Source organism: Curcuma longa, chromosome 1 (assembly GCF_044706935.1).
Source record: "Curcuma longa cultivar G26 ecotype Majalengka, Jawa Barat chromosome 1, ITB_CL_G26_1.1, whole genome shotgun sequence".
In the NCBI taxonomy this organism is placed as follows: domain Eukaryota; kingdom Viridiplantae; phylum Streptophyta; class Magnoliopsida; order Zingiberales; family Zingiberaceae; genus Curcuma; species Curcuma longa.
This window is the reverse complement of record NC_133861.1, coordinates 25433898-25504783: the sequence shown is the minus strand read 5'-3', so window position 1 is coordinate 25504783 and position 70886 is coordinate 25433898. Positions and strand designations below refer to the sequence as shown.

At 39.8% G+C, this 70886-nt stretch overlaps 6 protein-coding genes and 2 pseudogenes across 6 annotated transcripts in view; 3 read left to right on the top strand and 5 right to left on the bottom strand.

The window, feature by feature from the left end:
- Positions 1–14690: 14690 nt before the first annotated feature.
- LOC141826854 (uncharacterized) lies at positions 14691–16336 on the bottom strand (annotated as a pseudogene).
- A 2502-nt stretch (positions 16337–18838) lies between these two features.
- On the bottom strand, positions 18839–21614 carry LOC141838976 (UDP-sulfoquinovose synthase, chloroplastic-like). The gene is made up of 3 exons (XM_074726616.1): positions 21479–21614; positions 19532–20628; positions 18839–19451 (listed from the first exon to the last, which is right to left on the bottom strand). Exons 2-3 carry the CDS (start codon positions 20573–20575, stop codon positions 19056–19058), a joined length of 1440 nt encoding a protein of 479 aa, XP_074582717.1. The 5' UTR covers positions 20576–20628; positions 21479–21614; the 3' UTR covers positions 18839–19055.
- Positions 21615–21813: 199 nt separating this feature from the next.
- On the top strand, positions 21814–25208 carry LOC141829943 (ADP-ribosylation factor 2-B-like). Its single transcript, XM_074717411.1, has 5 exons — positions 21814–21944; positions 22262–22420; positions 24257–24327; positions 24612–24731; positions 25086–25208. The coding sequence occupies exons 2-5, from the start codon at positions 22273–22275 to the stop codon at positions 25206–25208; spliced, it is 462 nt and encodes a 153-aa protein (XP_074573512.1). The 5' UTR covers positions 21814–21944; positions 22262–22272.
- Positions 25209–27202: 1994 nt separating this feature from the next.
- On the bottom strand, positions 27203–28059 carry LOC141826845 (zinc finger protein ZAT3-like; annotated as a pseudogene).
- A 1693-nt stretch (positions 28060–29752) lies between these two features.
- Positions 29753–44443, bottom strand: LOC141833620 (endo-1,3;1,4-beta-D-glucanase-like). Its single transcript, XM_074721107.1, has 7 exons — positions 44239–44443; positions 43861–43882; positions 31763–31886; positions 31049–31139; positions 30670–30762; positions 30411–30511; positions 29753–30069 (listed from the first exon to the last, which is right to left on the bottom strand). Exons 1-7 carry the CDS (start codon positions 44387–44389, stop codon positions 29929–29931), a joined length of 723 nt encoding a protein of 240 aa, XP_074577208.1. The 5' UTR covers positions 44390–44443; the 3' UTR covers positions 29753–29928.
- A 6543-nt stretch (positions 44444–50986) lies between these two features.
- On the top strand, positions 50987–51806 carry LOC141813674 (uncharacterized). The gene is made up of 2 exons (XM_074701681.1): positions 50987–51139; positions 51234–51806. The coding sequence occupies exons 1-2, from the start codon at positions 51053–51055 to the stop codon at positions 51804–51806; spliced, it is 660 nt and encodes a 219-aa protein (XP_074557782.1). The 5' UTR covers positions 50987–51052.
- Positions 51807–57108: 5302 nt separating this feature from the next.
- On the top strand, positions 57109–66089 carry LOC141835953 (ribonuclease TUDOR 2-like). The gene is made up of 17 exons (XM_074723365.1): positions 57109–57231; positions 57748–57912; positions 58245–58319; positions 58398–58511; positions 58613–58717; positions 59399–59605; positions 59698–59913; positions 59994–60101; positions 61532–61702; positions 62173–62370; positions 62442–62786; positions 62870–63100; positions 63178–63366; positions 63441–63518; positions 63601–63795; positions 65114–65494; positions 65583–66089. Exons 2-17 carry the CDS (start codon positions 57763–57765, stop codon positions 65763–65765), a joined length of 2946 nt encoding a protein of 981 aa, XP_074579466.1. The 5' UTR covers positions 57109–57231; positions 57748–57762; the 3' UTR covers positions 65766–66089.
- Positions 66090–70674: 4585 nt separating this feature from the next.
- LOC141840377 (putative magnesium transporter NIPA8) overlaps positions 70675–70886 on the bottom strand; it is a 3358-nt gene continuing 3146 nt past the window's right edge. The window contains 1 exon segment of the mRNA XM_074728352.1: positions 70675–70886. This exon segment is cut by the window's right edge and continues 205 nt beyond it. The gene's annotated coding sequence lies outside the window, so the exon portion shown is untranslated.

Here is a 70886-nt window from a genome sequence, read left to right as displayed (position 1 = left end):
CCTTTGATCACAACAAAAATGCGGTAAATAAAATTAGGGAAGGAAAGTAAAAAATCATGCAAAAAAGTTAGGAAAAAAATCTTTCTAAGTGTTTAACTAAAGCATAAAAGATACTAAAAAAATTTTGTTTCAAAAAAGTTAGAAAAAATCTTGCCAAGGATTTTTCAAATTTGTAAATAACATTTTTACTAAAAAATTTTAAAAAATAATATCATTAGCAGAAAAAAATTTCGGAGTTAATTGATTTTTTTGTGTTTGAAAAAAAATCAACAACTTATATATTAAGGAATTCAAAATTCCAATTTTTTAAAAAATTCAAAATTGTGTCTGGGTCGGGGGAGGTTGAGGTTGAGGTAGAGAGATGCCCTAAGGCTGTTGTCCGGAAATGGCTAGGACGGCCTCAGCGACCGCCCTGTTGAAATCTTCCTCCGTCATGGTGAGAAGGCGAGGCTGAGGGGGTTCGTCCGTCGGCATCTCAAATCCGGGCTCAGTGGTTTCCCACAGACGGCGCCAAATTATGTTCCGGTTGAGACTGGCTCCTGGACACGTCACCGGACCTAGCTCGCCGTGGAAGTGGAGCAGGAGGAAGGGAGGAGAGCGATGCGAGCTTCAAGGGCTTCAAGACCACCACGCCGAGGAAGGAGATAAGGCCAGCCACCTGGAGGCCCTGAAACATCACCGGAGAAAGAGGTCATCCTGGCGCCGGAGAGTCCCCGGACGGCCACTCCGACGCTCAAGTCAGCCCAGTCAGGAGGAAGAAGATGAACAGTAAAGAGAAATACTGTAATGAAATACTGTAATAAAAGGAAATGCTCAGCTTATAAAAGATAAGGAGAATGAGAGAGAGAGGGAGCGGAGCCCGGAGAGCGGAGCTTGGAGCTGCCAGAGAGAGAGAGAGATCCCCCTTTTTCGAATACCTTCTTCCTCCCTTTATACATCAAGAGCTCCCTTGAAAGTATCACCAGTTCTGACAAAGCATGGTCTTGAGAAGACAAACAATCACATCCGCATTTAATGCTTGGTTAGATTATTCATTAGAGAGAGAGAGATCGTCCTGACAAGTGACCTCTCCCATTAATGCTTGACACAGTTGTTTAGTAGAGAGAGAAGATCATTTCTGACAAGTCACATCCCAAGTGATGTTTGATTATTAGAGAGAGATCATTTATGATGGGACTGTTGAGCCGAGTGGGCTGAATGGAGAGTGGGGCTGTGCCGAGTGGAATTGGCAGAATTGAGCTGAGTGTTGAGTGACCTGGGTGGAGGTGCCGGATGGCAGTGCTGAGCTGCCGGATAGCAGTGCTGAGCTGCCGGGTAGCAGTGCTGAGCTGTCGGATAGCAGTGCTGAGCTGCCGGGTAGCAGTGCTGAGCTGCCGGATAGCAGTGCTGAGCTGCCGGGTAGCAGTGCTGAGCTGCCGGATAGCAGTGCTGACTGGGCAGAACTGAACTATGTCGAGCCGAATGGATAATTTGACTTCTTTCGGCCTTTAGGGATATGTCGTGACGGGAGCCGACCGAACCCCTGGGTGAGACCCGGATCAGACTCGAGTCAAGTCTGAGTCCTCCAGAATACTCACCGGAACAATAGACACTAAATAGGTATTTCGTAACAAATTAGATGATAAAAGAGAAGATGTTAGAAACAAAGTATGTCATGTTTAATCAAGTAAAAGGTCTAGATTATGACGAGACATATGTCCCGATAACTAGACTTGAATCCATCAAAATATTACTAGTTATACAATACACTAAGGATTTAAGTTATACCAAATGGATGTTAAATCTATATTTTTAAATGATCTAATTAAAGAGGAAGTCTATGTAAGTTAACCACCTGGGTTTGAAAACTTAGATTATCCAAACCATGTGTTTAGGTTAAATAAATTTTATACAATCTAAAATAAGCACCTAGGGCTTGGTATTAGAGATTCTCAAATTACCTAAATTCAAAAGTTAAACAAGTACAAATTGATTCAACCATTACCATTTTTGTAAAAACTCTTGAAATAGATATATTAATAGTTCAAGTATACGTAGATGATATAGTGTTCGAGTTAACTAACTCTAAATTTTTAAAAGAATTTATAACTCTAATGGAACACGAGTTTGAAATGAATCTAATAGGGAAATTAATATTTTTCTTAGAACTGCAACTAAAATAAACTAAAGAAGGAAATTATGTTCACCAAAATAAATATACAAAATAATTAATCAAAAAATTTGGCATGAAAAATACTAAAAAAATAAACACACCTATGACAACCAACATTATGTTGGATAATGACCCAAATGGAAAACCTATAGATCTAAAATATTATAAAAGTGTCATAGGATGTTTATTATACTTAATTACAAGCAGATTTGACATATTATTTGTAGTAAGTATGCGCGCTAGATATCAAACTTGTGCTAAAGAATTATACTTATCAAGTGTTAAAAGAATTTTTAGGTATCTTAAAGGAACAACCAATGTAAAAAATGTGATATCCTAGGACTGTCAATTTTGTAGTAGGTTTTTCTGACTCAGACTATAATGGTTGTAAGTTAGATAGAAAAAGTACAAGCGATGGTTGTCAATTATCGGAACTATCACTAGTCAGTTAGTTTAGTAGAAAGCAACACTGTATTGCTTTATCAACTACTGAGGTAGAATACATAGCAATGGGCAAATGTGTTGCAAAATTGTTAGAATGACACATACATTAAAAGACTTTAACTTATATTATAAAAATATTAAAGTATTTATTGATAACATAAGTTTAATAAATCTAACTAAAAATCTGGTACACCATTCAAAAACAAAATACATAGAAGTTAAACATTATTTTGTTAGGGATCATGTTATCAAAGGAAATATTGAACTCAACTATGTTGAATCCAAATTAAATTTAACTCACATATTTACTAAACTATTACTCGAATCCGAATTCAACAATCTAAGACGTAACTTAGGAATGTGTCTTGTAGAATATGACATATTTCTATCATATGAAAATTCTATTTTTGTTATTACTATTTCTGTAAAATGCAATAAATTTTCTGGATAAGAAGCCTTCACATCTCACAAACACCTAAGATGAATTGTTTATGTATTGAGTCACGTAGATGGGTGTGAGATGTTAAGACCTACTCTTGATTCGAGATGTAGATTGAGTGCATCAATATGAATCAAGGAGACCAATTAAAAAAATTAACCATTATCATGGCTAACTCTTTCCAAACTTGATGATTTATCTATAACATTTGAGTCCAAGCAAAAAGTTAAACATTTATTTTAAGGATAATTTTTAGATGAGTATTTTTATAATATATAATTATGCATAAATTTTAAAATAGTCAATTTTTGAAATTTGCACCATGATAGTTTGATCTAAACCTAAGGGGAAGGAAGCTAGGATCCATGCTTGGAGATTTAACTTTTAGTAAATGTCAATTAGAAAATCATATACTACTTCTCTAAATTCAATTGTATTACATGCTTATCTTTAAATGCATTTCACATTACTTAATTCAAGTGCATTTCTTGTTAGAAAACTTTGTAAATATTTTTAGAACTTTAAAGCACATGGATGAGAATATGGGCTTAAAATTTTGAAGTTTGAAAATATAAGGAGGAGATTAAGTTTTCAAAAAATGATTGTTTTCAAAAAGGATTGCCTGCAAAGAGAGTTTAAAGTTATGAAAGCTTTAAATCTTATATCTTTGAAAGCTTTAAAGGAAGTTTTAAGTTTGAATTTTAAAACATTTGAAAATATGAGTTATGGGGAGAAAGATATTCTTGAAATAGAAATATTTTTGAAAAAAGAGATAATATTTTTGAAAATGATATTATTCATTTTAAAAAGGGGAGCAATGTTTTCCAAACCTTCAAGGGGAGTTTCGAATTTAGGAAAGAGTTTCAAATCCAAGAGTTTTTAACATGGTTGATCTTTAGCATGATGTTATGTTTTGATGTATGCCAAAGGGGAGAAAGTGTGTTTAAAAGATACAATTAATATTTGAGAGAGATAGGAATGCATTCAGGAGGAGAGTGCATGTGCATGAACTTTATGTTCCAACATTTGGTATATTTTTTCTTAACTTTAAACGGTTGGCATACATCAAAAAGGGAATATTGTTGGTATTGAAAGCATCACTCTTATGTTTTGATGTATGAGATGAAGTTTAAAGTTAAGATATGCTTGTAAGCTGATATGTGTGTTAAGTGTGTAGGACTTAACAAGAAAAATCTTAGTAGATCAGGTGAACTGAATACTAGGCAATGGACGTTCTAATAGGTCGATTGGACTAGATACTAGGCAACGAAAGACTTGACGGATTAAGAGGACCAGACACTCAAGAGAACCAGACACTAGGTAAAAATCTCATATGTGTCGGCAGAATCGGTCATCTAGTATGATAACTCGATGGGTTAGGAAGGACCGAACATTGAGTTAAGGAAAGTCCTAGTGAGTTGAGTAAATGAATGTCAAGCAAAGGAATCCCAAACAGGTCAGGTAGACCATATATTTGGAAAAGGGTAAGTAAAGGGATCAAGCGACCAAAAGGTAAATTTGGTCAACTGAAAGTTGATATAGTAGATGTCTAGATAAGCCTCAGAAGCTGACATGGCATGGAGTGCTGATGTGGCAGCTAATGTGGTAGAGAGTCAGGATTATATGGAAAGCCAACCAGAGAATTTAAAGAGAATCAAGATCTTATGGAAAGCCAACCAGAGAATTCAATGAGAATCAAGTCCATATGGAAAGCCAACTAAATCATATAGAAAGTCAACTAAAGAATTCAATGAGAATCAATTTCATAAGGAAAGACAATAAAAGAATTAAGTAATGACCAAACAAACTTCATCGGATTGATAAAAAAGGCTCAGATGGAATTCAATGAGAGACTTTTCGACAATCATCATCATTGTGTGATTAAGAAATCAATCTGACCATTTTGTGCTCGGACGACCTTCGACCAACCTCATATCTTAAGTTGTCAATAACCTTTCTGTTTGTGCATTCATCTCAAAAAGGGACAATAAAGTGTTACTGAGATCCCTACATTTGTAAAAGGTACTCTCCACATCCAAAAAGGTTTTTGGAAAGGAGAGTTCTAGTTGATTCTCTACTCGAAGTAATCCAAGATTGGACTGCAAGCCTTGGAGTAGTAATTCAAAGAATTATGAACCAAGTAAAAATACACTTGTGTTCTTGCTTCATTTATTTTTTATTTCCCCTGCTTTAATTCTGATTTACGAAAAGAAAATATTTTAAAACAATATTCAACCCCCCTTCTATCATTTTTCACGATCCAATAGAAGTGTCCTTGCCAAACTGTGCTCTCCAACCACAACCTCCAACTATCTTACTTGGTGTTATTGGGGGGGGGGGGGGGGGGGGGGGTACTCTGCCTTCGATGCTCAACCATTCGGTGCTCGACCACTCAACCATTCATCCATTTAATGCTTGGTCATTTAGTATTCGATCACTAGACTATCCAGTGCTCAACCACTCAGCCATTCAACCACTTGATTTTTTCATGTTAGGCCACTTGGTCATTCAACCATTTGGTGCTCAACCATTTAATGCTCAGGCACTTGGCCATTCAACGCTCGACTCTCAGTCATTCAACCACTTAGCCATCTGACACTCAGCACTCAGTCATTCGGCCACTCGGTCATTCAATGCTCGGTCATTCGGTGCTCAACCATTCTATGCCCGGCCACTAGGTCATCCAATACTCAGTCATTTAGCCACTCGGTCATTCGGCACACTGCCACTAAGCCTTTTGGTGCTCAACCATTTAGTGCTCGGCCACTCAACCATCTGACACTTGGTACTCAGTCATTCGATCACACGATCACACAGACATTTGGCACTCAACCGTTTAACCATTCGGTGCTCGGCTATTCAGCCACCCATTTGAGATCGAGTTCCTCTCCTTGAGTGAGTCAGGATCTATGTTCTAGTATTCCTATTATCTTGTAGCTCCGCGAGATCAAGCTCCTCTCCCCAAGTGAGGTTAGAATTTGTGTTTTGGTATTCCTATTAGCCCCCAATTCTGCGAGATCAAGCTCCTCTCCTCGAGTGGGTCGAGATTTATGTTCTGGTGTTCTAAATTCCTATTATCCCTCAACTCCGCGGGATTGAACTCCTCTCTCCAGGCAGATTGAGATCTATGTTTTGTATTCCTATTATCCCCCTAGCTCCACTTGATCGAGCTCCTCTCTCGAGCGGGTCGGGATATGTGTTCTGGTATTCTAATATTCTTATTATCCCCCAACTCTGTCAGATCAAGTTTGTCTCCCCAAGTGGGTCAGGATCTGTATTCTGGTATTCCTATTATCACCTAGCTCCACGAGATTGAGCTCCTCTCCCCAGGCTGGTCGGGATCTATGTTCTAGTGTTGTGGTATTTCTATTATCTCCTAACTCTACAGGATAGAGCTCCTCTCTCCAATTGAGTCAAAATTGGTATTCTAGTGTTCTAGTATTCCTATTATCCCCTCAACTCTGCAGGATAGGGCTCCTCTTCCTGAGCAGATTGGGATCTGTGTTTTGGTGTTATTCTAGTCCTCACGACTGTGGGAATGAACTTTTCTCCCCAATCAAAGTGGAATTAGCGTTCAGGTGTCTCCTCATTATCGCAAGATCAAGCTTCTCTCCCTGGTCAAAGTAGGATTAGCGTTCGAATGTATCCTCATGCTCACGAGATCGAGTTTCTCTCTCCGATCAAATCGGGATTGACGTTTGAGTGTATCTTCATGATCGTGGGATCAAGCTTCTTTGCCTAATTAAAGTAAGATTTCATTCATGTGTATCCTCACAACTGCGGGATCAAGCTTCGCTCCCCGATCAAAGTGGGATTAACATTTGAGTGTATCCTATCGACCGCGAGATCGGATTTCCCTCTCCGATCAAAGCGAGATTGATGTTTGAGTGTATTTTTATCATCCAACGACCTCGCAGGAACGAGCTCCTCTCCCTGAGTGAGTCTAGATCAGTGTTCTAATATTTGTTATTCTTATCATCCCCCGACTTCGCGGGATAGAGATCCTCTCTCTGGGTGGATATGGATTAGTGTTATGATAGTTTGCTATTCTTATCATTCCCCGACCTCGCGAGATTAAGCTCCTCTCCTTGGACAGGTCTGAATTGGCATTTTTATAGTTTGCTATTCTTATCATTCCCCCGTTCTCATAGAATCAAGCTCCTCTCCTAGGGTGGATCTGGATCAGTGTTCTGGTAGTTTGTTATTCTTATCATCCCCTGACCTTGCAGGATCGAACTTCTCTCTCCGGGTGGGTCTAGATCGATGTTCTGGTAATTTGCTATTCTTATCATCCCCCTACCTCACAGAATCAAGTTCCTCTCCTCGGATGGGTGTATATTGGTGTTTTGGTAATTTGCTATTCTTATCATCCTCTAACCTTGTGGGATCGAGTTCCTCTTCCCAAGCAGTCTAGACCGGTGTTCTAATAGTTTATTATTTTTATCATCCTCCGACCTCATAGGATAGAACTCCTCTCTCCAAGAGAGTATAGATTGGTGTTCTAATAGTTTGTTATTCTTATCATCCTCTGACCTCGCAAGATCGAGTTCCTCTCCTCAGGTAGGTCTAGATCAGTGTTATGCTACTTTAGTATTCTTATCATTCTCCTGACCTTACGGGATCGAGTTTGACTTCCCAGTGGGTCTAGATCGGTGTTCTAGTACTTTGGTATTCTTATCATTCTCTCGACCTCGTGGGATCGAGCTCCTCTCATCGAGTGTGTCTAGATCGATGTTTCGGTACTTTGCTATTCTTATGATCTCCTGACCTAGTGAAATCGAGCTCTTCTCCCCGAGTGGGTCTAAATCAGTGTTCAAGTACACTGCTTATTTGCTATGGGAACATCCCTGCTATGGAAACATCCTTGGAAAGATATTACAGTTCGAGAACATCCCTGAAAAGACCACACAAACTAACATCTCTGCTGCCAGTTAACACATAGGAGCATCCTCGTCAAGGAACATCCTTTACATACCCCCAATCGGGTTACGGGAACATCCCTATTCAAGAATATCCCTCTCAGACCATATCCCTCCAACTCATAATTATACTTATCTCTAACAAGTAACAAGTGTGGCCTCACGCTGACCCATACCTTTGCCAGGTTATAGGCGGACATGACAACTTATGTGGGCAACTTATCCCATGCCTTCTAAATCGAACTTTGTTCGACTTTGCTTCTCAATCCAACTCAGTGGGGGACTAATGATGCTACAGGTACTACTTTCCTTCTAGCTCAGCAAACCCAAGGATCCAAGATCTGATAACCCATTATGACTTGGGAGCTCACCTTTATAAATATGATAATAAGGGGGAGAAAAGGGGTGACGGGTAACATATTATGCATATTCTTTAATCCTCAAGCCCTTCTCCCTCAAAGAAGACATTACACTTTCTTTCAGCTTTTCTCTCTCTGCGAGAGCACTACATTTTCTTTATTTTTAGCTCTACATTGACTTGACTATTGGAGGGGTCACGTCGACTATATCACCCTCAATGGTCAATGTTAACGTGTAGGTGATGAATCCACTCGGGCGCAGGAGGACAAAAGATGTTGATGTGTAGGTCTCAGAGCAGCTCTTCGAACTCACTCGTGTGATGAACCCACTCAGGTGTAGGAGGACGAGAGCTCTACTGAATTCGAACATGTAGGAAAATGTATGATAGGGGCAGCAAGTAGAGGTGTCAATCCGCATTAAATAATATATATATATATATATATAACTTTCATATCAAAATAATTATTTATCAACTTAATCAAAATTATTTAAACTTATCAAAATCACTTAAACTTATCAAAATCATTAAAAAAAAGTTAAAATCACTATAAAATTACAGTAGGTAGGATCGAAGAGAGCACTAGAGGGGGGTGAATAGCGCTATCTGTAACGTTTTCCTGATTTTCGTAAAATACGTTCGTTTTCGTTCGTGAGTTCGATTAATCAGAGTTAAAAAACGGAAAGTATTGCAACGGAAATAATAAAACACGAACTCAAACACAAAGAAAATGAAACACTATTTTTTACTTGGTTTATAGCCACAGGCTGCTACTCCAAGGTCCACGATCGTTTGATCGTTTACGTTGGGCAATCCACTATGAAACTCCTTTCTCACGAAGAAGAGTTTTATTGATTACAAAAAATAGAAATGATAAAAAGGTTATCGTTCTTCTAAAATAAGTACAGAATGTAATCGAGTTACCAAAGTTGGAGTTGTAGACTTTCGATGCAGAACTTCAGCGTTATGATGGCTTCCAGGATGTTTTTTCATGCGCAAACAACCATCGGGTTGTTCTGAATTCTTGCTCTAAGGGCTCTCCCTCGAAGTTCTTTTATAGGGCTTTCCAGGCGCCTCCACGCTGTCCGTCGATCCACTATTCGGACTGTTGACTCAGCACTTTCAAGCGCCTGTATTCCCTTTTCGGACGCCTGTATGCTGACGTTGAGGTTCCGGATGAACTTTGATTGCCGCTGCGTTTATCCGAATCCGGGCGCCTGGAATCAATCTTGGCGCCTAGAAGCTGAGGTGTCCCGACCATTGGGATAATGCCACCTCACTGCTCCGTTGGCCTAGTTCCGCTGATGTCCGATCGCCTGGATCAAATCCGGGTGCCTGAATTCTAAATAAAGTCACCCGAAATCAAAGTTCCCGCCCTCCATTCCTACATTACAAGTTAATACAAAAACAAAAGTAGCAAAAAGGAGTAAACAGTTTTGAACTATTTATAGTCTTAATTTTAGATTTTCAGTGAAATCTTGAGTTAGACCAATGTCTACTGTTCAACACCAGGAACACACCCTTATCCACTTCACTCGGGAGAATTTACCTGTTTTGCCTCCAGACTTGTTGGACTTCCCGCTTAGCCTTGATCCTCGGTTCCCAAAATTTACTGCTAGGCAACTGGTCCACCTGACCTGCCTAGACTTCCTGCTAAACAACTGATCCTCCTGATCTGTCTGGACTTCCTGCCATGCATTTGGTCCACCTGATCTATTTGGACTTCTGCCATGCATTTGGTCCTCCTGACCTGCTTGGACTTTCACCTAGTGCACTTAATCCTACTAAGACTTCTGCCTAGTTTTCCAAACCAGGATTTTCCTTTGCCTAGACTTCACACTAGGATTTGCTTTGCCTAGACTCCATACTAGGACTTTCATTGTCTAGCCTCAACTAGGATTTTCTTGTGCTCCCTGCACACTTAGATAAACAAATCAGTACAAACCACACACTTAACTTGAATCTCGTGTCATCATTAAAACTAAGGGGGCGCTTGGTATACATTCGGTAATGGGAATGGTAATGATTTTGATTGAGGGGTTAATGACAATGGGAACGATTACCGGATTTTTGGTGCTTGGTATAGGTACTGGAATGGCGACTGGATTTAACTCCAGTCGACTGGCTCCATATAATCGATCGCGTGCTCGATTAAATATCGCGAATATTTTTCTCAGAAAATCATGTAATCGATCAAGGAATCGATTACACTTGTCTATAATCGATCAAGCAATCGATTACAAGTAGACTAGGAGAAATGAGGAGAAAGGAAGAAGAAGAGGAGGAGGAAGAAAAGGGGAAGGGGGTGGAGGAGCTCGGCCGACAGAGAAAAGAAGAAGAGGAGGAAGATGGGGGGAGCTTAGATAAACGAAGGAGATGAAAAGGGGGGGGGGGGGGGGCGACCGGCTCTTGGGTGGGGAAGAAGAAAGGAAGAATCACGGCGGGGAAGAAATCACAGGGAAAAAAGCTGCGCCGCGATCGGAATGGGTTTAGCAATAACCGAGGGAGGGGTAGGTTATGAAAATCAGGGATATCAAATCCTTATTTTGATTTTCATTCCCGTCTACCAAGCATTAAGAATGAGAATGAAATAGATTTCATTCCCATTCCCCTCTCCTAAACCCGCCTACCAAGCGCCTCCTAAGGTTTAATCATTTGGTGCTCCCTGTGTCAACACAGTAGCAACTATTAATTGGCCAGTATAATAACTTTACAATGATTTTAACATTGTTGGAGTGATTTAATCCAGTTTAATTTTTTTAACCAACTTGGTGACCAAGAGTTATATCAAGTTGAACTAAAAGTTAAATAATTTACTTTAACACTTGTATCAGCTCATTTTTGGCATGACTAAAGCGACCTTAATTCTCTCATTTTGGCATTACTAAAATGCCTCAGTACTAGTTATTTGGTAGGCAAAAGGAAAACAGAAAAAGTGATTGAAATCAGAAAGTATTTTTTTACCTGTTATGGATGTGTACGTCTGATCTGGTTAAACGAACCAGATGGAAGAGGTCGAACACGATATCTCGACATCGGACCAAGGGACCAAACCAAGTCCTATGGACCCAAGGACCGAGTCGAACCCTCTCCAAGGACCGAGCCGTCCAAGGACCGAGCCGAACCCTCTCCAAGGACCGAGCCGAACCCTCTCCAAGGACTGAGCCAAACCCTCTCCAAGGACCGAGCCGAACCCTCCTACTCCGTCAACAGTAAGGGTCCCCAGGACCGGTGTCTTATCAGGACACGAGTGTCGCAGCACGGCCCATCCACTCGGCTCGGATAATGCCCTTATCAGTGCTTGTCAGGTGGCTCGATCCCATAGGGTCCACAGACCTTCTTCGTTATTCGGTTGGTCCTGCTCGGCTCGGGCATGCATCCTAGGTCATTAATACACTCTAAATCTCTGAAAAGATCACTCCCCTATCGTTAGGTTATGAATGTTCCCCTGACATCCCGGTATGTCATCATAGTGAATCTTCGATAAGTGGTGTAGCGGATCCCATTAAATGTTGACTAATGATGGGACATTAGTATGGGCCATGCCCTGTTCTCTGACACATTCATAACGGCGATGGGACATTAGTCATATCCTCGATGTGACTCCCCAATACCCAGCTACATAAAAGGTTATTGGGTCACCGAAGAGAGGTATGCGATGAAACATTTCCTACTTCCTTTCTCCCAATTTCACCTCCTTTCTTCCCCTACTAACTTAAGCATCAGAGTGATCGCGCCAGGACCCTCCTGGCCTTCCCTCTCACTCTCCTTTTCTGTGCAGGTGCTACCCTCAAGTTGTCCTCTTCGTCTTCCCCTCTACAATCTTGGTGTGGGAGAAGGTGGTCGAAGTTTCCAGGTGCAGATCTCAACAGGAACATATTTTGACGCCGTCTGTGGGAAAGTAAACAGTCCTGTTTTGAGAAATGCCGACGGATGAGCCCCCTCGACCTCAAATCCTCACTATGACTCAAGAAGACTTCGATCGCGCGGTGGCTCTAGCTGTACAAGCTATCTCGCGCAACCAGCAGGAAGCCCCCGCTCCACCTCCTCCGGCCCCCGCTAGACAGACGGAGGCTCATACTAGACCAGAGGAGGCCCCTATCATGCCTCCCCGGCGTTTGTTCACACCGGGGGAAGCCCCACGCGCCCCCTCTTATAGACCGCCACCGCCCGAAGTAGACTATTATGACGCTTCCATATAAGGAGGACCCGCATCAGCAAAGTGGGCCTAGTCGGAACCTTCCGGCCATTCCCCGAAGTGAGAAGAGACATCCTCCCCAACCACTTCGGAGGCCCGAGGCAGATCCCCCGGCAGCTCCTAAGCCTCATCACCAATCAATCCATGCGGTGGCTAGCCAATCTGAACCGGCTACCAGTTGATGTCGATGGCTGCCTCGCTTTTGTTCCTACCACCAATCCCCTAATCATGCCATGGAAGAATGTCACCAATATGCTCGAGAGTTGCGTAGAACTGCTGAGCAACGCAACCAAAGAGCTCCCGCCCCAAGACGACAACGGTCGCCGGTTCGACGGAACACTCGAGAAGGTCGGCCCCCTTCTGCGCAGCCCCCCCGGGCTAGGGATCGTTCTCCCCGCCGGTCGGCTCCGCCCCCGCCTAGAGAGACTCCTCACGAGCCTCCAGCTCCTCGACGTAACAACGTCACCGAAGACAGTCACAACAATACTCCACATGGCAACATCCTTATGATCACGGGAGGTGCCACCGATGGGGACTCACACCGAGCTAGGAAGGCTCGTGCCCGTCAGCTCGAGGTGCACGGAGTTAGCAGTGGCCGAACCATGGAGGGACCCATCATAGGGTTCGGACCGCAAGACTTAGAGGGGGTCGAGACACCTCATGATGATGCTTTGGTGATCCAAGCAACCATAGCCAACTACAACATCGCCCGCATTTTTGTGGACACCGGGAGCTCGGTCAACGTAATCTTCAAAGCTGCTTTCTCTCAAATGCAAATAGAAATGGCCGAGCTCCAGCCCATGACCACCTCCCTCTTCGGCTTCACTGGGAATGAGGTGCAACCTTTGGGCCAGATTACGCTGGCGATCTCTCTGGGCGATGAACCGCAGAGGAGGACCCGGCGCGTGCCCTTCGTCATTGTAGACGCTCCTTCGGCCTACAATGTCATTCTAGGAAGACCAACTCTAAGTGCTTTCTCGGCCGTGGTCTCTACTTATCACCAGAAGATGAAGTTCCCGGTCGGAGACCAAGTCGGGGAGGCCAAAGGAGACCAGCTGGCGTCTCGGCGGTGTTATGTTGACATGGTGCACACTGAGGCCAAGAAAAATCGGAGGGTGCATGGAGCGGAGATTCACTCAGTACAGGAGGCCCCGATCCCCGCTAGCATAGAAGGCAAAGAGCCTCTTCAGGTATGCCCGAATCGACATGAAACAGTGGTGCAGGTGGCTGCCGACTTGCCGCAGGAAATGAAAGAAGAGCTTGCTGCCTGCCTCCTCCGAAACCAAGATGTATTTGCATGGACTCCGGAGGACATCACGGGAGTATCTCCTTCTGTAGCCGTCCATCGCCTCAACACTCTGCCGGACATCCGACCCGTCAAGCAGAAAAGAAGGCACTTCGGCCCGGAACAAAACAAGATCATTCGGGAAGAGGTACAGAAGCTCCTGAAGGCAGGACACATCCGAGAGGTTCACTTCCCAACTTGGCTGTCCAACGTTGTGCTAGTACCAAAGCCGGGCAACAAATGGCGAGTCTGCGTAGACTTCTGCGACCTCAACAAAGCATGCCCGAAAGATTGCTATCCTCTGCCTCGAATCGATCAATTGGTGGACTCCACGGCTGGATGCGAATATATATGTATGCTGGATGCCTATCAAGGCTATCACCAAATACCTTTGGATGTAAATGATCAAGACAAAGTTAGTTTTATAACAGCCGATGACACCTTTTGCTACACTGTTATGCCGTTTGGGCTTAAGAACGCTGGAGCTACTTACCAGCGTCTCATGGATCAAGTCTTCCGAGCACAACAGGGGAGAAACCTAGAAGTATATGTTGATGACATCCTGATAAAGACAGCTGCCGCGGGAACCCTCATAGCTGACATCGAGGAAACCTGCTGCACACTCCGCCGGTACGGCCTCAAGCTAAACCCTGCTAAGTGTTTATTTGGGGTTCGGGTCGGGAAGTTCCTGGGATATATAGTGACCGAAAAGGGAATCCTTTCTATTTGTTCCATGCTTACATGAACCGCTTCCTCATCATCATTCTGTATTGCTTCTTCTTCTTGACTCTGACCTATATAAGACAGCCAATCATTAGGTTCCTCACCTTCTGTTGAACTTGATTCTTCCTGTATAGAGAGTTTGTTCATTTCTTCTACTACATGGTATTGCTCCTCAGCTTGCTTCTACCTCCTGTACCACTTGTTGCCAGTATTGTTCATCCTCAGGATTTGAGACATCCCAATGTGGAGGTTGTTGTTCATCAAGTACAGAAGTAGGGGAATTTATAGGATAATCCATTTCCAGATTATCGAGGCCCAAAAAATAGGAGCCTAAATCTTCCTCTTCACTTTCTTCAAAATCTTCATTTATTTGCATATCATCACTTTCTCTTGGTAGATCTTCATCAAGATCATAGAATGGATTATCATCCCACGGAGTGTCTTCCCAGATACTTGGGAGAGCACATTCTTTATCATCATCACTCTCACTTATCCAGCCGTAGCAGAGAAATTTCTCCTTCGGATCCACGTCTTCTGGCTTTCTTTCCGGCATGTCTTCTGGCGTTGGAATAATTATTATATCATCAGCTTCCCATCCCTCTGGTGGATATTTTTTGCATAAATCTTTTGAACTTTTGATTATAGCCCCATCTTCATCATCATCCCCCCAGCCAGTTGGAGTGATAGGGAGATAGTATTCTGGTGGCTTTTCTGGCGCTGAATAATCAACATAGTAGTCGAACTTTTCACTGGGTTCTCCCAGTGTGTCCCATATTGGTTTTGGCTTCTTAGGTTGAACCTTTTCGGGCACAAAGCATCCCAATGAATTCCTCTTCTCCTTCATTTCTAATTTCCTCAATGTCCAGATTGCTCATCCTTCTTGGTTGAGATTGTTTAGCTGACTGGTATCCCTGGAAAGAAAGAACAACCGAACCATCCATTAGTGTAGTAGTTCTCACCTCCTGAGGGATTCGGACTTGATTTATTGCTGGTGGTTGCAACGTCCATCTCATTCCTTGCAACTCCGCTGTGGTTCTTGGTGCAGCTGATATTGCATGAATTCCTGCACTAGCCAGATAATCAGCCACATTCTGAACATTATATCTAAAACCAGCATGACTAGTATTCGTCAATCTGCCTATTAAACCTCTGGTAATTAACAGATTTGATTCAGCAGTGTTCCAACCCTCATATCCATGGGTTTGAATAGCTAATTCAATATGATAATAAAAAATCTTCAAGACTGATTAGCATATTTGGGGCAATATACACCAGTTGTGTACCTTCAGACAGGTCTATTTCCATGGTACCGATAATGGATCTATCGTCCGTCCATCGTGTGTCTCTCAACACTATTAAAGCATTAACACCGGCATTCCTGCGATGCAACGCATGAACTCTTATCATTACTAATCCCCAATGAACTAGTTGCATACCTTCCCTTCGCAAAGTTGTATAACTTTCTTGATTTATCAAAGGGAGGTTCTGTTGTCCTCCTGTGACCAGAATCCTGGTTTCAGAATAATGCTGATAGACCCTATGTCGTGGTTCTGACCAGTTGGAAGAATATAGGGTTTCCGTAGGGACTAGTGAAGCTCTTCTTCTTTGAGAGAGTTCTAATTCAGCTTCTGGGTTTAACTGGCTTTCCAGTGTTCTGTTTCCGTTTCTTCTACCATAAAGTCTTCTCTGGGCTTCGTATCTTAATCTCGCCATTCTTCGGTAGCTTCGTATCTGATCGTCCTGTGAAGAGGTGACAGGATCAACAGTTCTAGTAGTAGTGACTGCTTCAGTAATAGAAGGTCTATTCCTTGTTGCCATTGATCTTCTCCTTTTCTTCTTTGAATATCTCCAAAGGATTCCGATATACGTAGAAGGGTTCTTTCTTCTTCTTTGTAGGAGTTAGAGTAAGCCCTTCAAGCTGCTTAGCTAAAGCTGCAACTTGTTCAGTATTGTCAGAAACAACAGGTTTCGCTAATAACAGATCAAGCTTTCTATTGAGTGTTAATAGAAGCTCAATTATGGTATTATTCTGCCTATTTATGTCACTATTCGTAGCTTTTTCTACAGTGACAAAACCAACAGTAGGATTACTGATTAACCTTGTTACCTCAAGAGCATTAACATAATCTTCAGTACTTGAAGAGGGAGGGTAGTTCATGAAACTCGCCTTTTCACCTCCTGTATTACTCCCTCTATTCTCTTTATCTGCTCTTTTACTTTACTGATCAAATTTAATGAATGTTCTTCAAGTATTCTTGGTTGCTTTGAGATTCCTGCACTAGCCAGATAATCAGCCACATTCTGAACATTATATCTAAAACCAGCATGACTGGTATTCGTCAATCTGCCTATTAAACCTCTGGTAATTAACAGATTTGATTCAGCAGTGTTCCAACCCTCATATCCATGGGTTTGAATAGCTAATTCCCAATGTCTGGCTCCCGATTTCGGCCGGAATCCGGCCGAATCGAGGCCGGACTGTGACTGTCGTGTTTCGGCCAGAATTCCGACCGGATTCCGGCCCAATCCGGCCAGAATTTCGACCGCATTCCGGCCCAATCCGGTCGAAATCCGATGCCTGGGTGTGCACTGTTGAGTTGTGCTTCCAACGTGCTCGGATCGGCGGCCGTCGGTGACCGGACGGCGATGAACGACTGCCGAAAACGAGTGGGGGTCGGGCTGTCGCGTACGGGGGTCGCGCGGGATATCAGACCTATATATATATATATATATATATATATATATTTGATATACTGCGCGACGAAAAAAATGTGCCCCCGTGCGCGATCGATCCACGCCGTCCACGCCCGATCGCGATCAACACACGCCGTCCAAAAATCGCGATTGCACAGTGTTTCTCCTCGGACTTCCGTCGCTTCTCGCCGTCCGATCACCGATTGCCGCCGAACCGGGCCCGTTGGAACCGCAACTCGTCGGCGGTCCGTCGGGTGCCGGAGTCCGGCCCCGATTCGGTTGGAATCCGGTCGAAATCGGCCAATAGACACTGTTGGCCGATTTCGGCTGGAATTCGGCCGGATTCCGACCGAATCGGGGTCGGACTCCGGGCGCGGTCGACGCGCTCGGCACCGGCGGGTCGACCGCGGCCGGAGTCCAGCCCCGATTCTGTCTAGCGGCGATTTCGATCGAAATCCGGTCGGATTCCGGCGAAATCGCCGCCAGACGGTTCTGCTCTGTTTCGGCTGGAATTCCGATCGGATTCCGACCCAATCCGGCCGGAATCCGATGCCGGTGTGTGCGCCATCGAGTTGCGCTTCCAATGAGCTCCGGATGGCGAACGGCGACGAACGACGGCGATGAACGGCAAGGGGTCGGCTGGTCGCGCAGCGGGGTCGCGCGGGGGCGTCGCGCAGGATATCAGACCTATATATATATATATATATATATATATATATATATATATATATATATATATATATAGAGTTTTGCTATTATGAGCGACGGGGATTTGGGCGACCCATGCGCGACAGCCCCGACCCACCGTCGTCGCGCCGCCGTCCGGTCATCGCCGGCCGCCGGACCGGGCACGTTGGACGCCCAGCTCGCCGGCGCTCCGGCCGGAGCCGGATTCCGATCGGATTGTGGCCGGAATCTGGCCAGAAACGCGACAGAACCGCCCGCAGCGATTTCGGCGGAATTCGGCCGGATTCCGGCCGAATGGGCGCGTCGACCGCGGCCGGTCTCCGGCCGGATTTCGGCCAAATCTCGGCCGGCGGAATCCGGCCGGAATCCGGCCACCGGACCGCCGGCGAGTGGCGGTTCCTACGGGTCCGGTCCGGCGGCCATCGGTGGTCGGACGGCGATGAACGGGCGGCGGGAAGCGGCGGAGGTCCGAGGAGAAACACTGTGCAATTGCGATTTTTTTAACGGCTTCGGTTGATCGCGCGATTAAATGGACGGTGAAGATCGAGGCGCTCAGGAAACCGTCGCTGTCTAGACTTTACCGATTAATCATGAAAGTAGGTGGTCTTTCTCCCTGGTTCATCAGATAAATTTAAAATATAATTTATACATATTCAAAAGTCAACTTCTAAAATACTCATCTCATTTAAGATTCAAACTTTAATCTTAATTATTCCTCAGAGTGTTTTACCGTTGCTACATTCGTGGAACCAAAATAATAACAGAATATTGTGATCATATATAACAAGCTTCACACCTTCACTCCTCTTTGATTAGAGCTCTCGGTCTCGAGTTGATGTGTCCGTGAAACAGAGTGCTAAGGATTTTCTTTGTGCGTGTTGTGTTGTATCCTCAGAGCCAAATTGCTTTTGAATCGACAAACAAATTATCACGTATTTTTGCAAGTTATCAGTTTCTGTTACAACTTGGATACAACTTGCAATATCCAGCATTATATAGGCACTATTTATTTGCGAAGAATAATTCAAAGCCATAGGACATCTGAAAAATGTATTACAACAAGCCTACAACAGATCGTTCCTTTGCTTAGTTTGTCTCTGAAGGATAGACTCATGTATATTGATATTACATTAGCTTTCTTTAGCCAAGTTAGGAATCATACTGTAACTGGTTTCACTCCAATCTTCTTCCATGAAACAGTGGGCATTATCTGAGCTGTGTCCACTCGATCCTTAAATTTGATGGCAAAATTGAGCAATGAATCCAAAAGTGAATCAGAAAGCATGTGTGGTTGAAGGCCTAGCTCCATTAGCTTAGTGTGCTTGGCATTGTAGTAGTGTTCTTCAGCCTCCACTCGCGGGTTTGGCACAGTAATTGTCTGCACATCCAGTCCAAGCTTCTTTCCAGCAGTTGTAACCAACTTGGCAAGGTCGTTGACAGAGAATTGTTCTGTGAATTGGTTAAACACTCGAAACTCACCTTGCTTGGCTGGATTTGCAATCGCCAACTCAACACACTGCACTGTATCCCTAATATCCAGATATCCTCGTGTCTGCAAATTGATACTCAAATGGATAAGGCCACAATGATCTGTATTTTATGAGTTGCAATGTTAGAAATATGTCATCTGACCTGACCACCCTTGCCATAAACAGTAAGAGGGTGTCCCACGGCTGCTTGCACACAGAAGCGATTAAGTGCTGTTCCAAACACCCCATCATAATCGAATCTGTTGTAAAGCTCTTCATGCATCTCAGTTTCATCTGTTAGAACTCCATATACGACACCCTGGTTCAAATCTGTAGCATGAATCCCCCAGGCCTTGCAAGTAAAAGCAATATTATGAGAATCATGCACCTTGCTTAGGTGGTAAAAAGAGCTTGCTTGCTTGGGATAAGGTAATGTATCAGTTTTTCCATTGTGAGTGATGGTAATATAGCCTTCCTCAATATCAATATTAGGAGTTCCGTACTCTCCCATCGTCCCAAGCTTTACCAGGTGACACTCCGGGCTAAATTCCTTGATAGCAAAGAGAACATTAAGAGTTCCAATCACATTGTTATGTTGTGTATACACAGCTCTGGACCGGTCAATCATAGAATAAGGTGCAGATCTTTGCTCACCAAAGTGAACAACAGATTCAGGTTCAAAAGCTTTAAAAGCTTCAGCAAGGAACTCAAAGTCACATATATCACCAATATAGAGCTGGATGTTTTTGCCTGCAATTGATTTCCATCGTCGAATACGATTCTGGATGGAAGAGATCGGTGTAAGGGAGTCAATACCAAGCTGGTGATCAAATAGGCGACGAACAAGATTATCAACTATAGCAACCTCATAACCCTTATTCGAGAGGTGCAGGGCAGTTGCCCAACCACAATAACCATCACCACCAATAATCATAACCTTTTTGGGTTTGGATAATGAATCACTATGAAGTGACCCAGACAATGGACTCTTCTCAAGTTCTCGGCTCACGGGGGCAACATTAGCTCGTACAATTGAATGATTTTGTTGCCTAACCTTACACGATCTAAGGAACCTTTTGGAACATCTGTTGGTTCGGAATGGAACCGAACTATGGTGGATGGAAGAACATGAATCAGTATTTCTAACAAAGGTTTTGGTTGCTAGAAAAGAATTCATGTCGCAATGGGCTATGGCAAAATGAGCCATGGAAGATCTGTACCTTCCTGTCAAAGGAAGCAGACTCTTTCAAACCAGAAAACCTGCAAATAGAAGTAGGGTCTCAGCATAAAGATAAAAAAAAAAAAAAGATTGATCATGCAATACTTCACAGTGAGACGACAAAGAATTATTATTGAGGTCCTAGCATATGCATTAATTATATTGGTATTTACATCAGAAAACTGTCACAAACAAGGTGGAAGAGGTTCTATCTATTCAAATGAATTAGCAAGTATTTATCATATGTTACAGCCACAGAATGTAAGTAGAGCAACACCCATGAAGTGCATCGGTTGGACCCTCAACAATTCTCGAAGAAAATACATCCACGTGTAGCAAAATGAAATGTCATATGAATTATTATAGACATGAATCCACTAGAGGAGATTAACAATCAACATATTGTCTAAAACTAAAGTCACAAAAATTATTTCAGGCACCAACTCCTGCTATCAGAACACATAGATTTCATAATTTATTTTCAACAGAATCAGCAAGTAACAAGCTACTAATAAAAAAGTTTTAATAGATGCCAAAGTTTTCAGCATCTCATAATCCTCACTCCTCATGCCACAGAGCTAGAACTGTTTTTTTTTTTTTTTATGAACAATGAAATCCTTCAAAGATTGAAGCTTTATTCGAACCTTCAAAGAACCTTCCCATAAATAACTAAACAGACAAGCTCTCTTCTTTTCTCACAAGATGCCCACAAAATCGCACCTTATAGCTCAGGTCAAGAAAAAGCTTTTACGACACAAAGTAGATGGAAAAGAAGATTTCGAGTCGAAGGAAAATCTTAATGTAGCTTCTTGTCAAAATGGAGTAAAACTTACAGTTTTCCCGTACTTGATCAAACAAAAAATAAGCTGAATAACAAAGCAATGATCTGACCTTTGTTCTCTGTAGGGAGCAGCTAGGTTCCGTTAAACCGACAAAAAAGAGGATAAAATAGGCTAAAACTGGAGATTTGTGACAGAAGAGAAGTGAGTAGCGTAGAGTATTCAAAGCCTGAAATATGAAGACTTGGAGATCTGGGTAGGGTTTTGTGGATTGAGTGAGATCCGAAGCGTATATCGGAGGATATTCTTCGAATACATCAAATTATGGAATTATGGATTATAACAATGTAACGTTTTAAATCGGACAAACCGGTACGTGATAACGCTGCTATTTCGGACAGATACATTTTGCCACTTTTGTAACGGTTTCTCCTGCTCAATATTTATTCCGATTCCATCTTCGCGTTTTCCCATCTCTCCGAGCGGAAGAGAGGTAGAGAGGAAGCGAAGGCCTCTCTCGTCCTCAACTCGTTGAATCGACCCGTCTTCTCCGGCCTACGCGCCTCCTTGATTCCCAGGTAATTCTTATCCTCTCCTTTTTTATTCTCGATCTCCATCGTTTTGGATCACGAGATGCTCGATCTCCTCTATTGTCTTAAAATTTAGATCGATCTTCTTTTCTCGTGCTGATGCTCGGATCGGCATAGGATTCTTGCAGATCTAGTTTCTCCGTAGCGCCTTGTCTTGATCTCGAAGTTTTATTTGTTGCATGCTCAAATTTCACGCCATGCTTGTTTCTGCTTCTGATCTGTAGCTTTGTTGTTGGATCTTCGATTCTTGTGTTGCGGATCTAATCGCTTAATGCTTTGTTAATGTTATGTTTTGTTCATGATAGCTGAAGGAAAGATGGGGCTCACTTTCGCAAAGCTATTTAGCCGCCTGTTTGCGAAGAAGGAGATGAGGATCCTGATGGTGGGGCTTGATGCTGCTGGTAAGACGACCATCCTGTACAAGCTCAAGCTTGGAGAGATCGTCACCACCATTCCGACAATTGGTGAGCATCATTCATCTTTGTTAGCTCTTAAACTCTATTAGTTGTCTGTGGTGGTTGTTAGATTTGTTTGGGACAAGAGTGCTCTTTTACCTAATGTTTTAATTTTTTTAATCGGTGTTGTATTGGTAGCGATCTGCATTATTTTAAGTACTGGATTAGTAATTTACAGAGATAGTTTGTAGTTGTAACTTGTGAAAGTCAATTGTCTATCATGTAGTCATGATGGCATCTATGTCTCGAATAACTAAAACATCTCAAGAGCTGCCATGGAGATCAGTAGAAGAATAAGGAATAGAACACGAGCTACCTATTATGATTCTTTGATCTATGCTCAGAATATCACCAATTACGTGATAGTAACAACAGATCAGATTATTGTGATGTATTCATGGAATTGACACTTTCCCTATAACAATTACATAACATCTATAAAAATTTTACAAAGGTTTTAATTGGTGTTTACTCAAAGGGAAGAGAAGGATGGAGGAAGAAAGGGGGAGGATTGGTTCACTGGAAAAGGAGCTTCAGTTGGTGGACCTCACGCCTTTTGTCACTGTCACCTGTGGACACTGAGAACTTCTCTCTGCTCTTTTTTTTTTTTTTTTACTTTTTGTTGCGGTCCCTATTGGAAGCCAGTATTTATACAAGAGTATGCAGGTTCAGGTCTCCCTTGCCTGCCTGTGTTGGATCTATCGGCAACAGCTTCCTTGAAGACACAGACTTGGGTTCAATTAAGGCACTACTAAACAGACTATGGACTCAAGGCTCCAAATGTATGTACAAGTTGACCATTGGATGCATCAATTGATTTCCATATAGTACTGGGTCTAATAAATTGCTGTACTATAACTTGGAACCAATGTTTGGACACATGGGATTGGTTCATGCATACAAATCTGACCATGGGATTAATTGATGCAAGAGTTGGAGTTATGGATCAGGTCAATATCAAATTTTGACCAAGTTGTCACCTGTCCCAATTTTACATGACCCATTCACAGTGCCAGATTTCCCTACATGCAACCTGACAAACACCAAACTAAATGAAAATTGCATTTCATGAAACAAAGTTAAAAAGATAAAAAGAAAATTTATTTATTGTCCCTATCTCATGATGTTTATTCTTGTATCTACTCAATGACTGATAGATTCATGTTGATTATAAGACATGCTCTTATATCTAATGGATGAGCATTTGTTCCCATCAGTTTTTATACCATGATATAGCTGATTTTTCAAAAATTCAAAGTTGAAAGAGTTGTTAGATGCACAATCATTTAACTTTTATTTCTTGTGTTGAAATGAGGTATTAGGAAAGGGCTTTTTATTACATGGATAGTTGAAACCTTAGGAAATGACTCCAATGTCTATCCTTAAAGGCAATCTTTATCAATTATATGAACAAAACTCTCGAGATGATTGTTAGTCTATTATGAAACATTGTCAAACATTAGTTAAAAGCATAGAAATGTTTTTAGGGTTGTCCAATATGATTTTAATGTTTCTAAATTTGCGTGTCAGCCAAATACTGGTGGATTACTTGGTATAGCTGTACTTCCAGTTATTTTTCCTTTTTTTTTTTAAAAAACATATGATCTATATTAGAAATGAACACTTCTACAATTGGTTCATTTGAATTGTTGATATTTGTTTTTGGTGACGATTACAATAAGTCAAAATGTGCTAACAGATAGTCCATACAGGGGCGATTAGTTACTTCTTGCATCAGCATTTAACTTTTTATATTTGAAAAATGGAAATTATTTGAAGGGTTCATGATGTTTGGAGCAGTATGGATGTAGATGATATATGATAATGATATGGGTCTTTATGCAGGATTCAATGTGGAGACTGTTGAATACAAGAACATCAGTTTCACTGTATGGGATGTTGGTGGTCAGGACAAGGTACTGCTCCATCTGTGTTAGCCGACATTTCTTATCGGAACAATGTTATTTTGGAAAAAAATGTTCTTATGATGCCAACTATTTAATGAGAGTTCCTGAGGTTTACTTGGGTTAATGAAACAAAAAAGTTGCTACCGTCTGCAATGGTATCACAATAAATGTCACTGTAGATGCTATGAGTATTAAGTTCAAAACTGGCTTGATTGTCTCATTATGAATGAATAGTCTTTTAATTATTATCTAGATTGCCTCTTTCTAAACACCTAGTTTCTGGTGATTAACAGATCAGACCTCTGTGGAGGCATTACTTTCAGAACACCCAGGGGCTTATTTTTGTTGTTGATAGCAACGACCGTGATCGTGTTGTGGAGGCAAGGGATGAACTCCACAGGATGCTAAATGAGGTGGCATTTCTCATGCAACTTAAGATTTCTTTTATTAACTTGTTGAGGACTTCAATTTTCTTCATACATTGCCCATCATGGCCATGAGATGTTTCATATCACTGCAATTTTATTTTCTTGTATTTCTCTACAAGTTTTTTTTCAATAAGTTTTGAATTTATGGCGTAAATTAAGGGTAAGTTAAGAAAACTTATCGTGGGAAAATGCTGAGTGGTCTTTGCTTGACATGTTTATTTCTGGAGTATGTTCAGTTCAAGTGGAAAGCTCCTGAATTGTGTTATTTACTATCGACAAGCTGCACAAGTTTCTTTACTAGCAACTTAATCTGATTTTTATGTGAACTGGAACTGATAGGATGAGTTAAGGGATGCTGTCCTACTTGTGTTCGCCAACAAACAAGACCTTCCAAATGCAATGAATGCTGCTGAAATAACCGATAAGCTTGGCCTTCATTCTCTCCGTCAGCGCCATTGGTAGGATATATATATACTTGTTTCCCTATCTGTTTACAATTTGATTTTGTGCTATCACAGCTAAATGGCATAATTGTCTGTTACTTAACAATTAGCATATGCAGGTTTTCTGTGTTATCGAGTTTAGTGAGCAATAATAGGATCATTCTATTAGATGGTTACATAATCACATTAGATATGACTTATGCTAGATGACATTTGTTCTTTTTTTTTTCAAGGATCATCTATTGTCTGTTCAAGGTTTAGAAGTTGGTTATTGTCTCTGCAAAGATTTTGCTTTTGGAATCTGCTTCTAGAAACCCAGATTGTTAATCTAATTAGAAATTGGTTATTATCTCTTCAAGAATTTGCTTTTGGAATCAGCTCCTAGAATAGAACCCCAGATTGTTAATCCAATTAGAACAATAATTTGCTCCTAGAGTAGAACCCAGATTATTGGTCCTCCTTTCTTTTCTCTAGTTATTATTGATCCACATTGTGGCTAGAGAAGATGAGGAAAAATATCATCTCCCATTAGATTCATAACCTCCTTGTGGGCTTCTGTGTAATATATGTAGTTGGATAAGTCCTCTGCTTATCTTTTTATAATAGAGGGGGGTGATGTAAGTTAGATAATTAGCACAGATGGTATTCTATTCAAGATCAATAATCTCGAAGTGGCATATGCTGATTCTCATCCCAGCTGACAGCAACATGCAAGGCAATTTTCCTGTTCATTCTGCAGTCTGCCCTAGAAAGCGCAATCAAATCTAGTTGGATAAGCTGATTTTAGCTAGTCTAGGATTAATATGACTTGCATTCTCTTACATGTATAAACATCCATGAGAAGGATCTGGAACCAATAGTTGCTGCTTATGCCGTCTGACCTGTGAGGTTCATCTTATGAACTGTTTGATTTATCATGAGTTTTAGTTCATCAATTCTCACATTCCTGATGATGCAAAGTATCATAATGTTTTTTTTTTTCACCTTCCTGAAGTTGGCTACATTGATTTATTTTTTCACTATCCTTTTGGCTGGCGTTGTACTTAGCTCAAAGTTTAGCAAGCTTCATTTCTACTTTGCTAGGCATATTAACAAGTGTTTATGCTTGTGTCAGTATATGTGTTGAACACTTGATATTATTGTCATAATTTGGGCACATTTTTTGCAAACTTGTGGTATAGTTTTGCTGTATTATTTCGATATGCTATGCTTAATGCTCATCATCGAATAAATAACAAGTCAGCATTTGCTAGTGAATCTGATTGCATGAGTTAAATCTACGTATACCTAGCAGATGATCGATTGCTTAGGAACTTTTCAATGTGTTTGTTAATTCCGTTTGACCGGCTTTTGTACACATCTGTTCCCAGGTATATACAAAGCACTTGTGCTACATCCGGTGAGGGCTTGTATGAAGGACTTGATTGGCTCTCTAGCAACATTGCCAGCAAGGTATCATCTAGTCTTCGATCAGTTGTCGAGCTCCATGATCTACTCAATAGTAATACGTGCTTACAAACACTTTTTTTTTTTTTCTAAATCAAAGCTTCTGTGAAGCAGCACTTGGCGTTCAAGGCTTTTGTGATGCGGCAAGTAAGAAACTATTAAATTATTAATTAATGATCCACTTGGATTATCTTTATTGTAGCGTTGGAAAATATGAAACTTAACTGTATGTATCACACTTACGTGCGTGGTTGTTGCACCTTTTATATGTTTTATGTGGTCCTCTCTAGCTTACATATCAGTTTCATTATTAAATGTGGACAAGCTCGCGGGCCGGCAATTAGCCTTCTTTTGCTCCTTGTCGCAGTTTGGTTTTTGCTTATTGTCATAGTTTGGATATTGCTGCCTCAAATACCAGATGGTATAAGATCATTTTGCACAACAACAATTGATAATTATTACATCAAATGAAGAGGAGGAATCTTTAAATAGAATCAACTTTCAGAAGTGTGAACACAAGTCACGTCGTTAAGGTTACTGAATAAAGCAAAAAAAAACGTAGGGCAGTTAGATGCCTAATTTAAGGTCCAAGATGTCGGCGGGGTTATTATTGTTGTCGGAGTTTTCGGGAGGCGGCGGCAGGTTGAGGTCGCATATGTAGCTCCTCCTCGAAGAGGGACCGGCCACGGCCACTGAAGGGGGGCCTACTAGTTCTTGGCAATCCATCTCCAAGTGACACCTCTTATGCCCTCCCAGCGCTTGGCTGGAGGAGAAGGCCCTGGAGCAGACGTCGCACTCGTGGCGACCACCCTCCCCGCACGTCCGCTGCCAAATGCTCCCACGCTCATCCGCGGCGGAAAGGGGAGTAGTAGTGGCCACGCCTCCGGGAGGGCTGCGGGAGAGCAAGAGGAGACTGGCGGCGACCTCGTGCTCTTCGGCGGTGAAGTAGTACTGCTGGTCTTGTGGGGGCGGGGGGCGGCGGAGGTGCGGCGGGGGGTTGATGCCGCGCCACTGCCGCTCCGGGTGGCAGCGCATGTGGCCGAAGAGGGCCTTCCAGGACGAGAAGCGCTTGCCGCACTCGGTGCATGGCGGGGTGGTGGCGGCGCCTGCGGCAGAGGTGAGGTCTGGCTTTCTGCGGGCCGCCTTGGGCTTCGGCGGCGGGGTGCTGGCGGCGAAAGAGCCGGGCGAGGAGTGCTGGAAATGAGAGAGCCCGTGGGCGCGCTGGTAGTGATCAGGGAGATTAATATTAATCACGTGGCTGCTCCGTGTTGAAATGCAAGTGAAGGAGCGAGGTGATGGCGGGATGGAGGGAAGCAATGAGGTGGCGGAGGAGGAGGCGGCGGCGGCGGCGGCGGCAGCGGCTGCTGCGGAGGTAGCGCCGGGACGTTGATGGCGGAGGGGGAGGAATCGGAGGAGAAAGCCATGGCTTGGAAAAGTGGAAATTAAGGATGGGAGGGAGGGGGAGTAACTTTGAAACGTAACGTTGCAGGTAGTTTGAGCGGTTACTGTGTCATCCAATCCGAATCTTACGGGCTACGGACTGGCTGCGGGCTGCTGAGTGCTAAACCGACTAGGTAAGGTAATTAATTATAATTATTCTTCTAGGTTCTTTGTTATCTGAGTGTTAAACTGACTAGGTAATTAATTATTCTTCTAAGTTCTTTGTTATCTGAGTTTCTTTATTCCTCATAAACAGGTTTTACTGGTAAAAAAAAATTTGTTTAAATAATGCAGTACGTGTATAAATTCACATTAAATTAAATAAATAGGCAACGAGCTAAATTGGTAAGTAAAACTCGGCCAGGCCGTTGTGTGTGATATAAATCTAGACCTACACTATCCCACTCTACCTTTTCTTTTTTGCATCCCAAGTTAATTTTCTTTCAATTCTTCATTTAATTTGAATTTCAAGGCGATCGAGATGGATGGATCGGATTTAGGGTGAACGAGCAACAGAGGACGAGGACGGTAGGAGCTCAAGCTTGACTCCAAGGTTTTTTCTTTCCTTCCTTTTGTCATAATGCAAAGCGGCTAAGTTTGGACACTGAATGTTTTCACTGATGGTTCCTTTTTGATCCTTGTAAAGGCATTTTACTTCAACTTTAATGAGAATAAAAGGGGCTCTTTATTCCTTAAGTGGGGCAATTTCGATTTCTCATGTTGAATGACCTCTCTGATTTTCCTTGTTAACGAGCTCATGTAAATTTTGTCGATAGAACTAGATTATTGACCTCAAATAGATGAGACTGACATGACTAGGAGATATATGTAACAGACCTCTGTGTGGACACTGTTGGCTGATGAGCTTAGTATAGAACTGAACTGAATTTGGATGGATGATTTCATAAGGTCTATTATTATGGGTCGGTATAATTTAATCTAGAAGGTTAAGATCCGATCCTATTAGGTGACATGTTGGATAGAAGATTGGACTCCAGGACTGACTGACTTGGTTGGTCTCGTGTCCCGACTTCATTTCATGCTCACACTTTAACTCTGGAAAGGTGGTAGAGCTTCAACTCGGCAACTGGTGCAAATTGAGATCCAATGCCAAATTCGACAGCCAGTATAAATCGGGATCCAATGCCCGACTCAACAACTGACACAACTCAAGACCCAACACCCGACTCGACATTCAGTTCAGTTTAGGATCCCATATCAGACCTCTCTCAAAACTCAAATTCAATATCTGATTCCGAGATCCGAGTCCAAACTAGGGCTCCACTAAGTCTCCTAACCATATCAAGGTCCGTCTCAGCCTCAAGGCCCGTCTCAACCAACCTCAGCTCGGGCTCTCTCTCTCTGCTGCCCGCGCTATGCCTCCTCAGTGTCTTACATAGCGCTCGACTGACTCTGCTCTCTTCATTTCTCTTCTTCATCACCGGTCTAACTTGAGCGTCAGAACGGTTGAGCTAGAGCACCCTTGGCCTCTGTTCTTATCCTCTTCTTCTTTCTTGCAGTTTAGCATTTGGTGGCATGTCAAAGTCCATCGTCCTCTTCCTTCGCTACTCGTGGGGACCACCTTGGCCATCAACCTACAAGCCAATGGCCGGCGACTCGTCTGAAAGGCGATCTCAAATGGGAGCATCCATTAAAATTTTGTCAGGGGATCAACAATGTGTATAAATTCTTTATTTATTACTGCGCAATCTACACAAGCAAGCTTTAAACAACTATGATCGATCCATGCAAACAAAAGCCCGAGGTATAAATTGTCACACTATCAGTCATTTTCAAGCATCCAGGCAGTAGGGACTTCTCCTATGTGCTTCCAATGAGATCACAACGAACATCTACTTTAGATATTTTTCAAACCAATCCAACAAATCCTTGTGCGCTTCTCCAGCGTTTTTGACTGCTGCATCATCATCAGTGTCGTACCGAACAGTCCATCCATGAGCAACACCAGGAAAAATCTTCACAAAACTCTCCACCTGGGACGACAGGATCATCACATTTAAATTTCGATTACAAATGAAAGATATTTAGTTTATTTATTAAACAGCTAACTTAAATCCACCTGACTTGATTTTTTAAAGCTTAAAGATCAGAAAAAAATTTTGTTGACAAAGAGTTTCTGGGCCATGAAATCGACAGAGATTACTATTTGAGTTAAACTTGACAATCCATCATGTTTCCAATGATTTTTAAAGTGAACTTTTTTCAGGGAATGGAAATGCAAATTTGATTTCTAAAGTGGGCTATCCAAACAATAAAGTAAAGCAGAAAGGCATATGAAACTGAAACTTATAACCAATATCCATAAGAAACATACCTCAGGTCTTGTAGATAAGATTTCCTCAAATTGCTTTATTACTTCCTGTGGAGTGATCATGTCATGCTCAGCTGCTAGTATTGAAGTGGGGCATTTTATCTCTGGAGGCAGTTTCAGTTTTAATTCCATGTCAGATTTGCTTGCATGTAAAAAACCATACAAGCAGTGATAGATGAAGTAGGTGACACTTCAGTCACTTACAAATAACAAATTGACTAACTGGAACAAGTAGAATAATTGTGAGCAGTAGGTTGAGTACCATTTATATCATCAAGCTTTACAAATGATGGGTGTAGCATTACCACGGCATTGACATAATCAGCAGTCTTTGCAAGTTCAGTGACCACTTTGCCTGACAAGATTGCATCAGAAGTTTTGAAGAATTTATAGGAAATAAGAATCTATACATAGAGGAAAAGAGACAAAAAAAGACTTAGTTACAATAACAAAATAAGATAAAATTCATATTAAATATAGATGATGATATAGTATGAGATTGAGTCTAATAATATAGGAGGATCCATATAACCGACCATATTTATTGAAATAAAGAATTGTTTGTTGTTGTTTATAAGAAATAAGAAGAGGCACTGTGCTAATGGAGACTATATAATTAGAAAAGGGATAAACGAACACACCACCCCAGCAAAATCCAGCAGCCCCAATTAGAGGTATGCCTTTACTTTTCAAATATTCAATTACAGATTTTGCATCTTCAAAACCTTTGTCCTGCACAAGGTAAAAGTTGAGTATGGTTACGTCAAAGACTAGCTACCTAATTATAATAGAATTGAAGCTAATAAATAGAAATCACTGTGAAAAGAAAAAAGAATTGCAGATGTGAAATCAAAAGGCTATCGCAATGAAAGGGAAAAAATGTTCAAGAAATTAGAATGTTTTAACTATAAGTGCTCAAGAGAATGACACTAAGCATTGCACCCTTTAGCAAAGACAAAAGTATGCTAACAAATTGAGAGACCATGAGCAGTGTGTTAAAGAAATTTAAGGATGAAATATCTAACTCAGGAACAGTTGCTTCCACATAATATGCATGATAAAATGGACTATCAATCTCTTGAATCAGTTAAGAATTCACCATGTAACAGCTACAGACCAATAAACAGCAGAATTCATATAAACTTCTTGTTAGTGGTCAGACCAAATATTGCATGTCATGCATCTTCTATCACGAAATCACTGTTGTTTAAGCCTACGGAGCTACAAACACAAAAAAATGAAAATTGATGAAAATTGTATGTGAACTAAATATTCAATGGAGAGATTGTAGATCCCATCTCATTCCTAAATGAAAAGTTACAGTTATTTCTTTGCCAAAAGGAGTAGCAACATACCGTCCCATGGTCTTCCAACCAAGCCGGTAAGGGTTTCTCCGGATTTGGTACATATGGATCCCCATAGAAAAAATCAGGAACTACCACCGAGAATCCAGCAGCTGCAACTTTATCAGCTAGTTTCCTTCAAACAGAAGTAGATATATGTCAACTTGAACATACTAAAATTTCAATGTTTAGAGCATTAACAATTATCAATAATGTAGAACCTTTTATCTGCGAAAAGAGAATCAAATCATCATCAATAATGAATGATGAACCAGAAAAGGATAGTGGCCAAGAAACAATGTCCATCTAGACTGCATGCTTCCTGCTAAATTACCACCCACACTAATATGCTAAAGGGCCTCCCAGGATGCAACATTTCCAAGTAGTGCACTTGTCAACGTGCACTATTCAAGTCCATAGAGACAAGTACACATTTTGAATCATCCTTGTTCCTGCCTGAGATCACCGTGAGATGATCCATTGGACAACTAGCTTCTGTGAGACGGAGTCATTGAAAACCCAGGGATAACTAGACTGACTGAGAGCTTGTGAAGCTCCGTGTCGCAAAGAAGAAGAGTTAGGGCGAAGGGAGGCTAGGGGATGCCCTGACATAGCCACTCCGATGCTCGAATTAGGCCTCCGTGGGGGAGGTAGAGGGAAGCCACCTCAAATTAGGCCTCCGTGGGGGAGATGAGCGTATATAGATGTAAAGGTGCGCGTGCACGTGTGGGTATCTTTGCTCGGAGCGGACTACTTTTATATAGTGCAATAGGGGTGGGATGTCACATCCACAGTAGAAAAAATATCTCATCCTCTATGTTCCATACTGTAAAAGGTCATACTGCATTAATCGCAGATCATGGTATAACGTCATGTTGTGTATCATGTGACCCATACGTGCTATGTAAGTTCACGTGCCGCTTATGCTATTATTAGGTGTCAAAGGGTTTGGCCTGCTAAGGTGATGAGCGTTGGGTTAATGGATCGAATAACCTAGGGGTCGGGCCTCAAGGAGGACGGGCGAGTTGGATCAGTCGGTCTTTATGAGAAAGACGCCGTTTCCCAGGACAAATAAATCAGCTTTCACTAGTAAAACGGGTCAGTCAGCCTTCACACTAAAATCAGTGAGTCGGGAGGTTACATCCATCTCTTCAATCCGACATGCCCTTGTCCACGTGCAGGTCTGATTTTCTTGTCCCGGACAAGTGTCCATAACATAAGATTTGTTCCTACTTAAGATAGTCGCAAAATGAGCCACTGGACAGCTGGCTTCTGTGAGACGGAGTCATTGAAAACCCAGGGATAACTAGACCGACTAGAGAGCTTGTGAAGCTTAAGAAAGAGTTAGAAGGGAGGCTAAGGGATGCCCTGGCTCAGCCACTCCAACGCTTAAATTAGGCCTTCGATGGAGGAGGTAGAGAAGAAGAACAGTAGATAAGTATATATAGATGTAAGGGTGTGCGTGCACGTGTGTGTATCTTTGCCTGCGAGAGCGGACTCCTTTTATATAGTGCAATAGGGGTGGGATGTCACATCCACGATAGAAAAAATATCCCATCCTCTACGTTCCATACTGTAAAAGGTCATACTGTATTAATCGCAAATTGTGGTACAACGTCATGTTATGTATCATGTGACCCATACGTGCTATGCAAGCCCACATGTCGCTCATGTTGTTATTAGGTGTCAAAGGGTTTGGCCTGCTGAGGTGATGAGTGTTGGGTTGATGGAGCCGAATCACCTAGGGGTCGGGCCTCAAGGAGGACGGGCGAGGTCAGTCGGTCTTTATGAGAAAGACGAGTTAGTCGACCTTCACCAGTAAAACGGGTCAGTCGGCCTTCACCAGTAAAACGGGTTAATCGGCAATCAGGTCCTTTTACGAGGAAAATCGGTGAGTCGGGAGGTTATGTCCATCTCTTCAATCCGACATGTCCCTTTCTAGTGGGACGAGGTTAGACTTTCTTGTCCCGGACAAGGATGTCCATAACATAAGATTTGTTCCTACCTAAGATCGTCGCAAGATGAGCCACTGGACAGTTGGCTTCTGTGAGACGAAGTCGTTGAAAACCCAGGGATAGTTAGACCAACTAGAGAGCTTGTGAAGCTTAAAAGAGAAGGAGAGTTAGAATGGAGGCTAGGGGATGCACTGGCTTAGCCACTCCGATGCTCAAGTTAGGTCTCCGACAGGAAGGTAGAGAAGAAGAACAGTAGATGAGCGTATATAGATGTAAGGGTGTGCGTGCGCGATACCTTTGCCTACAAGAGCGGACTTCCTTTATAGTACAATATTAGTGGGATGTCACATCCATCCACGGTAGAGAAAATATCTCATCCTCTACGTCCCATACTATAAAAGGTTATACTGCATTAATCGCAGATTGTGGTATCACATCATGTTGTGTATCATGTGACCCATACGTGCCATGCCAGCCCACATGTTGCTCATGCTATTATTGGGTGTCAAAGGATTTGGCCTGCTGAGGTGATGGGTGTTGGGTTGAAGGAGCCGAATCACCTAGGGGTTGGGCCTCAAGGAGGACGGGCGAGTCAGATCAGTGGGTCTTCATGAGGAAGACGGGTCAGTCGACCTTCATCGGTAAAATGAGTCAGTTGGCCTTCACCGGTAAAACGAGTCAGTTGGCCTTCACCAGTAAAACGGGTCAGTCGACCTTCACGAGGAAGATCAGTGAGTCGTGAGGTTACGTCCATCTCTTCAATCTGACGTGTCCCTTTTCAGTGGGATGAGGTCTGACTTTTTTTGTCCCGGATAAGGATGCCTATAACATAAGTCTCCTTATAATTTAGTTGAAGGAGGCATGAGTCGGACTAACTAAACCAGTAATATGATGCGACCATGAGTCAAGAAAGTCACATGATAGGGCGGCCCTCCTCTACTGAGGCCACATTCAATATTAAAGGCCCTCAAGGCCATTCAAGGCAAGAGATGTGACCCATCCCGAGATGTGTTATTTCCAAGGTCCATCAGTAGTAGTGATGTGCCATAGACAGGACGAACGAGGCGGCAACAGGATCGTCATAATCAATCAGATCCTATGGGATACTGGGCAAGGATCCATGGTGAGGGTTTCATCCCACCTTTCACCTCCTAGATCGGATGATGTGGCCGGGTATCGCTCATGTATATATGTTAGGTTTAGGAGAAGGGTGAGTGGCATCGTCATTCGTTGTTGTGCTGCTTTGTCCTTTGTGTCTTCAGGTTATCTCCCTCCCCCTTGCTTGCGAAGCTTCAGCATCCTTGCTAGCTCGTAAGTCATCTTGCCTCTCTTTCATAAATTAAGACCTAAGTATGACAGTTGAGGGATTTGTGAGTCCCTGGTACACGTCGATGAGGTCGACCATCACCCGGGAGGTTAGGAGCGAGATTAGAAATATATTCAGCGTGTCGGCAGACCATACCGACACCCGACCAGTGATCCCATGAACCACCCCTAGGCTTTATTGCTTTCTTTTATGGTCAACTAGCCAGTGATCTCCGCTTCCCTATCCCTAAGTTCTTTCAAGACACATCTACCTACTTCCATATCCCCCTCCAACAGTTAGCGCCTAATTCCTTCTAATTGCTACGTGGGATAAGCATAGTGTTTTAAGTGTATCAGATCCCTTTGTGCCCCGTCATCTTCCACTATTTTTTCTAACCAAAGCGGATGGAGCAAAGAGTCTTTTATCTTATGGCGAGGCCGGACTGTCATTTTCTGGGCAAGTTTCCTAGTTCCTATAAGGGTTTGAAGCCTAGGGGTTTGAAGGCTCGGTTTTTTTTCGTACGACCCCTACTCTACTGACCTACCCGACTAAGTGACAGTTTGCCTATAGGCCTATTCAAAAATGAGTCAGTCTATCAAGAAGTGATGGAACTTTTGACCGACCTGCGCTTTGATGTGACAAAGTTGGTGGTCGAGGAAGGTCTACTCTATCGCAGCCGCCTGTGTCCGATCGACACCGACTTACCTCAACCACTCGATAAGTTATTCTCGTTACTTTATGTTTGTGATTATTAATTGAGCATTGGTATAATCGTGCAGCAGATATACTGATGGATGCCTCCATAAACAAGCATCTAAAATGAACTCGGGTTCGAAACCCTAGTGACCCTAGAGGTGTTAGAGGACATTCCCGAGGAGATCGAGAATTTGAGTGGGACACCTTTAGCAGCGGTCCTCCTTTCGTCTACCGAAGGTTTGAGTATCGAGGAAGGACCGGTGGAAGCTGCTTAGGTGACCGAGGTGGCACTGGAAATGCCCTCAACCTCGAAACCAAAAAGAGGGACCGACAATCTCTCTCTAATCACTCGGGTGAAAGGGTAAAGAGGCGGCCTTCTCTAGCTCCTACGTCGATGTTGAACGAGCCACTAGCTCCGATCGACGCTACATCGAACAGTCCGAGGAACATTGCCAGTTAAGAGGGCACTCTAGAGAGAAGAGAGGTTTCTGCCTCGAGGCCTATATCTGAAGCGATCGAGCCAACTCCTCTTGGGTCGACCCTTCCTGAATCGAGGGTCATCACTTCTTCAGACTCAGGTCTACCGACCTCCCCTGCGGAAGCCGAACCTAGCACGAGGACTGGATGAACAAAGAGATTCAACTAGCTGGCCTACATCAAGGCAATGACTGGTCCAGAGGTGTTCAAGAAGGTGGACCTACTGGAGATAAGTCATCGGATCAACCACTCTATGTTGAAGGTATGCCCTCAGTGGTAATTTGTACTGGTTAAAGCTATAAGTTGAGTAACATCTTAATATTGCAGTTGTAGTTAGAGCATCTAGAGACCCACAATCGACTGTCTCACCTACTCAAGCATTTTCAAGTGATGCAAGGCAGAGTAATTGAGTTGGAGGCTAGGGTGTCACAACCTAACCAAGAGGTGGAAATGGTTATGACTGAGGTAATTCACGACCGGCAAGAGGCGCAATTGCAGGGAACGACATTTGAGCAATAAAGGGAGGAACTTGACGCGGCTAGGGCGAAAGTGGCTACCTTAGAACGGGAGTTGGAGAGGGCTACAACTAAGCAGCAAGAAGTATTGCAGACCCGAGTGACTCTTCTAGAACAAGAGCGAAAAAGGCCAGTGGCTCGGGTAGCTTTACTAGGGACAGAGTTAAACAACATAAGGAGACAACTTGCTGAGCAGAAAGCCCAGCAGCACGTAGTAGGCCATAAAGGCTATAGAAAGCCAAGGACGACTGGAGGCAGAGCTAGAACTTGCTCGAGCTGAAGGGGAGAACTATAGAAAAGGTGAAGAAGAGCGTTGGGTTAATCGGAAGGAATGACTGGAGTCCGAAGAGTTTACTGACATGCTGGGGGTTAAAATCGCCAAGATGTTGCAGTACGGCTTCGAAGGTGTTCTACGACAAGTTCATAAGGCTGGGCTGCTACCTTGGGCACCCCCTTGGGATTTCTAGACATAGCCAAGGTGTGGGCTGAGCTGCCTGGCTTAGAGAAGACCGGCTAGTGATGACATTGTAATCCTTTGTCCTAGACTGTTTGTAATGCTCCCTGGGGGCTTTTTCAATTAATAAAATGTCTTTGTAATGCTTTGAGTCCTTTAATATCTTTCTTTTCGAATTCCCTCAAAGGGGCGATTGCCGATAGACGTCGCTGATCCAAGATCTTGGAATAATGAAACTTGATCCGTGGCTATGTTTGGGTCAGGAGAGTTTGGGTCATAAAAAGGGCATTTGCTGATGGATATTGCTAGTTCGAGATTAGAGGAATAGGAAAATCGATCCGCGACTATGTCTGAGTTAGGAGAGATTGGATCCTAAAAAGGACAATTGCTGATGGACACCACTGATTCGAGATTAGGGGAATAATGAAATTTGATACACGACTATATCCGAGTTGGAAGAGTTTGGACCCTGAAAAGGACAATTGCTGATGGATGCCACTGTTCAAGACCAGAGGAATAATGAAACTCGATCCGCGATTATATCCGAGTCGGGAGAGTTTGGGCCCTGAAAAGGACAATTATTGACTAACGTCACTGGTCCAAGACCAGGAGAATAATGAAATTCAATCTGTGACTATGTTTGAGTTGGGAGAGTTTGAGCCCTGAAAAGGATAATTGCTGATGGAGCCCGCTTGTTTAAAACCAAGGGAATATTGAAACTTGATCCACGACTATGTCCGAGTCAGGAGAGATTGGACCCTGAAAAGGATAATTGCTTATGGATGTCGTTGGTCTTCGACCAAGGGAATAATGAAACTCGATCTGCAACTATATCCGAGTCGCGAGAGTTTAGGTTTTAAAAAGGGCAATTACTGATGAATGCCACTGGTTTGAGACCAGGGAATAATGAAATTCGATTCGCGACTATGTTCGAATAGGGAGAAATTTGACTCTGAAAAGGGCAATTGCTGATAAACATCGCTCGTCTGAGACTAGGGGACTAATGAAACTCAGGGAGACAACCTACTTGAATGGGGGATATCTTCATTGACATAAACGAAGCGAGATGTACATAGTGGTGATAACTAAGCACACTCAAAGAACACCCGTAGGATACCCAAGTTTACCAAACTCGATAGGGCCTCAAGTGAGCGGTGTTCAAAGGCCGATTTAATTCCTTGCCTTTGGGATCAAGCTAGTAGTAGGCTCTTGAACTTAACTTTTGAGTGACTGGATAAGGGCCTCCCCACTGAGGCGCTAGCTTGCCAATCTCTCCAACGGGTTTAACTTTCTTCCAGTCTAGGTCGCCGACTTGGAAGCCGTGAGGAATGACTCTTTTGTTATATATAAGACACATTCTCTGTCGTAGGCCGCTAGGCGAACAGCTGTTTTATCTTATGTTTCACTGATTAGATCAAGCTTAAGGAGTCGTCGATCGGTGTTGTCTTGATCATACATGCCCTCCGAGCGGACTCGACCCCTACCTCAACTGGGACAACTACTTCACCCCCGTATATCAGATGAAATGGAGTCATGTTGGTATTCTTGCGAGGTGTTGTACGATAGGACCAAAGGATGCCTAGTAACTCCTCTACCCAACTGCTCCCTACATGATCGAGCTTGATCTTGAGCCCACGAACTATTTCCTGATCGACCACTTTAGTCTGTCCATTGTTTTGCGGGTAGGCGATCGAAGTAAATGCTTGTTGAATGTCGTATCCTTTGCACCACTCTCTCAATAAATTGTCGACCATTATCGAAGACAAGTTTGTGAGGTATACTATACCGGCAAATAATATTCTTCTAAAGAAATTTGAATATTGCATCCACCGTTATACGAGCCAAGACTTCAGCCTCAACCTAGTTGGAGAAGTAGTCAACGACCACTAAGAGGAATTTCTTTTGCTGAGGTTCGGTCGGGAAAGGGTTGACTATGTCCATCCCTAATTGGTTGTAGGGACAAGAAGCAGTTGTAGTTTTCAGGAATTCGACGGGATGCCTAATGATGGACTGATGTTTTTAGCAGTGAACACAAGTGGCAACCAGGCGGGTTGTATCAGTCTGCAAGGCGAGCCAAAAATATCCGACTAACAGGACCTTTCGAGCTAGTGTTTGGCCCCCAATGTTATTCCTACAATAGCCTTGGTGAATCTCCTGCATAACATACTTAGCATCATCAAGGTTCAAGCGTTTGGGTAGGGGGACGCGAAAAAGCACGCCGATATAGGCTATTGCCGATCAATGTGAATTGAGTAGCTCTTCTTTTGAGGAAACAAGCTTGCACCGGATCAAGGGGTATATCTCCTTTTTGCAGAAAGGACACGAAAGGAGACCCCTAATCCCCTTGCTCTTCTTGATTTGGGGTGTTGATCAATTTGAGCGATCAAGAGGACTTGAGCTACCGGGTCATTTGATGTCCAAGTAGCTAGTGAACTCACCATCTTGGCTAACTCATCCACCTTGTGATTTTTGGTGCAAAGGATCTTCTGTAGGTTAACTTCTTGAAAATCAACTCTTGGTCTTTTGAAAGCCTTGACGATATCACTTCAGTCGATCATTCTTGACTTCAAAGCTCCCTTTTATCTGCTAGGCCACCAACTGAGAATCTGAATAGATAACGACTCGAGAAGCTCCGACTTGCTTAGCAGCTTGGAGACCGACCAACAAGGCTTCGTATTCAGATTTATTGTTAGAGGCTTGAAAATTTAATCGAATGGATAATTGGAGCACATCCTCTCGGGGTGATATCAATAGGACCTCTGACGTCGTTGCCTTGCTTAGACACTGATCCATCTACAAAGATTCTCCATATGCCATCAGGTTCTTGTCCATGGATTTTGATCAGGAAGTCTACTAGGGCTTGGCTTTAATGGCCGTGTGAGGTTGATATTGAATATCATATTCGCCCAGCTCCGTAGTCCACTTGATTAATCTTCCCAAGGCCTTTAGATTGGTTAGTACCCACCCTAGGGTGTTGTTAGTAAGCACCATAATAAGATGAGACGGGAAGCAGGGTCTCAGTCGGCAAGTCATTAAGACCAATCCCTAGGCTAACTTCTCTAAGCCTGTATATCTGCTTTCAACAAATGACTTGAGAAATAAATTGGATGTTGTATCTGACCCTCTTGTCTGATAAGGGCGGATCCGACAGCCCACTCGATCATAGATAAGTGCACTCATAGTCGTTCCCCAAGCAATGACTTGGACAGGAGAGGTAGATGCAATAGATAATTTTTGAGATCCGTGAAATCTTTATCACAATTCTCATATCATTCAAATTGATCGGCCTTGCAGAGTACTTTAAAGAAGGGTAAATTCCTTTCACCTATCTACCGACGGAGAGATAAATCGGGAAAGGACAGTAATGCGACCAACGAGCCTTTGAGCTTCTCGGAGATTGCGAGGAGTCATGTTCAGGAGAGCTTGACCTTTTCTGGATTAACTTCAATTCCCCATTCCATCACCACGTAATCGAGGAGCCGTCCCATCTTGACTCCAAAATACACTTACTAGGATTCGGCTTAAGTCCATATCTTCGCAGCGTGTTACACATTTCCTCCACATCAGGGATCAAGCTCTCAGCTCGAGCAGTCTTATTAGAATATCATCCACATATACTTCAATATTCCACCCGATTTGGCGTTGGAACGCTTGGTCCATTAAACGTTGATAAGTGACTCCTGCATTCTTCAGTCTAAATGACATAATATTATAGCAAAAAGTTCCATCTGAGGCGACAAAACTAACCTTTTCCTGATCTTCAACAGCTAAAGGAATTTGATGATAGCCTTGATATACATCCAACATGCAAATAAACTTGCACCCAACTGTTGAATCCACCAATTGGTCGATGCGAGGAAGGGGGTAACAATCCTTCGGGCAAACTTTGTTGAGGTCCTTGAGTCCACATAGACTCACCACTTGTTCTCTGACTTAGGTACTAACATCACGTTGGATAGCCAGGTTGGGAATTGAATCTTCTGAATGTGTCCGACTTCTAGCAATTTGTTAACTTCTGCTCAAATCACCTTATTCTACTCAGCCCAAAATGCCCTCTTTTCTGCTTGATAGGTCTTGCCTCAGGGAGTATGTTGAGTCGATGCCTCATTATTATCGGAGAAACACCATGATGTCTTTGGTCATCCAAACAAAGACATCATGATGGCAGGAGAGGTGACACTCAATCCTTGTTTGATCTCGGGAGGCAGATCCATAACGACCTGAATAGTTGACTTTGCCCGCTCGAGATGAATCTGTATTTGTTCTTATCCCTCACCTATTCGAAAGATAGGCACATCTTGCACTACTTATATTTCACCGCATTGGATTCTTTGACTTTTTCGCATGTCCATTTGGACCATTTCCACATAATATTTCCTAGCCTTCACTTGATCTCCTTCGACCACTCCAACTTGATCTCCTATAGGAAATTTTATTTTTGGTGAAATGTAGACACCACGGCTTGGAATGTGCACAGGGTAGGCCTTCCCAAGATCATTATAGGCGAAAGGTGCCTCGATGACTGTAAAGGTGAAAGAGGTAGTCATGGGTCACAACTCAACTTCCTCTATCTGCATTTGGTCGAATGCCCTTTTAAAGATGATATTCACAGAGCTACCTGTATCAATGAACACTCTAGCAACATTATAGTTAGCTATGGTGACATGAATTACCAAAGCATCCTCACGAGGGGCTTCCACCCTTCTCAAATCTTGGGGCCCAAAGCCTATTTGAGGGCCTCCTCCTTGCCTCTAGCCAATACTGACATTATAATTCTCGAGCCGTCGACCATTAGCTTTTCGGGCTTAATTAGAATCTCTCCCCGTCGAGCCTCCTGAGATCATATGGATATCACCCAAGGGAGCATTATCTTTGTTATCATCTCAATGAGCTTCCCGATCGAATCGAACTGGTTCTCGGGGCCTTCTTTGGGTGGTGTGAGTGAGCGGAGCTGATTGTCTAGGGGAACACTCTCACCTGCCAGCTCAGGTAGGAGAGTGACGGGCTTGGCCCAAGGGAAAATGGCCACTTGAGGGCTGACGAGGTTGGGAAGGGGGAGTTCAATTCATGGAGCACTGATCTACGGTTCGACGAAGCTCCCTGGCATACTAGTAGCATTTTTACGTGGAATGACTTCTAGATTGGTGATAGATGCAAAAACGAGGAAGCCATCACTTGACTTTGGAGGCAGAGCCAGGGCTAACATCCATTGTCTGTATGACTTTTCCGTCGGTTCGAGCAAGTGTTGATGGTGACCTGCATCTATCCTTCGTAAAGGTTGTGGAAGTGCTCTGTGCTCTAATTGAGTGATGGCTGGAGCGGTTCAGGTTGGTATCTGATAGTGACTTGAGTCTATATCCTTCCTCCTAGCTGACTGAGCTTCCTCCACATTGACATATTTGACGGCTTGGCTCAATAAGGTATCAAAATTCATCAAGAGTTTCTTTACTAAGGACTAAAAGAAATTCTTTTCTACTAACCCTTGAGAGAAAACACTTACTAGCACTTTTGAAGTAGCAGAAGGGACGTCTTGGGTGATTACATTCATCTCTTCAATACGACGTGTCCCTTCCCAGTGGGACAAGGTTTGACTTTCTTACCCCAGGTAAGGATGCCTATAATATAAGATTTGTTCTTGCTTGAGATCGTTGTCGAGATGAGCCACCGGACAATTGACTTCCGTGAGACGGGGTCATTGAAAACTCAGGGATAGCTAGACCGACTGGAGAGCCTGTGAAATTTAAGAGAGGAGAGTTAGAAAGGGAGGCCAGAGGATGCCTTAACTCAGCCACACCGACATACAAATTTGGTCTCCCGCGGGGGAGGTTGAGAAGAAGAACAGTAGATGAGCATATACAGATGTAAGGGTGTGCATGCATACCTTCGCTTATGAGAGCGGACTCCTTTTATATAGTGCAATAGGGGTGGGATGTCACATCCACGGTAGAGACAATGTCCCATCCTCTACATCCCATATGGTAAAAGGTCATACTGCATTAATCGCAGATCGTGGTACAACGTCATGCTATGCCCCATACGTGCCATGCCAACTCACGTGCTGCTCATGTTGTTATTGGGTGTCAAAGGGCTTGACCTGCTGAGGTGATAAGCATTGGGTTGAGGGAGCCGAATCACCTAGGGGTCGAGCCTCAAGGAGGACGGGCGAGTCAAGGTCAGTCGGTCTTCATGAGAAAGACAGATCAGTCGATCTTCACCGTAAAACGGGTCAGTCGACCTTCACCGGTAAAACAATTAGTCGACCTTCACCAAGAAGACCGGTGAGTCAGGAGGTTACGCCCATCTCTTCAATCTGATGTATCCCTTCTCAGTGGGACGAGGTTTGACTTTCTTGTCTGGGGTAAGAATGCCCATAACAATCCTGATTGCGAAGATTCTATGGATTACATAAAACTCCATAGCTTGAATGAAATAGAAAGTCATTCTGATGATTTCAGAGGTTCTAAGTTCTAATGGTGCATAATTGACAAAAAGAAATCAGAAACAGGTGGATTATGGATTTATAATATTGCAGGCATAAAACTACTACTTTCAAGAAAGGGGGAAAATTACGTATATTAATAGAACAAAGATGCTAATCAATGGTGTAAATAAAGCCACGTAGTAAGCAGCCTATGATTAATCGTGCTCGGCCCATCCTGGCCGGTTAGTTATTAACTTGCAGATTAACACAACTTTCTGCTACATACCTCAAGTTCGGTGCTTCATACCCTGCAAAAGGATGAATTTGTTAGGGAAGGCATTCTACATGTTGGTCAAATGCAAACACATGAAAACAGTAGCAACAAAGTTTATATAAGCATACATATGTATAACAGTAAAGTGAGTTGACTTTCTATCCATCATCCGTTTGCCTACCTATCAGTCTACTACGTTATAAATTAGTTCAAATTATGATTTTTCACCGAATATCGTGCCTAAAAAATAGGACAGACACTATGAGTTGATCCTCTCCTAATCATCTACATAATGAAATCTTGCTCCACACACGACCGGTACGGCATATCTTATAAACAAGCTTTCTCATAAACGAGAGAACGATGAGGGAGAACGGGCCGAAGACCTACCGAAAATATCGGAGACCAGCACGACGGCGGCGTTGCGACTGGGGGAGCCAACGGTGTAGGCCTTGAGACCTCCGAGGCTCTCCACGACGGATCCTTCACCGAAGGCGGAGGTCAACACCGGGGGGTTCTCGCAGCACTGGGCACCAGCCATCGCCGATTCGGAGGGGAGATCGTGGGATTGCTTCTCCTAGGAAAGTCCTCGATCACTTAAATACTGGACCTGTTAATTCGAAGGGAAGAGGATTTATTGCAGATTAATGTTTTATTCCATAAATCATAACCACAATAATTTTAAAATTTTAAAATATAATTTGATGCATCATTTTGACAAACTTCGTTTCATTTAATGCACGTCTTATTCAATTCATTTATTAACAATAAATTAATTAATTTAATAGCAAACCAACCACTTACTTAGTTTTTCTGCATTTATTAATAATAATAAATACATTAATTTCTTTTAATTATTAATTAATTTATTACCAAACCAACCACTTGCTCAAAAATCACCAACCATATCAACATCATCCACTTGTTATTTATAGATTTTGTCATATTATCCGATATTTTATATTATATGTGCATTCAGAGTTTACATTGGACTTTTTATTATGATAATTATATTTTAATAGAAAATATAAAAATTATTTATTAAATATAAATAATATACTATAATTTCCTAAATTTCATGGGTTCAATTTTCATTTTACCCTTGATCCTATTGGCACGATAATGTTTCATGCGTCTGAAGCAAAGATCATTTCGAATTGCGTTTGCATTTTCTTGGAGAAAGCAACCTTTGTCCGAGTCAAAGACAACGATCGATGAACAATGTCGCTTATTTTCTTACGAATAGTGATCTTTTACTAAGCGAAAAAGTTGAACGGAAAGAAGCTGACAAATATCGGGTCGATGCCTAACATTACAAGAAAAACACCTATTAAGGGATCGAAATTTTGATCGCCAATTGCTATTAGTGATTGAAAATTTCGAACACAAAAGTTTTGATCATTAGTATATTTAACAAAGGAAATTAATTTCCATTAGTAAATTAGACATGAAAATTTAATTCTATGGTTTATATATCTTAATATTTAAAAAATCTGTGCAAAATTATAATATCGGGACAATCAATATCAACACCCATCAAAATTTAATTTCGACAAAATAATATCAGCATCCATAATCATATCAACACTAATCAAAATAATATTACTCAAATATACACAAATTACAATATCAATACTAATCAAAATTTAATTTACCAACAACATCCTTGATTTATCAAGTTTGTAAGACTAGCATATATTAGACTCCTTGATTTTGTCAAGTAACCGATCCTCATTGGCTGAAAATATTGGGATGTTGAGAGTTAACAAATAGATGCTGGTTAAGGGTAACTAGTTCATTAGAAGTGACTTGTCATGAGATTTTATGTAGTTCTATGAATATCTATAAAGATTTTATCACAGCTCGAGTGCAAGTTTCATCCGACTTGAGGCAAGTTATCTTGATCATGGAGACTTATACTTGACATCTTAAGCAAGCATTTGTACAGAGATGTAGACCTAAGATGATTGGAAATAAATCAAAGTACCTGAAGGTGTTTGAGTAGCCAATAGAGAATTCACTACTCCTTTAATTAGGAGACGTATACTCTATGACCACTTGTCAGGATTGTTACTCGTAAGCCTTTAGCCAAAATAATAATACGTTAAGAGGATGGTCCTCTTGGATAGTTGTTTTGAGTAACTGAAATCGATAGGATAAGGAACTAGAGCTTAAGATAGGTGTGACATAGTCAGCCTAGTAGGGACTAACAACGTAGATCATGTCCTGAATTAAACTGGTATAAGATGGTGAAAGGAACAGAGACACAATTAACTGTAGTTGCTGAAGAGTTCAGAAGTGGTTTTGGAATCAATTGTGAATTTTTGGTTAATTGAGGGTTATGATGTACTATTAGGTGTTACTCATAATCAATATATAATTAATGGTTAATTATGAACGACCAATATAAATTGAGAACTTATAAGATCACATGCACTACAAGTTTTTTCAAGAGACATAAAATGAGTTTGAGAATTGGATTCTCAGATCGAGAGAAATTGAATCTAGTTGGACTAGACGAACAACAAATATATAAAATATTTTGCTGGAAAGAAAGTGCAGATGAGCCACGTGGCCCATGTCTTTTAAAGATAAAGTGGGCCCTCTTTGATTTAATTATAAATTAAATTGGTTTGATTTTAATTAAAAATGATTTGATTTTGAACCAACCCGATTTGGTTGTCAACCAAACTTGAGGCTAAAAGATTGGAGTTTGATTTAACAAATTCTATTATTTTTTCTTAATAAAATTTATCTATTAAATATCTATAAATATAACTCTTATAAAGAGTTATTTACAGAGATTAGAAATCTAATTGTTAGATTTTAAATCAAATACAAAACTAATACGGTTTGGTTGTAAACCAAACTTAAGTTTAGCGGTTTGGAATTTGAGTTAATGGACATGGGTTTTAGTTTAGCAAACCAAACTCGTTAGAGGTTTATAAATATAACTCTTATGAAAAGTTATTGGCAAGGTTTAAAACCGTAGCCCTCTTCCTCCCCTAGCAGCTCAACTAAACTCTCTTTCCTCCTTGTCATTGCCCAACACAAAGAATGCCACCACCCAAAGCTTGGGTTTGTTAGTTGTTGTCGGCCATAGAGGGCCTTCTAAAATTCACCACCAGTCCTTAATCCTCCTAGGATTAGTATCTCCCAAGGGTCGATCATTCTAGAGCCAAAAGAAGCTACTACCGACGGTGGAAGTAAGGAACACGAGGAGAAGCAGCGACTATTTCTCCACTAAAAGGTATCAATTTTTTCTTTCGTTTTGGTTTTTGTTTCGGGATAATTATTGCCGTTAGAACATCTACATTATATAAATTCACTATCCTTCTTGACAATGAACCATACAACCTTCGAATGATGGTGTGATCTCCTCTGTTCAATTTGATTCGTATTGCCAGATTGCTTCAAGCCGTCGAATACGAAATCGAACTGTAGGTCCTCTCTCGGATCGCTTGTCTCCCCCTTCGACTAGTATTGCAGTGGAGACACGACATGCGACTTAGAAAGTCATCTCGAGGAGATCTCAGCATGGATACGAGTAGAAGCAATCTTGCTCAAGGTTGTTAGTTAATGTCGTTTCTGCTCTGCGTCATTCAAAAGCTATACAATTGTCTATATCTCATTTACAATTATATTGCATGCATGTAATTCTTTAGATGAATTTTTACATATTTAGTGAAAAAATTACTTATTACACTCATTGCTATGATTTATAAAATCAAAACTTTTTTTTAGGGTGCGTTTGGTTGGGGGTAATCTGTGATTACCTTGGTTATCCATCCAAAGTTATCAATCAAAACCTTGTTTGGTTTAGGTAATCGCTGATTCCGAAGTAATATGTCATGCCCGACACATCAGCATACGTCAGCAAAAGAGGTTATCTAACCCGGAATTAGAAAACCAAGAAAAACTTAGGTTTTTCTTGATTCCGGGGTTAAGGAATTTTTTTTTACAAAATTATCCTCCCCTTACCCTCCGCGAGCAACCGTCCCCGATCGCGAGCGAGCCTCCTCTCCCATCGCGAGCGAAAGCCTCCTCTCCCGTCCCTGATCGCGAGCGAGCCTCCTCTCCCGTCCCCGATCGCGAGCGAAAGCCTCCTCTCCCGTCCCCGATCGCGAGCAAAAGCCTCCTCTCCCGTCCCTGATCGCGAGCGAAACCCTTCTCTCCCGTCCCCTATCGCGAGCGAAGCCTCTCCCGTCCCCGATCGCGAGCGAAGCCCTCTCCCTGTCCGCTTCCGCTTGCTCCCTTCTCTAACAGCGGCGCCGGCGATTCGAAGCCCTCTTTTGTCTTTCCGTTCATCCCCGCATCGAGCCCTAACCCTAGCCTAGCCTACTACCTACCTCCTGATCCTCCGGCGAGCCCTCTTCTGTTGGTGCTTCTTTCCGTTCATCCCCGCATCAACGCTGTTTTCTTCCTCCCTCACCATAATCGTTTGCGCAAAAGTGACTTCAAGCTCTTCAATTTGCCTGCAAAGGTACAACTAATGAGTCTTGCCATTTTTTCGTGATGCAAATGACATTGTCTTGTACTTGTAACCTCTGCTCTACTTCTTTTTAGCATCGATTTAATAGTTGGCTACTCTTTGCACGTGTGTAGTCACTTGTTAGGTGATCTCTCAATGTGTATTCTTCTACTTGCTTTCAGCAAATTTTCCCAGGAATATCAATGTTGCTTAACATATGCTAATTCTCTCTCATTGTTCTTTTCAGTTTGTATTCTTCTATTTGTTTGTCCACTACCTATTTTTGTCTGCTTTATTTGATAATCACTGCTTAAAGTGATTATACTTCAACATATGCTGATGTTTACTTCACTGCTATTTCTGTTTACTGCTTACATTTGTCCAGGTTGTCTTTCTCCATTATTTCAGTTTACTTCACTGCTATTTGTTTGTCCACTTCCTTGTATTCTGCTTTATTTGATATTCTGTTATTTGAATTCAGCTAGTTAGACTTCAAAGAATGATTTCTCTAGCAAATTTGATATTCTGCTATTTCATGAACAGACTTCGAAGATTTCAAATAGCAAATTTGATATTCTGCTATTTGAATTCAGCTAGTTAGACTTCAAAGAATTATTTGTTTGTCTATGTAGCTTATATAATACATAAGAATGATTTCTTCTTTACAATTCAATTAAATACTTGCAACTGCTGTATTTTCATGATAGGTTGATATGGATCAATTAGCAGTAAGGCAAGAGATGAAGATAATTTCTCTAATTATACGCAAGAAGAGGATGCAAAGGAAGTTATTGATGCTTTTATTGTTGGCGGTTGTCTTAGCTAACAAGAGGAGTGCTAGGTTTAGGAGGAGCATATCATATACTCATCAAGCATTGTCTAGATATAATATTAGGTCTATAAACTTAAATGAAATGGTTTTTCATAGTGATCGACAATGTGTTGATAACTGTAGGATGGATAGAAGGTCTTTAGACAAACTTTGTTCTTTGCTAACGACTCATGGAAAACTGGAAGGAAATAAAAATATGTCAATTAGTGAACTTGTAATATCTTTTCTTCACATTATTGCACATAATGTGAAGAATAGGGTTCTAAAACGTCAAACAGCTAGATCCGGTGAGACAGTTAGTAGGCAATTTCATTCAGTTTTGAATTCTGTTCTACGGTTACAAAATATTTTGCTTAAGAAGCCTGAACCAATTCCAGAAAATTGCATGGATGAGAGGTGGAAATGGTTTAAGGTACAAGTATATAATTTCTATATATTTATTTTTAATTATTTAAATGTACACAATAAATTAATTTGATTTATGATACTTATTTGAGTGTAGGGTTGTTTGGGAGCATTAGATGGGACGTATATTAATGTCAATGCCCCAGCATTGATAAACCTAGGTACCGAACCAGAAAAGGTGAAATTGCAACCAATGTCTTGGGTGTGTGCACACCGAACATGCAATTTAGCTATGTCTTACCGGGTTGGGAAGGATCTGCAGCAGATGGTAGAGTCTTAAGAGATGCTATTAGTAGGAGGAATGGCTTGAAGATTCCTCAAGGTAATTAAGTTATAATTATCATAAAATGGGTTGTTATTATATATATTAACACATGTTCACTTGTAATATAGGTTGTTATTATTTGTGTGATGCTGGATACACAAATGGGGAAGGATTTTTGGCACCATATAGAGGTCAAAGGTACCACTTGACTGAATGGAGACAAGGTTACCAACCAACAACAAGCAAAGAGTACTTTAATATGAAACACTCTCAAGCCAGAAATTGCATTGAGAGGTGTTTTGGCATTTTAAAAGCTAGATGGGCTATATTGAGAGATAAGTCATTTTATGATGTTAAGACTCAATGTAGGATTATTTCTGCTTGTTGTATTCTGCATAATTTCATAAGGTATGAAATGACAATTGATCCGATAGAGAGTGAGCTTGATGTCCTCGAGTCAAATGAAAGTGATGATGATGCTGTCAATGATGGTGTTGATTTGATCAGACATTGTGAGACCAGCCCTGCTTGGACTGAATGGAGAGACAAGCTTGCGGATGATATGTTCACGAGCTGGCAGTCATCGGTTAATTAAATATAATGTTCTGTCTTGAAATTTGGGTTTCTATGTATTTGAACTCTTTGATTATATTGTATTTGGGTTTACTACCCATTTCAATAGTTTAAACAATTTGGTTGTATCTGGATTTGATTAAGTTTGAACAATTTGATTGTATCTGGGTTTGATTAAGTTTAAACAATTTGATTGTATCTTGGATTTATTACGTTTGAACAATTTGATTGTATCTGGATTTGTATATTATTTATTTAAATAATTTGATTATGTTTTATGCAAGAATAATGTGTTATTTGGATGGTTTAATTTCAGTTTTCAATGGAAGGACATAGCCAGAAGAGGATAAAAGGAGTAGCAACAAACAAGGATGCACCAACTGAACAAGTAGAAAGTTCAATGCCAACGAAGTTCAAAAGAAAAACACCGAGCACTAAACACTTGTGGACAAAACAAGAGGATGCAGTTTTAGTTGATTGTCTTGTTGAGTTAAGCAAAAATTCAGCTTGGAAGAGTGAAAATGGTTTTCGAACTGGGTACTTGCTACATTTGGAGAAAGTCATGGCTGCTAAATTACCATCCAGCAATCTGAAAGCTACCCCTCATATTGAGTCAAGGTACAAGCTACTGAAGAGGCAATTCCATGCTATCAACGAGATGTTGAATCATAGTAGTGGATTTGGATGGAACGATGTTGAGAAGTGTATCATTGCAACAAAGGATGTCTTCGATGATTGGGTAAAGGTAACTTTTTCTATTTTTGTGTTTAATAGATCACAAACTTTCCTTTGAATGTAACTTTGGTCTGATAATTTTGTTTACTAATTTTTTAATTTAGAGTCATCCAGCTGCTATTGGTTTAAGGAATAAAGAGTTCCCCCACCTTGATGACTTGATGTCTGTGTGGGGGAAAGATCATGCCACAGGAGCTAATGCAGAAACCCCAGCTGATGCAGTAGAAGAGATAAATTTATGTGATGAAGAGATTGACACGGTTGATCTTGAAAAAGAAGAATATGTTGAAGGATTTGATGATGACAACCAGAAGATATCTGAGACTCCAAGTTCATCTGCTTATCCAACAAACAAAAAGTCAACCAGAAAGCAAAAAGGGAAGTCTGATGATGCTCTAGGTGACTTGGTGGGAGAGATTCAAAATTATATTACTTCTATTTCTAAATCTGATGAGGAGATCTCCAACTACTTCAAACAACAAACAGAGAATAATCATAGAAAAAAAAAGATATACGAAGAGTTAATAGAACTTTCTGAATTTTCTGAGCAAGAAATTATGGATGTTGGGGAGTATATTCTCAAGGATGAACACAAGCTTGACAACTTCTTCGCATTGCCAAAGATATTTAGGAGAAGTTACGTGCTGAAGTTGCTCTCTGAGATCCATTCCAAATGAATTAACTATTTGAATTAGATTGTTATTTTGGTATACATTGTTGGTACTTATATTTTAGATATATTTTTGGATAGTCGTGCTATCATTTTGAACAAAACTTCTTGGATGAATGTCATTTTGGATTTAACCTATTAGTATATGTTCAACAAGGCACGGGCGTGTTTCCATCCAGAACAGCAACTAGCCCTGGCCGTGCCTCACAGGCACGGCCGTGCCATCATCCCTCTTCAGCAGCAGACAGGGCCGTGTCTACCAGACACGGCCGTGCTTCAGAACAGAAGACAGCCAAGGCTTGGCCGTGCCTCCTTAGGCACGGCCGTGCCCTCCATCAAAAGAAGACCACTGCTGTTGGCCGTGCCCACAAGGCACGGCCGTGTTTCTCATCAGAGGAGTCCCTGCTGTTGGCCGTGCCTCCCAGGCACGGCCGTGCCCTGCAAAACCTGAAGAAACAGGCTTTGGCCGTGCCTCAGAGGCACGACCGTGCCTTTCAACAGAGACACCACTGCTTCTGGCCGTGCCTAAAAGGCACGGCCGTGCCCCTGAACAGAGCCTTCACTGCTTCTGGCCGTGCCTCCCAGGCACGGCCGTGTGGACGGGGGCGTGTCTGACCTCGGGCTGCAGCTATAAATAGATATTTTTGGGACCCTAGCAAAGGGGGGAGACCTTTGGAGAGCCACCGGAGCTATTCTTGAGCCACCGAAGCCTATTCCGGAGCGAGATTCGACGATCCATCCACCGATCCGGCTGCTCCATCCCATCTTCATCTCATCTACGAAGAGTTCACAGTCCGAGGAAGAAGAAAACCATTGATAAGTCCTATTTTACTGCATTTCTTGTGTATTCTTCGAAATAGGATGTATTCTCTTTATTCTTCTTTGTATTGTGCTCTCTCCGTCATGGAGTAGTTCCCTAGATTCTAGGATGTAGGATAAATCAGGTGTATTTGGATGATTGTAACTTGGATTTGTTAATCTACCGTTTCCTATGATTTGATTGTCTATTGCCTTGTGGATTTATGCTTGTGTTGTGAATGATGAAATGCTTGTGTATGAATCTATGAGGGTAGAGATTAATTGTGATTTGAGGAATCATTAGGCCGTACACCGGGGCGCTTCGTGACAGGAAGAAAGCCTTGAACCGGGCGAGTTTTCGAGGGGTTTCTTAAATCATAATTAGTTTCTATGAGGGATAGTTAGCGGTTATTCATTGTTGGAGAGAGGTCCGTAAAAAAGATATCCTGTGACAGGGGATAGGATTTTAGTAGCATTCCGGGGCGCCTGAGTGACACAGGAAAGCCTTGAACCGGGCTATCTAGAATCACCTTGATCTAACAATGATGACGTAAGAACACCAATGATTTATTCCGAGGATACCTGACGAGGTCTAATTGGATATATTGGTTAGCGTCCCTACAATTGTACAATTATTGAGGAAAGGTAGAGGATCCAAGTCAATCAATCAATACTCTGAGGAGTCCGAAGTCCTAGGATCGCTTCACATCCATTGTCACAGTCGTTTCCTTTCTCCGAATTTAGGATTAAGTACTCTAGAGTGCTCCCTTCTCCCCCACAACAACTCATGCTCATTTTCTCTCCCACCTTTTTGTGCTAAATCTAGTAAGTAATTCCACGGTCCCTGTGGATCGATATTTTATTACTTGACGACAACCCGTATACTTGCGGGGGCCTATCAATATATATTATATTATTAATATTATAATTAATAATTTAATTTTAAAAATAATTAAATATCAAATTAATTTAGTTGTAAAAAATGATTATAATTGAACTAGGGTAATATAGTAAATGTTAAAGTAAGTAATGTATTAAAACTTTCAAACAAACAAGGTTTTGTCTCATTATCTAGGATTAAACCAAACAACATTAGGTTATATTTTATTTCCTATAACCTTGGTTATGTGATTACTTGGTAATCACATAACCAAGGTAATCACGGATGACCCCCAACCAAACACACCCTTAAAGTTAAAGGCATTGAATCAACTCCATGGACGGCCTACACCTTCATCCATATCGTGTTAACTGGGAGGCATAATGGAAGGACTGCAGATGTTCTTTACCGGATGCAAACATGATAGTGACCATGCACACGATTTACAAACTCAAATAGCATTTATTTCATTAAAAAGTGAAATTTATCACTCCAACAATTTTACACGATCAATTTTACGATCATTTATGAGAACGTAAATCTTATCCACTTATAAATATGTCAAATAGTAATCAAGTTCTCATACTCTAAAACAACTCAAATAGCATCTGCACTTAAGCATGTGATGTGAATGTGATGTGATGGAGCAACAAACGTTAATCGACAAACAGAATGCATATCACATCCAAAAATGAAGGAATCAAAAGGACAGAGATACAAATCAATCAACGGATTTTCAATATATCATGAAGGCGATAAAAACTGAAAACTAAAAAACTAATTAAGGATTAACCCATCCATATCCTTTCTCCATTGGCTTATGTATCATTCCCTAGCTAAACCGATGAAACCGCGATAGAAAACAGACGTACAAAATCTGTTGTAAAGCTGCAATGGATCAGTAGGTTTAGGTTGAAAAGGAACAAATTTTTGGTTAGCTTTGCTGAGCAGGCAGGCAGCTAGCGGGTTGTACACGGGAAGAGAGCAAGGTCGCCGACGCCTCTCCTCACTTTATTTTTTCCACTCTTACCCCTCGCAGTCGCTCCCTCCCATCAGTCGGAATATATTACTGAAGAAGAAGACGATGCTGGTTGAAATTTTATGATCCTTATAATTTTCGAAATAAACTAATAATAAAAAAATCAAATTTTAATAATAAAGTGAATGATGATTCCATTTTTATAATTTGCTATTAAAATATTTTATTTAAAATTAAAAAGTAAAAAATAATTTTGATCAAAATATTTTGATGTTTTAGGATTATGGTAGACATCTTATGCTACTATTCTAGCTATTGAAAAACTTCATTAAAATAATTTAGTTTAAATATTTTAATGATTTTATAATAGTTAAAATCTAACACTAAAAAACATATAGTATTTTAATGAAAGTCTTTTGACTAAAATATTTAATACTCTTGCATAGTCAAAATAAAAAATATTAAATAAATTTATGAGAATACAATGAATCTAATAATAATCTTATATAACTCATTCACATCATTAAATGATTATTAGATTTATGGTAGAAGATTTATTTAATTTTTTATGACCTTAAAACATTTTAATAATTTTTTATGGTTAAAGTGACAATAAAGGAGGAGTATATTTGGTTGGAAAAGAATTACACGCAAAAATCAAATGGACGGCTCAGATTATGAAAATTATTAAAAGAGGATCTCTTTTTAATAAAAAAAAATAAAAAGGTAATCCTTTGTTTCTAATATTATCGTAGTAGTTAACACTGATTACTAAAGATATAAAAATAAATAAATATTATTTATTTATTATTATTAAAGAATAATTGTTCTTATTTTAGTGTTCTTATTACAGTTTTATTAAAACTGCCATGATATACTAAAATTATTAAATAATGATAGTTAAAAGTACGTAGTTTAATAAATTAAAATTACTTAAATATTGATAAAAACTATGTTACTTTAGTTAAAATTGATATAATTTAATCAAATTGGTTAAATGCACAGTTTATCAAAACTACTACAGCTTAAATAATACAAATAAAAAAGAATAATATAAATAAAGAAATAAATATCGCTGAAAAATATTTGTGAAGAAAATAAACTTTAAACAAATTTATGAAAAAAATAAATAAATAATCTTTAAAAAATTGAAAATATTTAAAATTGATGTATTTATAATAAATAAAAAAAATCCCTATGGATGTAATATAGTGATAAAAGACTAAGAAGAACAATTAATATAATCAAAATTCAAAGGCAAATATTCTAAAAGTTGACTTTTTGACTAGTAGAAGTTATGTCGTAGATTTATTTGATAGATAAATTAAATAAATTATAAATTTTTTTTATTAATTATCAAAATAAATAAAAAATATAAATAATGTGTCGATCCATAATTAAAATTTTAGATTAAGTATAAAAATATTTTAGCGTTGTACGGTAGCTAAAATATCTTTAGGGTGCGTTTGGTTCAAGTTATGATATATAACCTTGGTTATGTGATTACCAGGTAATCACATAACTAAGGTTATGGGGCATAAAACATAACCTAATATTGTTTGGTTTACTTTATTTATTTAGAGGGAATAAAACATAACCAGTTTTATATTTACTATATTAACCTTCATTCAATTATATTTTAATATAATTCATTAAATGAATAAGTATAATTTGTTAATTTTATTTTAATAAAATAATTTATTAAAAATAATTATTTTAATAAAAAAAAATTCATTAAAATAATAAATATAATTTGTTAATTTTATTTTTTAAATTTTAAAATAAATATATATATTAATAAAATAATTTATTAAAATAATTATTTTAATAAAATAATTCATTAAATTAATAAATATAATTCCTTAATTTTTATATTTTTAAATTTAAAATAAATTTATATTTCTTTTAATAAAATAATTTATTAAAATGATTATTTTAATAAAATAATTTATTAAATTAATAAAGATAATATGATAATTTTATTTTAATAAAATAATTTATTAAAAATAATTATTTTAATAAAATAATTTATTAAATTAATAAATATAATTTGTTAATTTTATTTTTTTTTAAATTTAAAAAATATATTTTTAATAAAATATTTTATTAAAATAATTATTTTAATAAAATTAATAAATATAATTCATTAATTTTTTTAAAAATTTAAAATAAATTATTTTTTAATTTATAAATATTTAAATTAAAATTTATTGAATTAAATAATTTAATTTTAATTAGATTTCATAGTACCACTTAGTTTTAAAATCGGAGGGTAATCATGGAAAAAATTTCGTTAACCTCAGGAATCGTAGAAAACCTTAGGCTGCTGAAGGTAATCACATTACCGGATTATAACCCATTTACTGATGTGGCGGTAATGTTGTATTACTTGGGAATCAATCATAACTTGAACCAAACAAGGTTATCAACGATAACCTTGGACAGATAACCAAGGTTATCAATGATAACCCCCAACCAAACACACCCTAATAGGGTTTAAAATCGTGCTTTAGGATAATCGGGAACAAAGGGAATTTGCGGATCAAATTTTGTTCATATCGATTTCGTGAGGGGTGAATGTGTAATTTCGCAGATAGGAAGGTGATATAAATCAAATTTCGTGCTACCCCGGTCAGCTTAGGTTGCGGCGTACTTCCGACGAACGAGTTCTTCCCCTTGCGTCGAATTTGGTGGCGCAAGCGTCAAGTAGCGTCTTTCTCTTCGCTAAGGCGCTTCTGATCCGTAGGAGGCTATTCGTCTGTGAGATCAGCTGAGGTTAGGCCTTTCTTCCGTAGGTCCATTGCGTTTGAATTAGATCGGGCTTCCCTCTGAGGAAAGATTGCCTAAGTTTTCTCTTTTGATTGAGAAAAGTTTTTTTTTTCTTTTGCGGGGATTATGTCATGATCGTGGTCCTACGAGGATTCTTGCATTTCCTGATCCGGATTCTGCGTTTTTAACATGGAGATCTAACATGATTTTCAATCCGATTAATTGTGATGTCTTTGCTGTCCCCTAGATCTGTGAAAGACCGAACCTTTATGCAAGTTTCGCACTTGTTTTAAGTGTTACCCATTAGAGATATACTTCAACACGATTGTTATGTTTTCTATATTGTTTGTCCACTTTTTCATTTCAATTGATCAAGTTTTGATGGATCCACTGGATGGTCCTTGTAATTATAAAATAAGTGCAGACTCGACTGGACTTATAGTCTACGAATAAACTTTCCAATTCTTATTTTGGGTCATACCTTCACTTTTCTTAATGTGGCGTTTTGTATACTAATTTTAGGCATCAGCTATTGGCATGGCATCTGCACCTGCAACAGCAGGATGGTTGAGGGGGAAAGTTAAGGCCGTTCCCTCTGGAGACTCCTTGGTTATAATGGGAAATACAAAAGCAGCAATACCTCCTGAAAAAACCATCACTTTATCTTCCCTGATTGCTCCTAGACTGGTAACTAAGTCTTGCATGACTGTCACATTGCTTGGAATTATCAGCGAACTATGTAAATCTGAGTTTCTTTTTTTTTCCCCCAACGTCTTGAGTGAGAATAATGCACTCTTTCTCTTTCTTTTTTGTTAAAAAGTTTGACTAGAGATGTGCCTTCGAAATTCATTATTAGTTTAATGGTGTTTACTCCTAATAGTAATAGGTCATGCATGAGTACGCTTTATTTCTTCTTGTATTTAATGGATGAACTACTTTTCACTTGGAAATTGTTCATTGTCATGTGTACCTTAGTTTTTCCTAATGCATTATATTGTGACTATTATATGATGGATTAGGCTCGTCGAGGTGGTGTTGATGAGCCATTTGCATGGGAGAGCAGAGAGTTTTTGAGAAATCTTTGTATTGGGAAGGTCCTTATCTAACTTGTGGATATTTTATGTACCATTAGGCAAGGCAACATCCTTCTCACAGTTTTGATATTTTTTTAGGAAGTCACATTCAGGGTGGACTACATAGTTCCTTCAATTGGAAGAGAATTTGGTACTGTTTTTCTTGGAGATAAGAATGTAGCATACTCAGTTGTTTCTGAAGGATGGGCAAAAGTAAGAATAAATAGTGCCTCTTGTTAGTTGTAGTATACTTCTCAATAGCTTAGAAAAATGTTTGGATGTTGATATTTGAGCTAAGATTTCTTTATTGCCAGGTAAGAGAGCAAGGCCAACAAAAAGGCGAAGCAAGCCCATACCTAGTGGAATTGCAACATTTGGAAGAGCAAGCCAAACAACAGGGTGTCGGGCGCTGGACCAAGGTTAGTACTCTTCCTCTGTTTTATGCTGCTGATGCTTTCAAAATCTTTTTCTGTGCAATGTGATCATCCACATGGGTTTTTCTCTAATCCACAGAAGATGAAGTTCTTTATTATACGTGTTTGTTGTAGATGTTAATGGCTGCTTGATGTATCTCAAACTATGATGAGTGGACTCTTTTAGGTTTGCCTACTCTTGGTTAAGATTCCATAATTTTGCATTGCTGTATGTTTTATTTATGTTAATATTAAGCAATGATCTTGCAACTATAGAGAACTCTCGGTTGAATATAGGCTAGCTCTTTTGTAATTCAAAGCTAGGCTAGTTAATAAAATATGTGCTTCATAGATCTTGTGGGCTCTTGTGTGATCTTCTTTCTTTACCATATGCATTTTTTTCTTCTATTTTTTCCTTTTAATCAACAGTGCCTAACACCCTTGTCTTCTCACTCCAATTTCTCTAATTCACTCACCATGAAGTTACTTATTGACTTGTTTGTTTGATGACCTCAAGAATGATTGCCTCTCATGCTGGGTAACTGCTAAAGGTCAAATCTGGAAGCTTTGATTGTCTTTGCAAACTTAGCTACATTGGAGCTAGACAATTGCACAAATAGATGGTTAGAACCGTACTGTACATAAAGCTGGAAGAATCATGCATTTTTTTTTGGCTAAATCTTCTAGGATCCTGGTGCTTCAGAGTTAGCTGTGAGAAATTTGCCACCTTCAGCTATTGGTGATCCTAGTAATTTAGACGCAATGGGGTTGCTCGCTGCAAACAAGGGGAAACCTATGCAGGGAATTGTCGAGCAGGCTCGTGACGGCAGCACTGTTCGAGTCTACCTCCTCCCCACATTCCAGTTTGTGCAAGTTTTTGTAGCGGGGATTCAGGTATGTGTTATCTCAAAATGAAAATTATGGCAGAGGAACATATATTTTACTATTTCACTTTGAAATGACAAAATAATGAATCATAATAACAGTCTCCTTCGATGGGAAGAAGGCCTGTTAGTGATGCTATTCCTGAGAATGAAGTTGCAGCGGATGATACTAGTGGAGAAATTGCTGGTGAAACTCGGCCGCCGCTAACATCGGCACAGAGGCTTGCTGCATCTTCTGCATCCCTTGCTGAAGTTGCACCTGATCCATTTGGGAGGGAGGCTAAACACTTTACTGAAACTCGCATCTTAAACAGAGATGTATGTTTGTTTGTAATTTCCAGTTTATTAACTTCAACATTTGGTTCATTCAATTAATATTAACCTCCAAACTTCTTTAGGTGAGAATTGTTCTTGAAGGCGTAGATAAATTCAGCAATCTAATTGGCTCAGTTTATTATCCCGATGGTGACACTGCAAAAGACCTTGCACTTGAGCTTGTACAGAATGTATGTATGCTTTTTTATATTTGTACAGCAAACACTGAACTGCTGCATATTAATATAGACAAGATAGCAATCTGAAGTTAATTTTGCTTCTGTAGTCTCTGTCTGATGGATGAAAATGACCTGATTTTTGAAAATCCATATTCATGCTAGATTTTCTTCTAGAGTTATTATTTATGGATGATTTTTTTTTTATTTTTGAATCATATTTCCTATCTAGTCGTGATCAAGGTTAAAAATATCATTCGATGTCATACTTTTGGTCCTCGATCAAAACAATATGGTTTTGGCATTATGTTGTGCCGCCACTCACACGCGTCAACACAAATTGAAATATGTAGATATGCATTTAGATGAGGTTTATTCCTTAGTAGTCTTCTTTCACATAGTTCATCTACTTCTAAGAATAAAAATGCAACAACTAGATAGTAAAAAAATGTAGTTCGATGTACAAAGTTCTGCCAATGCAAGGTCCTCAAGAAGGGTCGGACTACATTGGGTCTATTATAGGAAGCCAATTTTGCAACTCGAACCTGTGACCACGAGGTCACACGACAACAACTTTACTGTTGCGGGAGCTCTTCAATAATTAGATAGTCAATTGAATTAAAATTTATTCCACTATACTTCATTGATATTTGATACACTTCAACATATGTAAGTGTGCTGAGATGAATTCAATTTGTTCTCCTATTTAATATTCTTTCATTTAGATTTTCTATTATATTAATAAAATAGTTGAGTTATAAATGATTTTTTACTGTAATATATGTCGAGATGAATTAATATAGGTTTGCACCACATTACATTGTTTTCTTTGCATCAATCAGCATTAAAGTTGCAGGGAAAATATATTTTTATTTTGCATGAACTAAATCTGGTGCAAAAACTTATCATAACAAGTTCCGTTTAATGAATCTGTTCTCGTGAACAATTCTAGAAGCCATTTTAAATAATCTGGGTGATCAATCTTAAATATAGCTTTTTCACCAAAGTGCAATTCAACAGGAAAATGTACCTTCTCAACAACAGGTTGAAAGAGAAAAGTGATACCTAGTACAGATACTTGTTTTATCTTACACTTAAAAATGGATCTATTTAAGAACACAACAAAAAACTGAACTTATATCCCCTTTCTACTTCCCTAAATTGCACCTTTTCTATGTATATTTTACTTAAACAAGATTGATGCCTTCTACTGTGTGAGAAGTCTTATTCCTTATCTGCGAGTTCAATCTGTTTGACTTTCTGCTTTGCTGGGATTATTATTTGCTCTTCCAAGGGGAAAATAAAAAAGTTGGTTTTGACATGAGGTAAATATTTTCTTGTATGAGTTTAGTGAATGTGGAGTAGTATAAATTTACTTGTAAAATTGAATATTCCATTCCGTGAGACAGGTTTCTGTAACAGAATATTGTTTTTTTTCTCCACAGGGTTTTGCTAAATATGTGGAATGGAGTGCAAACATGATGGAGGATGATGCCAAACGTAGGTTGAAGGCTGCTGAACTTCAAGCTAAGAAGGATCGCCTGAGAATCTGGACAAACTATGTGCCTCCAGCTTCAAATTCAAAAGCCATTCATGACCAAAATTTCACTGGAAAAGTATGTGTTCTTTAGCTGGCTTGGCTTCCTTGAAATTGATGCCTTTGCACCCTATAACTTCTGCACTTGAACCCTGGTTTTAAAAAGCTTTCATTGTGGCCGCATATGTTCTGCCTAGGCATATTTCGAAGAGGGCTGCAAGGTGACCACATATGGGCATGTATGGCATATGCTGTCTGCATGTGAACTTAAAACAACCTTATCTTGTTCATTTTGAGTTAATTTAAACTGAAAGTTAAAGCCCTAAACTATCCTTCTCAGCAGCTTAAAACTTGTAAGTGTTAACTTAGGTACTTATTTTACAAATGATAATATTTTAGATATCAATATAAATATTTGTTAATATTTTAATGTTTGACCAGATATATTTTTGGATACCACAACGTGCTTTCTGTTGTGGGCCAATTGCATACCACCTACACATGCTTTTGAAACCTTGATAACTAAGTTATTGCTTTATTAATTTTTAGGTTGTAGAGGTTGTAAGTGGTGATTGCATAGTTGTTGCTGATGATGCTGCTCCATTTGGAAGCCCATTAGCTGAGCGTCGAGTCAATCTCTCAAGCATCAGAGCACCTAAAATGGGGAATCCAAGAAGAGATGAGAAACCGGCACCATATGCCCGTGAGGCTAAAGAATTCTTACGCACCCGTCTTATTGGGAATCAAGTATGGTTCTTGGCTTGATATGTATGATGGAAGTTATGCTAGTGTTATTCTCACAGTTAAATTATTGTCAGGTAAATGTGTCGATGGAATACTCTAGGAAGGTTGGTGCAGCTGATGGATCCAATGGGGCAGTCCCTAATCCGTCTGATTCTAGAGTAATGGATTTTGGGTCCGTTTTCCTTGTGAAGAGTGGAGCTGATGATAACTCTTCTGCCTCAACTAACCAACCTGGAATGAATGTTGCTGAGATGGTCGTCTCTCGAGGCTTTGCCACTGTAGTCAGGCATCGAGATTTTGAAGAAAGGTCAAATCATTATGATGCATTGCTGGCTGCTGAATCACGTGCAATTAATTCAAGGAAAGGGATTCATTCTGCAAAAGATCCTCCAGTGATGCACATAACTGATTTAACCACGGTCAGTAGTGGAATCATTTATAATTGATTTTTCCTGTATGTTTTGCCATGGAACTGTAGTGAAAAAAAATGTCATCTGCACAGGCATCTATTAAAAAGTCACGAGATTTCTTGCCTTTTCTGCAAAGGACTAGGAGGCATACTGCTGTTGTTGAGTATGTCCTCAGTGGTCATCGGTTTAAGTTATTGATTCCCAAGGAAACATGTACAATTGCATTCTCATTTTCTGGTGTTCGCTGTCCTGGTCGTGAGGAGCCTTTTTCAGATGATGCGATTGCTTTGATGAGAAGAAAAATATTGCAGCGGGATGTTGAGGTAATATTCACTAATTTATTATAATTTATTGATAACATTTTTATAACACCAAGATGTTTCTTTTTTATGCTGGATAGATTGAGATTGAAACTGTCGATAGGACTGGGACATTCTTAGGATCCTTGTGGGAGTCTAGGACCAATATGGCTGTTACTCTTTTGGAAACTGGATTAGCACGACTTCAAAGCTCATTTGGTTCTGACAAGATACCAGATGCTCACCTATTGGCTCAGGCTGAAGAGTCTGCAAAGCACCAGAAACTGAAGGTAATATGATTGATTGTTCTTTTCTTTATTTGAACAACTGATATGGATCATATAAATTTTATTTCCCTTTGCAGATTTGGGAGAACTATGATGAAACAAAAGAAGTTTCAAATGTTTCCTCTGCTGAAGCAAAACAGAAAGAAGTGCTCAAGGTGCTCCCACAAGATAGTAACTTTTAAATCTTGGTAACTGAATTTCTTAAACATGATCATCTCAAGTTGTCTATAACTTTAGGTGGTAGTTACTGAAGTTCTTGGAGGTGGCAAATTTTATGTCCAAACTGTTGCTGATCAGAAGGTGTCTGCCATTCAACACCAACTTGCTGCTCTAAACATTAAGGAGGCTCCAGTGCTTGGCTCTTTTAATCCTGCAAAGGGTGATCTTGTCTTAGCTCAGTTCAGCATCGATAATTCCTGGAACAGAGCCATGGTATATTTTAATTTTTATTTAATTCCATCTTTAATGATTTATGTGAGTGACTTGGTTCATTGCTGACTGAGAATTTATTTTAGTGGAAGTGTATCTTAATTTTAATTTTTTTTCAAGACTATTTTTTCATTGTTACTACTTTACTAGAACTGGTTTATCACATAACATTTACAAATCGCAGAATTTGGACTTTATAGTTGAAAATTGTTATGGAGTGATCTCAGAAATAGGAAAACTTCAAAACAATACTAAATGTTCAGCAATCCTTCTTAACTTATACTCAGTAGAAAACTACCAAGTAAGTTTTGCTAAACAAATCATCAAAACTGTGCCAATTAACTCTTTCTGTCAAATCATACTGTCCCCAGAGTCTCAGTTCACACGTTAATTCTCTAATGTGACATGAATATGCTAGAAAATTTCAGTGTAAAACTTCAAAACAATACTAAATGTTCAGCAATCTTTCTTAACTTATACTCGGTAGAAAAGTACCAAGTTTTGCTAAAAAAATCAAAACTGTGCCAATTAACTCTTTCTGTCAAATCATACTGTCCCCAAAGTCTCAGTTCATACATTAATTCTCTAATGTGACATGAATATGTTAGAAAATTTCAGTGTCATAGCTGAAGTCAAGCTTATATTATGTGAAATACCATGGGTGAATCAGGCATCTTGATGATTAGTCATTGGAATAACTCGTGATATATTTGTGGGACAAGGCAATGAAAGGAAGGACATGATTGGGTCCATGCTTGGGTCCACTAAACCACTGAGCAGCAACAATGCAGTAACTGCTCTCCTTTCAGCAATTCTGTAATTAGTTTAAGTTACTCTTGTGTTTGTGTATTAAAGTTATTTGCTAAAGATCCAACATCTAATAAGTTGTTGGTTGATTCAAAAGGATTGGTTTATAGGTGAGTTGATTCAAAAGGATTGGTTTATAGGTGCCTGTATACCTTGTAATATATGGACCTATACCTGTCAGTATAAACCTGAAAAAAAGGACAAAGGAACAATTCCAAAACTTACATATCATTTTCTATTTGATTGCTCGCTCTATCTCTTGCTATAAGTGCTTGCCATTTGCTGTAGTTCTTAAGTATACTGGACGAAAGTGTGCTTATGTCTATGGTTTATCATACTACTACTTCAATATTAAGTTTTTTGTTCACAGAAACGTGCATCTGGGTCCTGTCTGAATCTGTCAACTGAAATTAATCTTAATTGCATATTTCCTGATTTTGTTTCTTGGTCTTATTTTTTAAACAATAATATCAAAAAATGTTGATCATATTTTATTTATCTGGCCTATCTCTAGATTGTAAATGGACCACGAGGAGGAGCTGTGCAATCACCAAATGACAAATTTGAAGTTTTCTATATTGATTATGGAAACCAAGAATTTGTTCCATATAGCCGCTTACGTCCTCTTGACCCCTCAGTCTCGGCAGCTCCTGGTTTAGCTCAGCTTTGTAGCCTTGCGTACATAAAAGTGCCTAATTTGGAGGATGATTTTGGTCTAGAAGCTGCAGAGTATTTGAGTGAGTGTACAATGAACAACTCAAAAGAGTTCAGGGCTATGATTGAAGAACGAGATACTTCTGGGGGGAAACCAAGAGGACAAGGAAGTGGTACTATATTGATGGTGACTCTCGTTGATGTTGAAGGTGAATTCAGCATCAATGCTGCGATGCTTCAGGTCCAAGCTTATCTTTTTTTTTAAAAAAAGTTATATGGATCTTTTTGCCTGTGGTATGATTCTGATTCCTTCAACTAAATGAATGCAGGAAGGGCTTGCGAGATTAGAAAGAAAGAAGAGATGGGACACTAGAGAACGCAAGGCAGCTCTCGACAATCTGGAAGAATTCCAAGAGAAAGCGAAAAAAGAAAGACTGAACATCTGGCAACATGGCGATGTCGAATCCGATGATGAAGAGCTAGCTCCGCCAAAGAAAACTGCAGGCCGCTGATGAAAATCGTGCTGAGGTTAGAGGTTCAGTCCAGAAATATCATATCATCCCAACATCTACTTCATCTCCTTTTGCAATTTGTTTTTTCTAGCTCAAACTTAAGAGGTAGACATTGTTTTTTCATCTTTCAAATAAGGCAATGCCCATCCTTAATCTCCATTCAGAATCTTTTAGATATGTTGTTGCGATAATGGCATGGCCTCCTAGATGTAGTTGAACTCAGAGCTTGGTTTTACTTTTAACTACCGGCATTTTTAAATTATGTTTTTTCAAGAAAACTGGCTGTTTTCTCTTTGGAGTCAAGATTGATGATGTTAGTCCTCATCCAATTGTTTCTGTCTGTCTTGGATTCAACTGTTGTGCTAAATTACACCAATTTAGGGACATCCATTATCGTTCAGGGAACAAATATTTATTAGTTGAAGTATAAATCAATCATATAAATGCTTATTAGTATTTGTGGTATTGATAATGATATGGTATTTTGATTATAAATAACTATCAATATACCAGTTTAATAAAATTAAGATAGCTTTAAATTTGAAGCTCAATTATTTTCTTCATACAATACTTTTTAATAAACAAGGAGCTTTGATTCTAATTAATGTCTTATTGTTTGGTGAGAATGTTAAAATAGACTCTTTTTTTCCTCCTTGATCTATGGTCAAGTATTTTTTTACATAAAAATCTCTTTAACCCATATTTCACAGAAACTTAAATAATGTAAATTTTCTAGCTCAAATATCTAAATATCCATGGAAGTTGAGCAAGTCTAATTATTATTTTTTCTTATTTGAAAGAAAGCACATAAAATATCTGAGTTTGTATTTTGTGAATACCAGAATATTTCAAAATAGAAATAGTCTCAAAGATCAGCACTTAATTTCTTCCATACTCAACTCATCTTTACAGTTTCTTTTACTTCTCTATGTATCTATTTATTGGCATTCTTCAATATTAACATAGTATGAATGATGCTCATTTAATGTTTGATATGCTCTTCTTATATGTAGTTGTTATAATGATGTTTCCGGACATGATTGAATTGGTTATTACGGGACAGACTTGTTGAAGTAGAGAAAGGTCGAATTTCGACAATACCCTCTCTCATAATGGTCAATTGCAGCTTTCTGGTTTATCTCCTCCTAGATGCTAATGAGACTGACTGTATGAAACCGCTAGAGTGGCAGATTTCATCTTTAACTGAAATTATAATGATATTTGAAAAATAAGTACTTCAATATTTCCAATTAATCGGCTAAACTCTGTCTTTTAAGCAAACTAACTAACCGATGCAACTTTGCTATCTTGCCAAATTCATTAAGAGGTTTTAAATTTCGGCAACTTGTTTCAACAAATAGTCTCAATTTCCTTCCTTCCCTTGGTTCGTCTTTCCTTCCCTTGTTCGTCTTTTGAAGTGGACCAATAGTTATTTTGTCAATTTAAACACGTGCCAGTTATTTCTTCTGCATAAGAAGGTGACATATTCAATCTGTATATGCCTTGCTTCAGGATCATAATTTATAGGATCACGATCCTATATAGAATTGATTTGGGATCAAAATCAAATTAATCGAGATTGGATTATAAAATCGTACAATCTTATATACAATTGTACACCACAGTTGATATTATTATCGATACAAATTTAAATTAATTAATAATTTAACTACCATTTTAGCACAATAGCACTTAATAATATTTATATTTTCATATCATAAAATGAAAGACTATAAAATTTCTACTAACATAATAATAATAATAATAATAATAATAATAATAATAATAATAATAATAATAACCTTTAAAAATATTTTCTTGATTCATAAAATGACCGAATTTACACTCTGTTCGGGGGTGAGGTGAAAGAATGTTCATTAATAAAAGGGGATTAACAAAAAGGGAAGAGAAAGTAAAATAATAATAATCATATTTAACCTCAAGAATATTTCCTTGATTCATAAAATGATCCAATTTACGTTTTATATGGGCGAGATAGGAGAAGGTTCATTAATGGAAGGTAAAGAGAAGGAAAATAAAGTATTTATGTTCTTCTTATTTAGAAAGAATGGAATGTTGTAACATGAATTACTTTGTTTGAAAGAAAAGGAAGGGAATGAAAATTAAATATATAAAATTATAAAAATATCCTTACTTCTTAAAAAAGATAACGCAGGTAGAGGACGGATGATAAACTATAAAATTTTATCATTATTACATGTAGAAGCTAGAATATTGAAGATCCTAAAATAGACAACGTATGCTCTTTGGATAAGTTTGTCCTTGGAAAAGAAGAAGAAGATTAGGATTACGTATCTCTGTCCTTTTGAATCTTGTCCTTGAAGAGATATGTGATGAGGACCGACGCCGACTTCGTGAGAGTGCAAGCGATTGGATATTGAACGGTGACGCACGTTGTGTGAGGAGTAACGATGCAAAATTGAGATACATAAACAGATAAGTTAATATAAAAATTAATATTTTAAAATATGAATAAAATTAAAATAAAATATTTTAAAATTCTCCTTCCTTTTTCTTACCTCCCAAATCGGAATGTAAAAAATTATAACGATTCATGAGCATGCAAGGATGAAACTTCTTACTCTTCTCTCTCCTTCTCCTTAACCCACTTCATCTCAAACAATGATCAAAATTCTCCTTCTCCTTATTTATTTTTCACTCCCCTTCCCTAACCTCCTTCCTTCCAAACAGAGTGTAAAAAATTCTCATGTTTCTCCCTTTTTAGCCTTTGAGATACTTTCGGAAAGGTGGTTCACTTAAATTTACATGAGTATTATTATTTTTTCATTACTTCTATAAGGAATTTTAAGTCTATATAAACTTGCATTTATATAGAATCCAACCATTGAGATCACTGGTCTCACATACTTAAACTTAACCGGACTAACAGTTCATGAGACTAATCCAACCATTTTAACTTGGGCTTGATCGATTTGAACCGATCACGGTTCTGTCTGCCCTTTAAAAAACTGCTTATGGTTGGCAAAAGGACCAAGCAGACAAGTTGACAAAAATTTCAATAAATTGAAAAATTATAATTAGCCACTACGAAAAAGAACATTATCTCTGTTGGGATGTATACTAGAATCCTAGCTATGTAAATAAACATTCTGAAATGAGAATCACATTTGGTCAATATTTTGAAGTGTCCATTTAATCTATACTGTAGATTAACATGGTGTGCGGAGTCACACACAGAAGACCATGTTATCAGTCCCTTATAGATTATAAACAGTGTTCACAACCAAGATGGATTGGACAAACCATCGGAGTGGTTGTAGTGTAATTTTGTCTTAGTCTGTCTTGACTATAAAATTATACTAGTACACTAAGTGTGTATTGAATAGGACCATCTGAGGATTGTTCGATTTATACTGACTATATAATTGAACCAAACCTCTGTTACTATAGATGTACATGCTCTTAATCCCGATATAATAACAAACACATGTACTTAGTATGTACTTCTTTAATTCATCAAAGGATGAGATTTAGAACGATAGATCAAAAGGCCCGATGAGTTGGAAAGTAGTATTATGTACATGGTGTGTTGTTGATTATAGAAGGAAACTGTGTCCTATAATCTAGGCTGATGATGTCCCCTTGAGGAGCTCATAAGGATTATCATGTAAACCCTGCAGGTGGACCTTGTCCGCATGATAATGAGGTTGAGTGGTACTACTCTTGGAATAGAAGTTGATTAAATTCGAGTTGTCAGTAACTCATTTAATTGACGGACATACGATATCTTAAACACAGGGAGATTAATGTACTTATAGTAAGAAGGAGCTCATACAATAATATGGGATTGGTGCGGTAGTGCAATAATAACTCTCTAGTGGAATGAGTTATTATTGATGGGCTTGAGTTGGGTGTTCAGGGAGAACATAGGAAGCCCAAGTCCATCAGGAGGCCAAAATCAATTTCTCCTCTAGGTCCCTGCTATAGCTTCTGGATAAAACCTCGTATCCACCTAAGAAAATTATATGAAATTTCGAATAAGAAATTTTAAGAATTTCTGAAATTATTTTTCTGGAGAAAAATTTTGTTAAGAAATTCCAATTAAAATTTTCGTTACGAAATTATTAATTTTCTTCCGCAGAGAAAATTAATTATGATTTTTCTAATCAAATCTGGATAAGATTTGATTTGATTAGAATCAAATCTAGATGAGATTTGATTAGAATCAAATCTGGATGAGATTTGATTAGAATCAAATCTAAATGAGATTTGATTTGATTAGAATCAAATCTGGATTAGATTTGATTTGATTAGAATCATAATTTTATTTCTTCCGCAGACAGAATTGGAAACTTCCGAAATCATGCCAAATTCTCTGATTTGATTGAATCAAATTATACCATGTTTATGGATCAATTATACCATATTTATGGCTCTAATTATACCATAAATAAGGGATGACTAGGCTATAAAAGAAGGGGTAAGGTTAGCTTTGAGAGAACACACGAATTAATTTTTGGTGGCTGAAGCTCTCGGCAGCCACAGCCTCTTCTTCCCTTTCTCTTTTCTCTAAGAATGAGAGAAAGTTTGCTAGCCATCGAAGAGGAGAATTCTGGTGGAGAATTCTGGTGGAGATATTCTCGAAGGATCGTTGCCCACACAACGTTCGAGAAAGAGGAGAGGAATACAGCAGAAGATCGAGGAGTCATCTACATCCTTCATCCGAAGAGGTATAATTTAAAGTTTCTGCTTTAATTAAATTATGCTTTTATATTGGATCCTGTAAACCAAACACAAGAGCCCAACGATCTAAACGCGTCGGGCAACTTGAGATCGTTTCGAAAAAATTTTTGTTCTGCAAGAATCTACCGAAACGGTTTTTCAAGACTTCCCCATTAATCTCGATTTCATCTAGATTCGACCCTTACCTACTTCAACAAATCTGTGCTCTGCAATCACCAATTCAAGTATGTCCTGGGGCTCCAATGGACACACTCAAAAAAGATATACATTGTTCCCTTTCACATCTGATAAACTTGCAGAATACACCAACATAGATACCTTCACAGCATCTGGATGAAGAAGCAAATCCAAAGAGATTCCCCAGGAGGACCATGAAGTAGAAAAATCTGTCGATGG

What these genes read in the sequence shown, in the direction of transcription:
- LOC141838976 (XM_074726616.1), bottom strand. Translation starts at nt 20,575, where the DNA reads ATGGCTCATTTTGCCATAGCCCATTGCGACATGAATTCTTTTCTAGCA. An exon ending in TTTATGGCAAGGGTGGTCAG is followed by an intron (nt 19,452 to 19,531) that starts GTCAGATGACAT and finishes ATCAATTTGCAG; the next exon opens with ACACGAGGATATCTGGATAT.
- LOC141829943 (XM_074717411.1), top strand. Translation starts at nt 22,273, where the DNA reads ATGGGGCTCACTTTCGCAAAGCTATTTAGCCGCCTGTTTGCGAAGAAG. An exon ending in ATGTTGGTGGTCAGGACAAG is followed by an intron (nt 24,328 to 24,611) that starts GTACTGCTCCAT and finishes GGTGATTAACAG; the next exon opens with ATCAGACCTCTGTGGAGGCA. An exon ending in TCCACAGGATGCTAAATGAG is followed by an intron (nt 24,732 to 25,085) that starts GTGGCATTTCTC and finishes TGGAACTGATAG; the next exon opens with GATGAGTTAAGGGATGCTGT.
- LOC141833620 (XM_074721107.1), bottom strand. Translation starts at nt 44,389, where the DNA reads ATGGCTGGTGCCCAGTGCTGCGAGAACCCCCCGGTGTTGACCTCCGCC. An exon ending in GCTGGTCTCCGATATTTTCG is followed by an intron (nt 43,883 to 44,238) that starts GTAGGTCTTCGG and finishes ATCCTTTTGCAG; the next exon opens with GGTATGAAGCACCGAACTTG. An exon ending in TGCTGGATTTTGCTGGGGTG is followed by an intron (nt 30,763 to 31,048) that starts GTGTGTTCGTTT and finishes CAATCTTGTCAG; the next exon opens with GCAAAGTGGTCACTGAACTT.
- LOC141813674 (XM_074701681.1), top strand. Translation starts at nt 51,053, where the DNA reads ATGTTGAATCATAGTAGTGGATTTGGATGGAACGATGTTGAGAAGTGT. An exon ending in TCTTCGATGATTGGGTAAAG is followed by an intron (nt 51,140 to 51,233) that starts GTAACTTTTTCT and finishes TTTTTAATTTAG; the next exon opens with AGTCATCCAGCTGCTATTGG.
- LOC141835953 (XM_074723365.1), top strand. Translation starts at nt 57,763, where the DNA reads ATGGCATCTGCACCTGCAACAGCAGGATGGTTGAGGGGGAAAGTTAAG. An exon ending in CACTTGAGCTTGTACAGAAT is followed by an intron (nt 60,102 to 61,531) that starts GTATGTATGCTT and finishes TTTTCTCCACAG; the next exon opens with GGTTTTGCTAAATATGTGGA. An exon ending in CAAAGCACCAGAAACTGAAG is followed by an intron (nt 63,367 to 63,440) that starts GTAATATGATTG and finishes TTCCCTTTGCAG; the next exon opens with ATTTGGGAGAACTATGATGA.